Source organism: Mesoplodon densirostris, chromosome 20, assembly GCF_025265405.1.
Source record: "Mesoplodon densirostris isolate mMesDen1 chromosome 20, mMesDen1 primary haplotype, whole genome shotgun sequence".
Lineage (NCBI taxonomy): Eukaryota > Metazoa > Chordata > Mammalia > Artiodactyla > Ziphiidae > Mesoplodon > Mesoplodon densirostris.
In genome coordinates this window covers 21,157,614-21,228,795 of record NC_082680.1, presented here as the reverse complement: position 1 = coordinate 21,228,795, position 71,182 = coordinate 21,157,614, and the positions used below count along the sequence as shown (strand labels likewise).

Here is a 71,182-nt window from a genome sequence, read left to right as displayed (position 1 = left end):
TCGACTGGCACTAATTCAAATGAGATAATCCCAACAAAATCCCCTACCTTGTCACTCCCAAACCCAGAAAATGTTCCAAGTTTTAAAGTAATTATTTCTGTCCTTTTCTCAAAGGTGGTTAGGTCAAATTCCTAATTCCCAAACTAATCAAAAACAAGATCTTTGAGAAGGCTGTTACACATGATATTGGCAATTTTAATAGATTCAGAAGGAGCCTACTCAAGAAAACATAAGGATGACTAATTTCTGCTCAAACATGATAAACTGTGTCACAGAGACTTAGCAAGATTGTTTGATGCCTCTAAAATTTTTTAAAGTTTAATACAAAGAGACCAACTTCAAGACAGATTTGCAAGAACGTGGTTTCTGATTAAAAAGAACATTATCTAGTCAAATTACTTGTGAAGTATTACTGTCAGATTTTCCCATATCATAGTTCAGAGGTCAGCAAACATTTTCCAAGCATGGGCCAGAGAGTGAATATTTTCAGCTTTGCAGGTCTTACTCAATTCTGCCATTGTAGTGTGGAAGCAGACCTAGAAAATAGGTGCCACTAAGACTCAGATATTAATTATAACGGTGACTGCAGCTGGGTTTCCAGGGCCCTTACTCCTTCACATTTTCATAAGGTAGGTAGAATTGCTCCCCAGATATGGAGACTGAGCAAACAGCTGATGACCGGCAGAACCTTAATTTGAAGGCAGTTCATTGGCTCCAGGGCCTTTACCATTAACCACTGGACTCTCCTGTCTCCACCCAGATGGCTGTTCTCCTTCTGCCACTGACTTGCTGTGTGAATTAGTCAAGGTTCTCTGGAGAAACAGAACCAAGAGGATATGTGTGTGTATCTATTTATATCTATATCTATCTATAACTATTTAAAAATTTTAAGAAATTGATTCATGTAATTGCGGACACTTGATAAGTCCAAAATCTGCAGGATAGGCTGGCAGGCCAGAGACCCAACGAAGAATTGCAATTCAAGTCCCAAGGCAGTGGGCTGGCAGAATTCCCTCTTGTTCCAGAGCTCAAGTTTTTGTTCTATGCAGGCCTTCAACTGACTAGATGAGGCCCACTCCCATTATGGAAATAATCTGCTTTACTCAAATTCACTAATTTAAATGCTCATCTCCACCAAAAAACACTTTCACAGAAACATCCAGAATAAGGTTGGACCAAATATCTGGGTGCCCCATGGCCCAGCCAATCGACACATAAAATTCACCAGTGCACTGTGTTTCTCTACAAAAACCCATTCCAGTTCCTGCCTGGTTTCCCCCATCCTGACAGTCAAGTAGTGTTAAGTGAGTTGATTTTGAAAACAACTTTTGAGATTCTAACATCAAAGGTGCTATATAATTACCCAGGGTTTCTATTTCCTTCTTCTCCACTCCTTACCCCCCACTTTTCCTTCCTTCATCTTCTCCTCCCCCCCCCCCCACTTTTTCTGGGAAAAGAAAGGTGTTAGAGAGGGAGAGAGAGAAGTTTCAACAGCCATAGCTTTGCAATGTGATACTGCAGCACGCTGCCGCACTGTGATGCCAGAGGCAAGTGAATCTAAAAGACCAATTCCAGTTTCAGTGAATACACTAAGTAATAAATCAGCACTCACCTATCTTAGAACTTTGATGTCTTTACATGCCCTTTTCTTCTTACTGCTCAGATAGGTAACTTTCAAAATGGAACAGTCTGAAGAACTAAAGTTCGGCTCCCAATTTCCCATGAGTAAAGCTAAAAACCCATTCACATATGATTATTTATATCACAGCCTTATTGCAAAGGGCGACTATTGGATCTCAGGCAGCTACAACCACTACCTTCTGAGTCCCCTCCTCGAGCAGAATATTTGCCTGTTCAGATACAGAGAAGAAGTGGCGTTCTTTTCTCCACGAGGAAAGTCGCAGGCCTGGACTGACACGTACAGGAAGAAGGCTACCTATTGGAGCATCTGTGCTAAGTTCCCATGACCAGCCTGCCCTAGTTATCATCATATTTCAGAACGAATACTTCAGTTGAAAAGGCAAAAGATAATTCCTTAATATCAAGTCAAACTAAAAGTACTAATTGCTAATTGCTACATAAGTAAGTTATGGTAAGTTGCTAAAAAACAAGGTTGACAACTTTCAAAAAAAAAAAAAAAACCCTTTCAAAATGAATGTTTGTTCAAAATCACCAAAACCCAGAAAGAAACTAAATGTCCGTCAATTGATGAGTGGGTAAACAAATGGGGTATATCCATATAATGGAATACTATTCAGCATTAAAAAAAACATACTACTACATGGAACAACATGGATGAGTATCAAAAGCATTATGCTACGTGAAAGAAGCCAGACTCAAAATGCGACATACTATATGACTCCACCAGTATGGTTTTCTGGAAAAGGCAACACTATAAGGACAGAAATTAGGTCAGTGATTGCCAGGGGCCAGGAATGGCAGGATGGGGCTGACCACAAAGGGGCACGAGGGAACTTTGAGGGGGTGACAGAACTACTATATCTTGAAATGTTAAGAAAATCCCTCATAAGGAAGAGAAAATACATTACAATACTGTACTGTATTTACCGATATTTCTAGGCTACACGGTTCATCTCCAAGTTTTTTCAAGTTGTTGCAAATCTCCAAAAATTTTTCCAATATATTTATTGAAAAAAGTTCACATGTAAGTAGACCAGTGTCGTTCCAACCTGTATCATTCAAGGGTCAACCGTATACTCCTCACAATGGCTAAAACTTACCATGTCCACACTGTGTTAAGTGCTTTCCATATATTATTTCATTTACTATTAAAAACAGCCCTATGAGGAAGATACTGTTAGCATGCCTATTTTTCAGATAAGGATAGAGACCTACACAAGTTATTGAACTTGCTGAAGGGCACTCAGCAATTTAGAGGGAAGAGCTGATATTCAGACCCATGCTAGGGCATTGCCAAAGCTGGAGTTCCCACCTGCTAAGCACATACTCCTCCATCCTTGTAAAGCCAAGTCATGTCTTTCAGAAGTAACAGGCTTCTCTAAACATTGCCTTCCATCTTTCAAAAATATGCAGGATATATGATTAGAGCCATGGGATTCTGTGAAAGGACTGTGGCATCACACAAGCCCAGATTCAAAGACTAGCTCAGCAGCATTATGGTCATGTGAACTTGAATAAGTTGCTTGCCCTCCCCAACTCCATCCACTGTAAAATTGGAATAAAAATGCTTACCTTGTAGAATTATTTTAGAGATTGAATGTGATATATGTATGAAAGCAACTCAGTAAAAGGTACTTTTTCTCCAAAGAATAATTCCCCCAAAGCCTAATTATTTGGTACTCCTAGTCATTGTAAATTGACATGAAAAAGCAACCAAACATTATTTTTCAAACTTTTAGAGGTTTTAGAATTCCTGAAATCCTGGTGTACTTATAGTCGAAATTCAATCCAAGACTGGTTGAATTCACAGATGCGGAACCCGCAGATACAGAGACCTGATGGTACTACCGGGTTTTATATAAGAGACTTGAGCATCTGTGGATTTTGGTATCCGTGGTGGTCCTGGAACCAATCCCCCATAAATAGTAAGGGGTGACTGTATTGAGCTGTGTACTGGTTGTGAAGGAGGGAACAAAATTAGTATTGCCTTGTGAGTGACCTCTGCTGTTTTCAAGATAGACCTACTAGAACAAAACCATCAAGATTAATATTGGACAAACCTTCCCCCTGCCCATTCCCCCCTTCCAATCCTGCCCTTGCATAAAATTTTTTCATCCATACGAAATCTGGAGTCTTACTTGTTTCAGGTACTACATCTCTTGAAAGACATAAATGAATTGGAAACCATCACAGGTTCAAAGAAGGCTGGAGTTAGAGCTGATTTGCGTCTCTTTAGTTTCATGTCATGCAGGCATCTCTTCCATATCTTGATTAACCATTGAACACAAGTCCTTACATCTGACTAGTGTTAGGAGCATGCTCACCAGTTACAATGCAATCCCTTCCATTTTTAAACTTATGGAGCTTCCCTATAATTTAACCTCACTAGTCCTAGCTTTCATATGAACAAAGTCCCACTTCCACATTACCTCCCAACCCGTATAGATAAAAAGAGAATCCCGTTGCTCACTCTCATCCTCTTTTCTGGGTGATACAGCTTCCAGTCTTTTAAACTGTTTCTTATCAACAGTGTCCAGACTCTTGGCTCTGCTAGAACGTCAGCTCTGCCCAGGATGCCATCACCCAAAGCTGGAATGAGTCTAAGATTGTACTGACTTTTTTTGATAACACAACACCTTGTTGTTGGCTTAACCCTGAGCTTGTGACGATAGAAACTGCATAAGGAAAAGATGAGGTCCCTGGCTCGGAAAAGTGGTGATGAGAACCAAGTATACGTGGTGGGTTTGACCAGGGCAGCAAATGCTGACCTTATTAGTACCCTGAAGGTCAATCATGCTGCCTGTGGCAGGACAAGCCTGTGAGGTTGTACAGTACATAAAACCCAGAAGGCCAGTGAGTTAATTCAGAATGAGCAATGACTGCTTCAGGAGCCAGATATGCTCAGATTCAGCACAATTTACTTCCCTTCTTTTACCCAAAGATACCATAACATGTTCAGTCAAACACCTCCATGACGTCTGTAGATGCTCTAAAGACTGCAGAGTCTTCATCTATCAGCATGATAACCCACTGAATCCCCTTCCTGCTGCTTCATATTGAGATAACCAGCTTCCACGGTCATAACAGGTGTGTCCTTGTGCGTACAGATGCAATAAAAGTGATCCAGGTGGGGAATAAACTTAGCAAGAAGACAGACTAAATATTTTCTTGACAAAGATTGACAGGGAAAAACCATTAAAGACTCTAAAATGCAGTGTATGGCTATTGCTAGATGCAAAGCTCCCTCCTACAGAACAAGTCTAAATTGGGATATCTGGCCTTTGGCCTCCCACTGTCAAGGCAAGAGCAAGAGAGAAAACTCTAAAATGGTTAAGAACAATGAACGGAGGCTTGGAGGTGGCATCGAGGGGACCAGTAGAAATGGTCGAGTAGTTTGGAGTTTGGAGTGGATTGGATTAAGAGGGTAAAGGACACGGTGGGGGTAGTGGGGGAAATGACCTAAAGATGAACTCTGGAGAATGAACAGAATTTAGACTGGGGAGGGTGGTATGAAAGAACTGTCTGGGTAGAACAATTAGAACTGATTAGAATAGAAAATATGGAAGGAAAAACTCATTGGTACGGTAAATGCATTCCATCGATGATGACAGATTTAAGGGGACATGTCTAGGACGAACTTGTGTACTGAAACTTAGGGCAAGACCAAGAGAGATTTAAAAAAAAAAAAAAAAAAAAAAGCTTAGGGCCTCCCTGGTGGCGCAAGTGGTTGAGAGTCCGCCTGCCGATGCAGGGGATACGGGTTCGTGCCCCGGTCTGGGAGGATCCCATGTGCCGCGGAGCGGCTGGGCCCGTGGGCCATGGCCGCTGAGCCTGCGCGTCCGGAGCCTGCGCGTCCGGAGCCTGTGCTCCGCAACGGGGGAGGCCACAACAGTGAGAGGCCCGCATACCGCAAAAAAAAAAAAAAAAAAAAGCTTGGACTTCCCTGCTGGCACAGTGGTTAAGAATCCACCTGCCAGCGGCTTCCCTGGTGGCGCAGTGGTTAAGAATCCGCCTGCCAATGCAGGGGACACGGGTTAGAGCCCTGGCCCAGGAAGATCCCACATGCCGCAGAGTAACTAAGCCCGTGCGCCACAACTACTGAGCCTGTGCTCTAGAGTCCGAGCGCCACAACTACTGGGCCCACGTGCTGCAACTACTGAAGCCTGCGCATCTAGAGCCTGTGCTCTGCAACAAGAGAAGCCACCGCAATGAGAAGCCCGCGCACCGCAACGAAGAGTAGCCCCGCTCGCCACAACTAGAGAAAGCCCGCGCGCAGCAACGAAGACCCAACGCAGCCAAAGCGAAAATAATTTTATTTTAATTTTAAATAAATAAATTAATTTTTTTAAAAAAGCTTGCAGAAGTAGTGAAAGAATATGAAGAGCTTCCCTGGAGCCCAAAGGGGACGTAGGATCACCTTTTGGAGATAGAAAATGAGAGCATTTGGAGAAAGTAAAATAAAGTATTACTTTGCAAAGTAGTTGGAAACCTTATTGAACTTGATAACCTTGAAAGATACAGACTAAATGTATATACATTCAAAAGTGTGACTACAAACTCACAGTTTATACACACATCATAGGTCATTAAGAGGAACTAGGGATGTGTCTGTATCCTGAACAGAGGGTTAGCATCACAAAGGGCAATCATGTCTTTTCTTAAAACACAGTATCTTGGGACATCCCTGGTGGTCCAGTGGTTAAGACTCTGTGCTTCCAATGCAGTGGGTGTGGGTTCAATCCCTGGTTGGGAAACTAAGGTCCCACATGCTGCGTGGCCAAAAACAAACCCATCTTTTCTAAAGTAACATAGGTTACTCTCCAATGACATGACCCAGTGTAGCCAGTCTTGAGTTAAATCTTAGACTGGGGATTCCATGACACACAGATAACATTTCTGAACAGAACCGTCTTCTGATGGCCTAGACCCCAAAAGACAGTCCCTTGCTCCTTAAAAGATGTCCAGTTTCCTTTGAAGTAGTTTGTGTGTCAGGAAGAACTGACCTTATTTTCTCTCTTGACTCTCTTGTACTTTCTGGTCTGTACATTTCTAGATATTCCTCCAGCCCTTGGAAATACTTAAATAATGGAATTTGGGATAAGTGTTGAGAAGATCCTTCTGTTTTACAGTAACTTTGGTTAAAAACGAGAGTGCTATTAATACGCTGTTTTTAGAGACAATTTATTTTTGTATGTATTATATCACGTCAGAATATCTCAATTTTAGTCATTAGCTTGCTCTTTCTACACCACAGAGGGCCCGGGAGCTGTTGCTATATATTACTAACAACAAGTTTCAATGTCACTCCTGAGCTTCTATTCCACAGAAAAAAATAGATCCAACTTTTTTAAACACTTGTTTTATAAAGTGAGGGGTTTTGGTGAGGAGGAGATAGGTGTCTCTTACCAACATTTTGTTTAAAAACATTTAAATTCCATTAGAACCACAAAGCACAATTTTTATCATGATTCCTTTCTTCTAATAGAGAAACAGAAATAAACAACTTGGGGCCTTTGATATTGTGTTTAACTGGCAACACATCTAAATTTTTTACAAAAGCGTAAACTGAAAAATTGTGTGTGTGATGGGGAGGGCAGTGAAGCAGACACTGGCATGAAGAACAGTGTCTGGTCGCCATGGCTTAGGGAAAAAGGAAATGCCCAAAAGGCTTTGAGGAGAAGCAAATTTGCCTTATACCTAGAGTAGCCAAAAGGAGGTCTGGTGTAAAAAATAAAAGGACAAGGCACTGCCTACATTCGAGACCCTAATTTCGGCCAGGTGACTTAACTTGTTGTCTGCCCTGGGTGCAAAGTAACTTGTTTCTTTGCCTGGCGTTATGTCTCATTTCTGAACCTACAGGCTCAACACAATAGCATGGAAGAGGTTAAGGCAATGAAGCTCAGCAGAAACCTCCAGCTTGGCCTCTTTTGGAGCTGCGAGGATAATGGAGCTAATGACTCAGAACCGTGTTGAACTCTCTCAGGGGTTCGTGTCTCCATGGCTTGCCCTGTGTTTGGCACAGATAATCAAGCATTGGCTGGAATAAACATTATGATAATATGGCAGGGAAGTCTCACATCTATCCTAGTGAGTGCCCTGACGGTGGGCTGGAGACAGAATACTCAGTTGGCAGGTGCTCTGATGTGGATTTTAACGGCTCTATAAATGATTAAAGTGGACATATTCCAAAGTAGAAAAATCATAGATAAAATTTAAGATTTTTTTCTTTTCTCTTTTCCTTTCTCTTTTTCTTTTTTCTTTGTCTCTGTGGGTCTTCATCTCTTTTCTCTTTCTTTTCTCTCTTTCTTTCTTTCCTCCCTTCCTTCCCTCCTTCCTTCCTTCCCTCCTTCCTTCCTTCCATCCCTGTTGACCTTACCTTTCCTCCTTTTCTTTCTTTTTCATTTTTTTTTCTCTTTACTATTGAGGAAGCACCATGGGGATCATTCATATTATTGAACTTTAAACCTGGAAGGGACCTCAGCGATTATGTTCTCAAATCCTTCCATTTGTGGTATAGTCAAGAGACCTGGAATAAAAAGGCCTGGATTTTAGTCTAAGTTTTACCACCTATCAGGTGTATATCCTGGGTAAATACACAATCTTCTTGAAGCCCAGTTTTCTCATCTGTAAACTACAACTGCTAGCTGGGGACAAGATCTAACTCTCCTGCCTCTCAGCCCGGTGTTCCTTGTGTTAACTCCACGATCCTACTGGCTCCTTCCTATTTGTCAGCCAGGTGTCTTCCCCGCAGACCCCTAAACCATCTCCTTTGCATTGTCTGTGTTCCCTTCATACACATCCCTGTGATACCAGAGGACAGCAACTCATGCCAGAAAAGGCACTGGAGGAATTTAGTCTTCTAAGTTCACACCAATAAATCTCCTGATCCTCCAACAGTATGAAATTAAACCACAACAGAACAGATATACTTTCTCACATCCTGCTTCTGTCTCATGTCCCACCCTCCATGTCAACCCTTATCCTTGCAAACTCGGCAACAAAGTTCCATTCAAAAGGAAGACTTCTTTGACTCCCTAGATGATGGAGTTCTCCTGCACTGTGACCCTACAAAGCACCGTCCGTTCAGAGCACCTGTCACAATTTGTCATCAAAAGTGCATGGTCCTGTTTGGCTCTGTCACTGCTTACCCCTCTCCCCTCCATTATACTGTCCGATTCAGAAAGTCAGAAAGCATATCTGTTTGGCTCATTGCTGTTATCATCAGGGGCTTGCTTAGCGCCTAGTACAAGGTGTGTCGTCAAAAAAAAAAAAAAAAAAAAAAGCGGGGCTTCCCTGGTGGCGCAGTGGTTGAGAATCTGCCTGCCAGTGCAGGAGACACGGGTTCAAGCCCTGGTCCAGGAAGATCTCACATGCCGCGGAACAACTAGGCCCGTGAGTCACAACTACTGCACCTGCGCATCTGGAGCCTGTGCCCCGCAACAAGAGAGGCCACGACAGTGAGAGGCCCGCGCACCGCGATGAGGAGTGGCCCCCACTTTCTGCAACTAGAGAAAGCCCTCGCACAGAAACGAAGACCCAGCACAGCCATAAATAAATAAATAAATAAATAAATAATCCTTCCCTCTACTTTAAAAAAAAAAGAAGCTCGCCAATTGAGTAAATGAATGGATTTAGCTTTCTGATGCATGCTCTAACAATGCCCATCAATTATTGAGAGTGCATGCCAGGTGCTATAGACTGATTGTTTGGGTCCCCCCCAAATTCATGTATTGAAACCCAACCCCCAAGGTGATAGTACCAGGAGATGGAGGGTTTTGGGGGATGATTAGGTCATGAAGGTGGAGCCCTCATGAATGGGATTCGTGCCTTTATAGAAGAGCCCCCAGAGAGCTCCCTCACCCCTTCCACCATGTGAGGAGACTGCAAAAAGACAGCCTTCTATGACCCAGGAAGTGAGCTATCACCAGACTCTGAATCTGCCAGTGTCTTGATCTCAAACTTCCCAGATTCCAGAACGGTGAGAAATGTTTTCCGCTTATAAGTTACTGATCTATGGTACTTAGTTATAGCAGCCTGAATGGACTAAGCCACCAGGTTCTGAACTAGGCAATTTACATAACTTAGCTTACTCATTTTCAAAACAACCTTCCGGGACTTCCCTGGTGGCGCAGTGGTTGAGAGTCTGCCTGCCGATGCAGGGGACACGGGTTCGTGCCCCGGTCCGGGACTATCCCACATGCCGCGGAGCGGCTGGGCCCGTGAGCCATGGCCGCTGAGCCTGCACGTCCGGAGCCTGTGCTCCACAATGGGAGAGACCACAACAGTGAGGCCCACGTACCGCAAAAAAAAAAAAAATAAAAAATACAACCACAACCTCCCGAGGAAGGTATCACCAATTATGTTTTAGAGACAAGGAAATTGAAGCCAGCGAAAATGCCAAGAAGGGACACATCCAGCTCAGCTCCCACAGTCAGGAAAGCTTTTCCAAAGGTGACAGGGATGACACCTCACTTAATTCCTTCCAAGTCCTGCTAAAACCAACTGAACGTGATGACCTTAGTCGGCGACTTAGCATTTCAATAGGGAGAGAGCGAGCGATAGACAGACCGAAAGATGAACTGATATCTCACAATATGATCACACAACTGATATTCATCAAGGCTCTATTAGCTACGGAAAATGTCAAAAAATTTGAGGAACAACCACCTAGAATACATCTGGGCTAAGCTGGTTGAACATGGAAGGTTCGAGGATTTTTTTCTTTTGCTTCTCCTCCCTCCCCCAAGTATAGCCCCTTGGAAACCAAGGACTGTCCCCTTCTGGCTCTCTTCAGCTACTGATTCCAATCTGTCAAGCACAGGTTTAGCTGAATTTCAGCCCCAAAGATCTCTTTATTCTCTTTATTATCTCCTCTGTCATACAAGAGCATTGTAACGCCTGTTCTTTAACTGAATTACAAACAAAGCACCACTGTGCCCTGGTAGGAAGAGTCACATTTATTTTCATTCTGGACACTTGCTCTGTGGGATCACGCCAGTGAATGCTGTTGTCATCCCCACTCAGCCTTAGTCAGCTGAGTTGGAAGAGATTTTGTGTTTGTTTTATTTATTTATTGTTTTAAGAAAAGAGATTAGTGAATACATGTCTGTTTGAAAGCAAATTCCTTTTTGAGCCAAACACCAGCTTGGAGCCCTGGTAATGAGTCCTCTCTCTCGTCATCTGGTGAGCCCTGACCTACGGGTGAGAGTGTTAGAAAGTAAAAGGTTTATTTAAAGGAGAATCAGATATAAACCTCTACAATTCCCTCATCTCACAAATGCACAGTTTTCTTTTCCTTTTATGCTCTTGTGTTACATCTTTTGGGAAGCTGTTTTCTCATTCAAACCACCCCTACTGGGCAGGCATGTCTGCAAGAGTTGCAGGTGTCCCCTGGCCAATGCTCACAAAGCCTACTTGTTAATCAGCCCTGTCACGTGTCTTTTGACCCCCCTCCTACCCGGCTCTCTCCACATCTTTCCCAGCCAACCACCATTGCTACTTCTAAAAGGGAAAAAACAGAAGGGCCAGTCAAAAGAGCTATTATCATAAAGATTCCTTAACAAGGCCTGGGGCTTTCCAGTAAATTAGCTCAAGCTTTTGCTCTCTCTTCTAGCTACGATGCCCCCCTTTCCCCATTCACTGGTCACTGCAAAGCTTGTTGAATCTGCTACATTCTGTGGTCACTGGATACTCCACCAAGGGTCCCTCCAGGAGCCTCTCGGCCACCATCATTATATGCCAGCACCCGGCGGGAGTGTGCGGATCATCCCGACTCCACAAAGTGCAGCACTGGTGACATTGCATGCGACACTATCTGGGAGTTTTATACAGAGGATTCGGAAGACCAAATTAATCGTGTTTTTTTCCCTCCCATCTTCTATACTTGATTATTAACTGGTCTGCCTAGGCAAGTCCTCCCCCTACTACTTGACAGAGATGCAAAATGAGAATGCTAATTCTGTGACATTATGACTTGGGAAGAGGTAATTTACTAATAAGAGTCAGTGTTTGTAGAAGGTGCAGGGGTTGGCATAGATAGATACTCTGTGTCAGTTATGTACCGTGGACCTGAAATTGAAGGAGGCTACAGGGTACCTGCAGGTCCTCCTACAGGGGAGGTTTATTTGCTCCCCCATGTCACCCCACCCCACCCCATGCAGAAACCAAGCAACGTATGTCTCTGAACTGAGTGCATGCACTCAGAAACCTGAAAGGAGAAAGCAAGTTAAAGTCTTTTTTTGGTTTCACCATGTGGTGTACCGCAGAGAGAAATAAGACCTCTCTCCAGCGTCCCTTGTGCTGTATTAAAATGGGATTTTACTCCTGCAAAGGGCCAAGGCTGTTTATTGGTAAAATGCTCTGTGTCCAAAAATTGTCTTGAGATCCTTTTTCTTTTTTTCTTTTCTTTCTTTTTTTTTTTTTTTTTTTTGCGGTACACAGGCCTCTCACTGCTGTGGTCTCTCCCATTGCGGAGCACAGGCTCTGGACGTGCAGGCTCAGCGGCCATGGCTCATGGGCCCAGCCGCTCCATGGCATGTGGGATCTTCCCGGACCAGGACACGAACCCGTGTCTCCTGCATCGGCAGGCGGACTCGCAATCACTGCGCCACCAGGGAAGCCCTGTGGTATATTTTCTATGAAAAGCTAAGGAAAAAAAAAAAAGAAGGGAAAGAGAAAAGGCCACCTCACTTCAAGGGCGACTAAGCAAAGGAAACAGTTTTTCAACAGGTTTAGACAACTTTACAACAGATGGCAAATGACATGCTCTTTTTAGATAAATAGAAACCTTTTATTCTACCATTGAAAAAATCCTCAGGAAAACTTGATTTAGAACACCGGCTTACCTTTGTAAGTGAAAACCTCTAAGATATGGTCCATGGGATGACATCCTTATGGCTGGGTTTTGGCAACTGATAACTAGGTCTCAGAGGTCAGGTTACACAGAAGGCTTCCTGTCAAAATCAACAACAACACAGAGGTCAGGACACTCGGGAAGCCTACTGACCTAGTAAAACCAAACCCGAAGCTGCCTTGGGAAAGACAAGGGGGAAGCAACTGTTGAACCACAGTAAAGCATGTGATGTTTTCTCAACCCTGACCTGATTTTTATCAGGCAGCAATCAGCCTGGAGTTTCTGTGATGTTAGAGAATTATGGATCCATCTATCTGCTACAGGAGTTTAAACCTGATGGCCTTCTGAATGACTAAGGCTCATTGACCTAAAGAGACGTGAGATTTCTCAGACCTGCTTCATCTTTCACACACAGGCAGTTCTCTCACAGAGACATGGGTGATCTCTCTAATTGTGATAAAATATATGTAACATAAAATTTACCATTTTAACTTTTTTTAAGTGTGCGATTCCATGGCATTAAGGACACTCACATTGTTGTACAACCATCACCACCATCCATCTCCAGAACTTCATCTTCCCAAACTGAAACTGTATCCATTAAACAATAATTCCCCACTCCCCCTTCCCAAAAGCCCTGGCAACCACCCTTCTCCTTTCGGTCCCTATGACTTTGACTGCTCTAGGTACCTAGGTGAAGTCAAACAGCAATTGTCCTCTTGGTTTACTTCATTAGGCATAATGCCCTCGAGGTTTATCCATGTTGTAGCATGTGTCAGAATTTCCTTCCTTTTTAAGGCTGAATACTATTCCATCTTTCTCTTTTTATACACAACTTTACTGAGGTATAATTTATATACGATAAAGTGCAACAATTTTTAGCGTGCTATTCAATAATTTTTAGTAAACTTGTCAAGTTGTTCAATCATCACAATCTGGTTTTAGAACATTTTCATCATCTCAGTAAGATCTCCCCATGGCCATTTACAGTTCATCCTCACTCCCCAACCCCTTTCCCACCTCCAGCCCTAGGCAACAACAGATCTACTTTCTGTCTCTGAAAAGTTGCCTTTTTTGGATATTTCTTTTTTTTTCTTTTTTTCTTTTAGGCTGCATTGGGTCTTTGTTGTTGCACACGGGCTTTCTCTAGTTGCGGCGGGCAGGGGCCACTCCTCGTTACGGTGCGTGGGCTTCTCATTGCAGTGGCTTCTCTTGTTGAGGAGCATGGGCTCTAGGCGTGCAGGCTTCAGTAGCTGTGACACGTGGGCTCAGTAGTTGTGGCTCGCAGGCTCTACGGCGCAGGCTCAGTAGTTGCGGCACACGGGCTTAGTTGCTCCACGGCATGTGGGATCTTCCCAGACTAGGGCTCAAACCCGTGTCCCCTGCATTGGCAGGTGGATTCTTAACCCCTGTGCCACCAAGGAAGCCCCTGGATATTTCACAGAACTGGAATCATACATTAAGTTGTCTTTTGAGTCTGGCTTCTTTCACTTCGTACTTAGCATGATGTTTCTGAGGTCCATCTGTGTTGCCACGTGCATCACTATTTCGTTCTTTTTTTATTATTGAACAGTATTATGTTATATGGATATATCAAATATTGTTTTTCCATTGACCAGTTGATGGACATTTGGGTTGTTTCCCTCTTTAACTATTATGAATAATGTTGTATGAACATTGGTATGCAAGTTGTTGTGTGGACATATTTTCATTTCTCTTGGGTAGATATCTGAGGGTGTAATTACTGGGCCATATGACAAGTTTACAGTTAACTTTTTAAGAAACTGTCAAACTGTCTTCCAAAGTGGCTGTGCCATCAGGTTTGCCTGAGGGTAAGTAAACACATCTTTCAAATGGGTTTGTTTTTCCTTTGTGACCTTCCCAATGTAAAATGTTCTGCTGCTTTTCAACTCTGACCCCAGCTCAGTCAGAAAGCCAAGCAGTGGGCGTGATGAATTAATTCGTCAAATAGTTCTCATTTTCACATCCTTAACTCACAGCTGAGTTCACATTAAAATCAAACAACCTTGAAAACTCAGAAGAAGTATTATGAAATGTTCTATGAGACCTTGGGCAAGTCACATTGGTCATCTAGGGCCTCAGGGCCCCCATCTGTCAGTGAAGGATTAGGCCAAGATGACTTCTAATGTCCATTAAGGGCATCTCTGGATGTGTCTGTGGACCCAGAACAATCCCTTGATGGGCTTTGAGATACTTAATGCACACTGCCTGGGTGTGGAGGTAAAGAGTTTCTCAACCATGCAAATACAAACTCAATTAAGGAACTGGGACTTTCCCCTAACCATGGACCTTAAAACTGGAGAAAGAGAGAGCTACAGATGAAAGAATGACCTTTTTCTTCCTCGGGCAGGTTGAATGAAGGGACACTCTGACTTTCTTATTCCAGTGAACTGTCTGGCATTACATTCATGGTGGGCATTAATTAACATGCCTCTGGAGGTCATGTTCTCTTGAGTTGACTTTTGAAAAATATTGATCATCTGTCTAGAAGCAGTAGTGTATATCACTCATTGGAACATTTTTATTTTAGGACCTATATTAGTTTCCTAGGGCCGCTCTAACAAAGTACAGTCGTCCCTAGGTATCCGCAGGGGATTGGTTCCAGGAGTGCCCCGCATACCCAAATCCACAGATGCTCAAGTCCCTTATATAAAATGACGTAGTTCAATGAGTACAGTCAGCCTCCTGTATCCTTGGGTTTCACATCCTTGGAGTCAACCAACTGTGGATCTAAAGCCTTAGAAACAGAGGGCTGGCTATGCCAAAAACTGGGTGGCTCAGAACAACAGAAACGTATTGTCTCACGGTGCTGGAGGCTAGAGGTCCCAGATCAAGGTGTTGCAGGGGCCAAGCTCTCTTTGACAGCTTCAGGGAAGAGTCCATCCTTGTGTCTTTCAGCTCCTGGTGTGCACTGGCAATCCTCGGCCTTCCTTGGCTAGTAGATGCATCACTTTACCCACATGGCCTTTCTCTCATTGCGTCTTTACGCTGTCCTCCCTCTGTGTGTCTGTCTCTGGGTCAAAATTTCCCCCTTTTATAAGGACACCAGTCATATTGGGTTAGGACCCACCCTAATGACCTTAGACTTGGTTACATCTGTAAAGACCCTACTTCCAAATAAGGTCACATCTGACCTTATTGGGGGTACTGGGGGTTAAGACTTCAGTATATCTTTTGGGGGATGGTGGTAGGGGAACACAAGTCAATCCATAACAGTAACATTTTGGAAAAAAAATGAGGTTTGCAATAAGGTATCTGTCACTGAATACACATCTCACTGTAATTATATTATAAAAGGGGAGAAAAGTGTTTTCCTTCTTCAACACCTGACATCTGAGTTCTATGGCACTTGGGCACAAAGAAACGTCATAACAATCCTGAACCCTCGGCTTTCAGTCCCATGTGGGTTGAGATTCTGACATCTGCAGTTATTTAAATAATAGCTTTCAGTTTGGAGGGGGGAATCTGTTCAGTGCTTGGGATAAAATACTGTAAATTACTTAACATGACTTATCCTGGGTAGCACTGCCTGGGACTAAAGACAGGGAAGAACGGGATGTTGGGAATGGTTTAAAAAAAAAAAAGTTGGGTCACAAGGATGTGATGCCATAACCACAGGACCAGGATTAACTGATCAGATTAAGTTTCCACACCTTTGAGAAGGAAGAGAGAATTGAGGGTTGGCAACTTAAAGAGCTGATTATCACTTGGAAGGAAAAAGAAAGAGGAGTGGGGCCGTGTATGCCCAGGAACCTTCACTGGCTGGCTGAGAATACCATCTTCTCACAGGACAGAGGGAACCCAGAAGGGTTCCTCACAGCAAATTTTCAGAAGACCTTTTTCCTTCTCTCCTTACCCTGGCAATCCCCTCCATGATGGCTCTGGGACTCCAGATGCCACCAAGGCAGGCCGGCACACACCCACGGCTTCCAGGAGTTTCATCCTCTCTCACCTGCCATCACCCTCCTCCCCTTGCTAAATCCGCCTTTTCCCGACTTGCATCCCTATCAAGCCCGCCTTTCCCATCCCATCTGTGCTCCCATTTGATCTACTTCTTCCATGGGGTCTGCTGGAAACACCTGCTGATATAAGCAAAGGAACTAAGAGTTTAAGCTGGTCTTGAACACACCCCACCTCATGCAATTAGCAGAAACCTGGAATTCCCTTGACAATGCTTCCTCCATCCTCTCCAAGAGACCTCTCTTCACACTGCTCCGGATTACACAAGGTCTGGAAGAGAGCGCCTCTGTTTCATGGCCTTCTAGATCACCATGTCTCTCTTCGCCTCATCTCTGCTCCTTCCTCACCTACCCCTCCAAGCTCTTTCATTTTTCCTCTGGCTCCAGACACCACTCTGGCAGGAGAACTTCATTCACCAGATGGCTCCATACACTTCAGACTCCAGAGACCACAAACGAAATCCTCTGACTTCCTTATTTGTACTAATGACATCATCTTTCTACCAGTCTCTTGAAGCAGAAGTTCTGTTGGTTATCTTTGATGCCCTCCTCTCCCTCAGCAACAGCACTGACCTCAGAGTTCCTGTGCAGTTTAAGTGAGAGAAAGTACGTAAACCATGTAGCGCACAGGGCCTGACACAGAGGAAGCACCCCACCCTGTAAGCCAGGAGTATAGTTAAGATCTTACTGCGCACAGTGACCAGGAAGCATCCAGTTCCCATATCTCCCTCTTGATGTCTTTCAAAGCCATCCCTCCAACATCCATCCTTTCCATTCCCCCTGCTGTGTCCCTTATCAAGCCCTGACCTCCCATCTGGACCAGGATTAGAAACTCTAAGCCAGTCTCCTTGTCTCCAATTTCTTCTCCCACTTCCTAATCCACCTGAGATATAAGATCCAGATAGAGCAAATGAAAAACTAACTTGGAGGGCCTCCCTGGTGGCGCAGTGGTTGAGAGTCCGCCTGCCGATGCAGGGGATACGGGTTCGTGCCCCGGTCTGGGAGGATCCCATATGCCGCGGAGCGGCTGGGCCCGTGAGCCATGGCCGCTGGGCCTGCGCGTCCGGAGCCTGTGCTCCGCAGCGGGAGAGGCCACAGCAGTGAGAGGCCCGCGTACGGCAAAAAAAAAAAAAAAAAATTAAAAAAAAAACTAACTTGGAGAGCATCGTTCAGCTGATCAGAAATGTCAGTCCTCTCCCGTCGGCTCACTTAGAAAGCAAGCCTTTCCTGTCCAGTGTCCCACGCCATTTCCAGGCTTGTCTCCAATAATCATGCTCCAGCCAGACTGGATAAGAAATCTCTCAAAAAGTCTTCTGCCTCGCCCACGTCCGTTCCTTTGAGGATACCACTCTCTCCTTCTGGAAAGTCCCCACTGTCCACCAATTATAATCCTTCTCATCCTACAAAGCCCCTTCCTCCCTGAAACCACTTGTGTTTTTGTCTCTTCCTCCTTTGAATCCTCACTGCTCCTAGCTTTTCTTCCTCTCATAGAGCTTTTATTCAGTCTTTTTTTCATCTTTCTTTTCCCCCCTATATTCCCTCATCCTGTGCTTCATAAGGAGAAGGCATTCGATAAATGTTTGTTGACTAAAATTGAACACCTCTCTATCATTTGAGGTCTCTTCTCCAACTAGGGAGATACAGGCTTGGATTACTTTGGTCCAATCTTCATGCTAACTCCTCAAGTACCCCAGCTAGCATTAGTTTCTCTGTATAATTTAATCCTACCTTTTTGCCTTTCTAATTCCAAATTACTTTACCCTATTTACCTCAAAGCACCACCTGCCCCAGGCTTTGTCTTAATTTCCCCCAATTTAACTGCTCTCTTGTACAGAATGGTGCTCTAGGACTAAAACCCTGAAGGGAATCACTCTTCTTCGAGGTCTGATCTGTATCTGGGAAGCCAAGCCCTGCAGTTAAAAATGTCGTGAAAATGAACTGATAAGTGGATAGGCGCAGAATGCTGTGTATACACAAATTGCACTGCATTGCAGGGTGAATTTTGGAAGTTCAAGCAAGAATTGTTTATTAAAATGCATGAGCTTACTGTAGCTTCACCGAGGAGATAACATACTTAACAGTCACTGGTGGAGCACTGCATAAGATAATGGGTATTTTGTGTGGATCTAAGCAACTCTTTTGAAGTATTTTTTTATTCCTTTCATTAGGCAAGATGAAGCCAGTTTTAAGGCCATGTCGCTGGCATTAAAAGATGCACTTTATATGTCAGCAACTACAGTATAATGCATTTACTTTGTGTGAGCGCAGCAAAACGCTTGAAAACACAGTTTATTTTGCAGAAGGACTGAATTAACCATTCAGTTGCTGTACCATGCCACAGAACCGCCAATCTTATACTATAACCTTTGCTTCTTATAATTACGTTCTTTAGCCTGTTAATATATTAAAGACAAATTAAGTAAAGAGAAGGAAAAATGTGGGAACGTGAGTGCCTCCTGTATGCTCCATTCTGCGGGGTGGGTGTCCCCACCAGGCTTTACAGAGGAAGAACGGAAATATCCCACCTGAATCATGGGAACTAGGAACTTGTCAAACACCCGGGTTTGCCCTCTTCCATTGTAACTGAATTGCATGCACCTCCTGATGTCATTTTTGTATTTCTCCAGCGACAACCACTTTGTCCCTACCTGCTTATCAACACCTTCCCCTCCTGGTCTCTCTGTAAATGAGTGGGATTGACCCTTCAGTTTTGTTGGATGATGATGGAGCCTAAACAGAGTTTTCCTTCCATGTTTGTTCAATTGGTTTCCCTTCACTTCGAGAAGAAAGATAAATAGAGCTGGACAACCAGTCCTATCGGAGGGCAGAGTGGCAGAGTGGAACTGCCCATCAGAAGGGTCAGACAGCTCTTGGTTCCAACCCCAGGACCACGACTTTTCAGCTGATGGGCCCTGGAAAATTATGTGGCCCTGTGCGCCCTGGTCTTCTTCTCTGTGAAATGGGGATGATGTCCCTCTCATGGGGTTGTTTGGCACAGGGTAGGTATTTAACCTACCTTCCTCCCTCTAAACCTTCTCCCCAGTTCTATTCATACTCAGGAGAAATCAGTGACACTGGAGCACAGGAAGTTTTTTTTTTCATATCCTTTCTAACTTTCTCTTTTCCTCACACAGAAACCAAACCTCAAATACATGTCTTCTCCCCACCCTCATCCCACCCCCCACTCCTGCTGTGTCACCGCCGGATCACTAAGAGAACGCAGGAACCTCAAGGAGAACCAGCCTTCCTGCTCTGAGCTGGGCGGAGGCTCACAGGCGCAGCGTGGGCTGCCTGGCGGAGGACTCCCGCTGGAGTTACTATACACTGCCTCTCTGGGGAGGAGGAAGGAGCAGAGAGAAGGCCACAGGTGTTTTTCTGGGGTCTTCGCGAATTCCCCCCAACCAGGCCGGCGTCAGGTAGGTGACCTTGGTGCGGGCTCCTTGAGGAAACACCCAGGTCAAGGTGCAAGCCTGTTGCAGGCAGCAGGAGAAAGGGAGGGGACTGACTGGGTCGTAGGCTGTCATACTCTCGGTTAAAAGATTTTTAGCCCGAGGACTATCTCGAACTCATTCTATCTCAGTGAATGAGTCACTTACTGGAAACGGTGTAAATACAGGTGTAATACTGGCCTGCGGAACCCCTCACTGTCCCAGCGTGGAGGAAGACCAGCTCTTCCCACTCCAACTGTTGTATTCCTCTTTCAGAAAACTAAAGTTCAAGGGGGTTAAGCCATTTGCCTGAGGCCTCAGTCGAGGGACTGAGCAGGACCCAGAACCCGCTGTCAGGACTCCCAGTCCAGCTGGGTTGTGCGTCAGCCTCCTCCTACCTGCAAAAGACATGACTATCTCGGTGCCCACGCAGCTTTCGGAACGCGTCTCGGTCCTGACCTCATCATTCCCCTCCGGACCCCTCGCTTTCCTTCCCCCCACCCCGCCCCTCCAGCTCTGGGGCTGTACCCTCCACGCCTCTCTGGTCCTCTCAGGGTCTCGCAGAGCAGGTAGGATGAAGGGACGCAAGACAACTACATACCTAGGAGCACATCATGGGAAAAGGAAGGCTTTAGACACCGAAACTCGCCCCTGCAGAACCCCGCGGCCCCTCCTTGGAGAGAGGTGGAAAAGGGCGCTCGCTCGGGGGTCGGACGCCTCCAAGTCTCGGGCTGGGGGCGGAGCCTCCGTCGGGAGCGTGAGGGAGGGGCGGGGCGTGGATCTCCGGGAGGAATCAGGGGCCAGGGAGCGCGCCCGCCGGCGGGGGGCGCGGGGCGGCGGCAGGGACTCCGGAGGTGAGGCTGAGGCTGGGCGGGCGGCGCCACCGGAGGCGGAGGGGGCGGAGCTGCGCTCGCAGCTGCCACCCGGCCGCCGGGCCCAGGCAGAAGACACCGCCCGCGGCCGGGCACGGACCGCGCGCTCTCACTCTCCAAACAATGCTCCGAGGCGCCCGGCGGGGCGGCTGGCGGCTCAGAGACCAGCGGCGAGGCCGGGGGAGCGCGGCCCCGAGGTGAGCCCGCGGCGCCTTCTCCAAAGCCTGCCTCTTTTTGTTTGGCAAACGTGGCCGCAGAGGGAAGCTCCGGGGGAGCGCGGCGGTTACCGAGCGGGCGACCCCAGTCGGCGTCCCCCGGGGTGACAGGCAGCCGCTGGGGGAGGGTGGGGCGTCCGGACCGCGTGCGCCCCAGGTTGCGCCCGAGGTGGAGGCGCCGGTCCCGGAGGACCGGGGAGCCGGAGGGGTGTTTTCGATTCATTCGAGAACCGCGCTCTTTCGAACGGGGAAACTTTCCTCCGAGTTCCGGCAAGGGAACCGACTGTTCTGCTGGTCTCGCTGGTCTGGCTGCTGGGTTTGGGGCAGGAGACCGGAGCGCTTTGGGGATTGCTATTGTGGAGACTGCCTTTCCGCGGCCGCAGGATTGTCAAAGTAGCAGAGAGGGAGAGACCGCCCGCGCGCCTCGGACCAGGCCCCCGGGGGTGATGCTTTGGGGCCCCAAGTTAGTAGTTGCCTCTTAGGCAGCCCCGAGTTGGATGCCAGCCTGGGGGTCTCCAAGGGGAACGAGACGATGCCTTCTTCTTGAGCCGTGGCAGAGCCCTCTGAAAGGCTACTGTGGGCACGTTGTTAACCTTTGCTTGTGCTACCGCTTCCCCAGCCACACACACGCACACACACACACTCACACACACTCACACACACTTAGAAAATAGAACCTCTTCACTGAGAATGGAGGCAGGGCCGACTCTGTATATTTCTCTCAGGTGAAGCTCAGCCAGCAAGCACATGGCTTTGCAGAGCCGATAGCAAAGCCCAAAGGTCTAGGAGGGAGGAGTTTTGCAAGGCGTCCAGCCCAGAGTCAGGTTGGGAAGGCCCTATAGATCATTGGCCTGAACTGTCCTTAACAACCCCTTCCCCTTTTGAGCCGGAAATTTGACAGGAAGCACTGGGAAATTGTGCGGTTATTTCGCTATCATGGGGTCTTGTGGAACGCGGGTATCTTCCTTACTGGTTTAGACTAATGGGTCTAACCCACAGAAACCACATTCCTACTGCTAAGATTAGATTACATTGCACTGGAGAAGGAAAAAAGAAAATTAAAAGTTGAGTGAATATCATGACTTACCCTCTGTGTGTGCGGGGGGAGGGGGGAGGGGGGAGGTAAGGCTGTCACTTTCTCCTTTCTGCCGAGGCAACCTCTGTCAGTGGAGTGTTGAAATCCAGACAGACACTTTCATAAATAGTTCTCTTTTCTGGTGTTGCATTCATTTAATTGTAATACAGATAATTTTTTTAGATGAATATTTTCTGGAATTCTGTCACTTCAGGGTAAGGTGTGAGCAACTTTCGATGCAAGTATGAGGGGCATTTTGAGCCCAGAGATTTCATTTTATGGTTCTGGTCACCATTCTTCGGATTCTTTTTCCAGTGGGGGTGGGTGTGTGTCTGACAGCTTCGATCTTGCACATTTTAGCCACAAATCTGGTGCAGAAGTTTGCAGAGGCAAAGATATTTTATCATGACTTGGATCAGAAAGAATGCTGAGATCTTTTTCTAATCTTACACCGCTGCCTCCCACTGAAATGGAGGAATTTGCATAATTCTGGGGGCTACCTCCCCTCGGAGGCAAGGAATGTGGGCTGGAAAGGTGCCATTCCCAGGCTGTGGAGAGCTGGCACCGGCAGGCAGGCAGGGCTCCCGCTTTGTGAGTGCCACTTGAGTTTTCCACCATCTTTTACTTAAAACAAATTGGATATAATTCCAAGCACAGAACCTCTCTAGACAGAGAGGATCCTTTCTGGCTTGATGTAGTGATAGATTCTGTTTGCTGTGACTGAGAAACCAGTTTTAACAGGATGTGTAGTGAGTCAGCGATGGAGAGGAGCTCAGGGCTTTATTCTGTTCTCGTCTTCATTCTTTTTTCCTGAAAAACCTCTCCAGTGTCTGAGCAGTTGTGTGGTAGAAGTTGTACTCACCGTCAGAGAATTTCAGAGCTGAGGATGGGAGCAAGGAGAGTGCTCATGAACTGCTGAGGGGTTCTGGAAGCTTCCCGAACGTTGGTATCCAGAGCCTACCAAAAGTCCCAGGGCTGGAGTGGGCCATCTGCGGCACAGGAGGGGAACCTCCGGCACCAAGCAACCATGACAAGTGTGGGTCAGTTGCCTGTTGAGCAGGAGATGAGGCGTGGCTACCCCAAGTGGCTGCTTTGCGAATCTGTAGGATGCCCCCCCCAGTCCTCAGATAGCCCAGCCCTGTGAGGAGCTGCAGGAAGGAGCTGAGCGCACACAGAACCGATTCCCAAGCTCTCTCCTTCCATCCCACCTGGGGTGTGGGAGCCTCTGCCTGCAGTAGAAGAGGGGGGCCAGGAACCCCAGGAAAGGACCTTCTCCTCACCTCGGGGCAGTGGTATGGAGATTTGCCTTACTGAACACCAGAGCACCTCCTCCACTTTTTCCTCTCCCCACAATCTAGCAGCAGAGCCTAGAGCTCTCCGTGGCCTGGGATCGTAGGAGAAAGAAAAATCCTTGTTCCCCTCTGCTTGTTGAAGCTTAGTGACCTCTTCTGGGAACTTGGCAGGGAATGAACCTGCTACTCGGGTGTAGCAGGAGGAGGAGAACCCAACTTGCAATCATCTTGATGCATGAATCCTAACAACGGCCACAAACTAAAAGACAAATACTTGTCTTTTATTTCAGAGAGTTCATTTAGCTTAAAGATGATGCGGTGGGCTTCCTGGTTAACTTTGGAGGGAAAAGAGGCCAATATAGCTTCAGCGCTTGTTGAATAAGCACCCCTCTCTGTGAGTGTGGGAGACCAGAAAGAGAGCTCTTCCCACAGAGATTCTGGAATGATCTTTGGGGCTTCTGGCTCATTCCACCTGGTTAGTCCTGTTGACGGTATGGAGAGCATCAACCTCAGAGCCAGCTCTCATGGGAGGAAAGTGGAAAGCAGATCCCAGGGCCAAACCCTCCCTGTTTAATGAGAGTGTGTTCACTGTGGATTCTTCAGGACGATTTTCTCCTGAACGCTCTCCTTCTGAGGAAGTCAGTTCATTTAAATGAGGAAAGAATAGCCAAAGCAGCAAACAGATAATGGCGAGCAACTCAGTATAAAGAGTGAGGTGATGAGTGAGGTGATAATGAGGAGCTGCCAGCAAAGTTGGCTTCTTTTTCTAGAACCCCCAAACTCTCTGTGTCTGTGGCCAAGTCTTAGTTGATGTCGCTGCCTTTCTTTTCCCATCTGTAAAATGGGGATGACAGCTACCTGACGGATGTTATTCAGGTTAACTGGTTAAAATCTGCAACCCTTCGAGTTCCCCCTCGATGGTGAATTTACTGAGTGAATTCTGTGGTGCAAACTCTCAGCCTTCAGTTTTTACTGTCAGAGGCAACAAACTCTTTCAGCAAGCTCACTGCCTCCCCTTCAGGGACCTCGTAGGGAAAATAACTGTGATCATCTCTTCCTTCTGTTGTAGCCTAACCAGCCCTAGACCACAGGGCTGTTGTGACCATGAATCTCTCTCTCGGTTTCCCCCTGGCCCTGCAGCTCTGGCTGTATTGATCTCACTGAGCCCTGGATCGAATGAGGCATACTAAGAAAGGGGGGCCGGGAAGGGCGAATTCCCAAGATGCCAGACCTCCCGACAAAGGTCCCTGGGGGGCAGGCCGGCACCCCACCTCCCCCCTCGCTCACCACTTCTGTCTCCATATCCTCCCAAGTATGGGTTACAGTGCTGATTTCAGAGCCCAGGCCTGCCCCCCCACCACACATGGTTCTTGGTTAAAAATTGTGGCTTATCTTCCAGAAGCCACGATTTTTATCTGCTGTCCTACTTGGTAGTTCTTGTTTCTCTGGGGCAGAGTCCCAGGCTCGAGACCCCTAGCAGCAGGGGAGGCATGGGTCAGCCACAAGCTTCTCATCGCCAGCCCTGTGTGGTTGCTTCCCGTTAACTGCCCCCAAACCTCCAAGAGCTCAGGAGTTTAGGGGACTGAAGTATCTTTTACACTCTCTACTCATGCAACAGAGCTGTGTTTAGCTTTTACGGCTTTTCTAAGGCCACACCGCTAGAAAGGGATTAAGAGCCTCGTAACAAATGGGTGAGGGCCTCAGAATAAATAGAATATTCCTCTTTACCTCTTTCTCCTCCTTCCCCCCTGCTCCCCACTCTGCTCCCCAGTCACGTCATCAGACTCGAATTGATCATGCCCCCGTCCTCTGGCAGGGGGGATCTCTGATGAGGCAAGTGTTCTGCCTTTCCAGGAAGCCGCCCTGTGAGCCCCATCCGCCTCCCCTGAGCCCACTCCAGGGAGCCAGGCGCAAGATGAACCAGCACCCCGCCCACTGCTCAAGATGCACCAGACCATCCCAGTGAACCCCGAGAGCCCGAAAATGTCTGCGTGCAGCGACTTTGTGGAGCACATCTGGAAGCCTGGGTCCTGCAAAAACTGCTTCTGCCTGCGCACCGACCACCAGCCGGCACCTGGCCGCCCCCAGCCCCGAGCCGGCAGCCTGCCCCCTCCGCCTCGCCTGCCCCCCAGGCCCGAGAGCGGCCGTCCGGAAGATGAAGGCCTGAGCAGCTCGCCCTACTCCAAGCCCACCATTGCCGTGAAGCCCACCATGATGAGCTCCGACGCCTCCGATGGGTGGACAGAGGCTGGCGTGAGTGCCGACGTTGCGCAGGTGAGGCTGACTCAGCCCCGTGGTATTTTTGTGGTATTTTTACGAGGCTCCTGTTGTAACACCGGTGACTGGCGGGAAGCCAAGGAGGGCTGTCCCAGCAGGACTCCTGCAGGGTGGCTTCCTGTTGGCTCGCCCCAAAACTGCTCCTTCCCGACTACCGCCCCTCTTTTCTCTCTGCCCTCCTTTCTCTCTGTCCCTTTAGGCTGAGAACCATCAACGCAGTCCCCCCAAGTTCTTTTGAAGACTGTATCAGGGCACACCAGAACGAAGCTTTTTCTAAAAAGTTAAAAAAATTTTTTTAATTTAATGGATCATTTTAAATATATACAAAAGTAGCAAGAATTGCTTAACGAATCCCATGCATCCACCACCCTGCCACATGAGCTTGAACAATCATCAACTCATGACCAGTCTTGTTCCGTCTCTACCCCTGCCCCGACCTTCCCTTCCCCACCTGGGGTTTTAAAGCAAACCCCACATACTGCATCATGTCAGTACCTCTTTAAAAAATAAAGTCTTTATACAAAATATCATTATCACACTGAAAAATGTCAGCAGTAATTCCGTAATGTCATCCAATTCCCAGACAGTGTTCATATTTGCAATTTGGAAGCTTGGGTTTTTCCAGCTTTGATCTAGGATTACTAAAGACAGTTACATCCTTAGAGATTAGACCATTCTGCTCACCCCCAGGTGACCCTGACCAAGGTGTAATTATTTAAAGGGCACATGGAGCCCGCTGCCCTCTAGACATGTCTTCTGGGAATCTGCATTTCTGGGGCATATTCTAAAAACTTAACTAGTTTTCCTTAAAATATCATAGTGAGTGGGTCAGGAAGGGTGTGTGAGCGTGTGTGAAATCAGAGGTCAGTTTTAAATCAAGGGAGGCTTGACTAAGGTGAGCCATCTCCTGGGGCTGCATTCAGCTTCCTGTCCCCTTCAAAGCCGCTCCATTTTGCAGAAGCTGGTTACACCCATTCCCCAGGCCTTTCTCGATACCTTTGACCTTCACAGATGAAAACCAGGGACTCTTTCTGTTCTGAATCACCTTGGAAAGGAGCCAGAGGCCGACCCTGCCTTGAGGCTGCTTTAAAAGTGGGGACTAAAAAAAAAAAACAAAACAAAACTTCTCTTTGGGCGGCGCACTGGTTGGGAGTCCGCCTGCCGATGCAGGGGACACGGATTCGTGCCCCAGTCCGGGAGGATCCCATGTGCCGTGGAACGGCTGGGCCCGTGAACCATGGCCACTGGGCCTGCGCATCCGGAGCCTGTGCTCTGCAACGGGAGAGGCCACAACAGTGAGAGGCCTGCGTACCGCAAAAAAAAAAAAAAAAAAAGTGGGGATAGGGGAGACTAGAGGGGAAGGAGGAGGGGACAGTGATTTCAGTGATGGGAATGACCACCCCACATCGCTGTCTCTAGCTCGACTGGTCCCAGCCACTTATGCAACCTCGGCTGAGGTCACTGCCTGTAACTGGGAGAAGGAGCACTGCTCAGAGCGAAGCAAGGGAGCTGGGACCCAGCTCGGAAACCGGCCCTCACCCTGCTGCCCTCTGACCCCACCACCCACCCAAAGTGTTTTTTTTTTTTTCTTTTTTGTTTTTTTTTTGCAATACGCAGCCTCTCACTGTTGTGGCCTCTCCCGTTGCGGAGCACAGGCTCCGGACGCGCAGGCTCAGCGGCCATGGCTCACAGGCCCAGCCGCTCCGCGGCATGTGGGATCTTCCTGGACCGGGGCACGAACCGGTGTCCCCTGCATCAGCAGGCGGACTCTCAACCACTGCGCCACCAGGGAAGCCCCCCAAAGTGTTTTTAAAAGCTTTATGACTTTGTTTTCTTTGTGCTGTGACACTGTTATCAAAACACTAATGAACACAAAGCAAAAATTAAACAAAACCCCAAACTATTTCGAAGCCCTTGGGAGAACTTATCTCGTCCAGCAGTTTCGAGGGAGAAGGCAAAACGTTCTTCTTTGACATTTTTTCCCCTCTACCTCACAGACCTAAGCCAAAAGAATTACAGACGGGGGTGAGGAGTGCAGTGTACGGGAAGCCCCGTGGCTCCACGGGGCCCCAGCGATGACGAGAAGGCTGTGGGGAGGTCAGAGGGTAGGCGCGCTAGCCGCCTGCTTCACGGTGGCTTGGAAGACAGTTTACAGGGTCATGGCCCTGCCCTCTCACTTTCTCTCTCTTCCTTTTTTCTCTGACAAGGTCTAATGTAAGTCTTTTAACCTTGGGGCTGTGTAGGTCATCTGGAGACGAGCCCCCGGCAAGCTCCCCCTCCCGAAGCAGGAAGATGTGCCAGTAGTTTACCTGGGCAGCTTCCGAGGCGTCCAGAAGCCTGCTGGGCCCTTGGCCCCGGCAGACGGGGGGCACCCTCGCTGCCCCCCTGCCTATGCCATGGTCGGCCTGCACAGCCTAGAGCCCCGGGGGGAACGGAGTGTCGCCTTCCACCCAGTGAGCTTCCCCGATGAGAAGAAGCTTGGACGAGAAGATAAACCCACGATTCCCTACCAAGAGCTGACCTCCCCTCAGGAGAGCTTCCGCCAGAAACTGGCTGCCTTTGCTGAGATGACCTCTGGCTGCTACAAGGGCCCCAGGCCCTACCCCTCTGCACAGCCCCTGCGGGCATCCCTGCCCTCGGAGGATGACAGCGACCAAAGGTGCTCGCCCTCAGGGGACAGCGAAGGGGGAGAATACTGCTCCATCCTGGACTGCTGCCCTGGGAGCCCAGGTGGTCAGGACGCCTCACAGGCCGAGGACTCCGGGCGCAGACAGGGCTGCAGGGACTGCTCGCCGGCCTGCTGGGAGCAGGGGATGTGCGCGAAGCCAACCGAGGAGGAGAGGCGGGCTTTGAGCTTCCCCAGGGAGTGCCGCAGCCAGGGCCCGACAGAGAACCCACCCCGCCTGGGCCCCAAGAAGCAGTCCCTCACCTCAGAGGCCGCCAGCTCCTCGGATGGCCTCTCCTGCGGGAGTGCCAGTAGCCGCGCCAGCAGCCCCTTGGTCCCCCAGCACGAGAGCGATTCCTGCTCCCTTATGAAGGCACCTGGGCCGGGGAAGCAGCAGGACTCTGGCTGCCACGGGGTGGCCTCCAGCAGGTGCCTGGGGCTGACTGGGGAGCCCCAGGCCCCAGCCCACCCCGGGGAGACTGCACAGCCTGAACCCATCTATGCTGAGAGCACCAAGAGGAAGAAGGCTATTCCAGTGCCTTCCAGGCCACAGGCCAAGGCAGAACAGGCGGCAGCTGCCCAGGGCCAGGGCCAGGTGAGGATGGCTAACACCTGGGCTCAGAAAACAGCGTCTGGCTGGAGCCAGGACAGGGAAGGCCCAGAGGTGGCCCCCCAGGCGGCGGCCACCATCACAGTCATGGCGGCCCACCCAGAAGAAGACCACCGGACAATCTACCTGAGCAGCCCCGACTCCTCGGTGGCGGTGCAGTGGCCTCGCGGGCCCCTGAGCCAGGCCCCTGAGGCAGGCGAAGGAGAGCCTTCGGCTGGGCAGGGGCTCAGCTCTAGGGAGAGCCGCCATCATGGTGCCAGTGAGAGCACGCCCAAGGGGAGGCCTGCCATCCCTCCCAAGCTGTCCAAGAGTAGCCCCGGAGGGTCCCCGGCGTCCCCATCGGCCTCCCCCCAGTCCAACCTCAGCGAAGGCGACTCAGGTGTCACTGGGCCCCAGCCTCCGTCCAGGGGCCCCGCTGACCCTGCTTCCTCCTGCCGGGCCAACGGTGTCCCTGCCAGCGACTCTGCCAGGGGCCCTCCGCCCGCCACTGCCACGTCAGCCTTGGACCAGAGGCGGCCCCGGTACCAGACCGGTGCCTGGAGCCGCCAGTGCCGGATAGAGGAAGAGGAGGAGGTGGAGCAGGACTTTCTGAGCCAAAGCTGGGGGAGTGAGGGGGACAGTGGCCCCACGGACCCATGCAATTCCTCCACCTGGCACCGCCCCCGCCCCACAGACGGCTCCTCTGGGCAGAAGAGCAAAGCCGGGACCGGGATGAGCAAATCAGCCTCGTTTGCCTTTGAGTTCCCCAAGGACAAAAGTGGAAGCGAGGCATTCTCGCCTCCCCCTCCGCCTCCGAAGTCACGGTGAGTACAGTTGTGTGTGTGCGCGCGACTCCAGGGCTCATCTGGCAGGACCGAGGCCTCTTCCAGAAACCTTGGTCTTTGCCACCTGTACCGAAGCCATCAGGCCCAGGCTCAGAGTCCTAACTCCAGGCACCAGTGTCGGCCCAAAGGCCCTTGTGCCTTTGTGTAAATTTCTGTGACTTGGTGCTCAGCACACAAACCTACAAGCAGTGCCCTGCTTGGGACTGGCTATTCGGAAGGCATCTTTCCAAGAAGCACTGCCAAGCTGTCGCTCTCTCCTGGTGCCCGTCCTCTTATAATCTGGTACTCTTTTTTTTCTCTCCATCCCTCTGAAGTGTCTTCAGCAGGCTTTTCCCCCCAAATCCTGAAATTCCCCGTTTATTTAAACATGGAAAAGAAGGCTCCAGGAGGCTGTGCCACAGAATCTCAAGAGGCAAAGAGATGGGGAGGCCAAGGAGCAAGGGCTCCTAAATTGTGACCCTGATGGCCATTAGGCTTTGGAGCCAAAAGCAGAACAGTAGGAGGTACTGCACATGGTTTGGAACCCTCAGATGTGGGTTTTTAAAGAAAAAAATATATATATAGTTTCATGGTAGCATGCTGAAACTCAAAGCTTTCTCCACTGCTTCACTGCTCTCAAAGGCCCGAGTTTAAAGTCCAGTTTAAAGTCCCTCTCAAAGGCCTGAGAAAAATAAATGCCTTTTTTAAGGTATTGAGTTGTGCATGGAATTCAAATTCTGGGGGGTGAAAATGGCTCTCTATTAGAGCAGAACTGATTCCTATCAGAGAAAGGAACAACCTGTTGCTTTTCAAAAGCTGACAGCCTTTCCGAACAGACTTTTCTTCAGTCGGGTCATCTCTGCTGGTTTTGTTTTAGCTCAGGTGCCTCCAGGTTGATGTCAGAAGCGGGGAACTGACCGCAGGGGGAAGCGGCTGTGCCACTTGACTTTGAACATCAAAGCGTCACGGGCTGTGATGGGCTTTTTCTGGGACCACTACTTTGTTCTGGTATTGAGTTGGGCACCTGCTGTGCGGAGTAGACAGCCATCCTCCAGATCCTCGGGTGACCGCAGACTCTTGGGCTACAGTTTTCACTCCCTAAATGAATGAGGCAGCTCAGAAGAGCTCCCATTTATATGGCACTTACTATGGGCCAGGCAGGGAGCTAAGAGCCTTAGACATATTAACTCATCTGATGCTCAGAACAGCTCTAGGAAGTAGGAATTACCATCTACAGATGACGAAACAGAGATAGGAAGGAAGAGCTGAGGAACCTGCCAAGGTCACACAGCCATACTTGGCAGTCTGCTTCTAAAGTCTGTGCTTCTAAACACCTAGGGCACATCAGCCGGCTTAGGGAGCAGGCAGGGCATGCGAGTAAAACGTGGGCATTGTATCTGTCTGCCTCAGGCCTGGGAAGGTTGGTGGAAAGCACTGGCTCTGGAGTCAGAAAACCGAGTTCATGCTGTGCCTCTCTCACCTACAGGTTAAGTGATCTTACGCAAGCCACTCGCTGTGAACGAGCCTCCAAGTTATTGTCTGAAATGGGCTAATAACAACAATACATTTGTAGCACCTGTTGTTGAAAGGCTCAGGTGAGATGAGCAGAATCCAATGCAGAGATTAGTTATGTAGGCAAAAGCCGCCCCAAGCTGTCGACAGTGGCAGGGACACACACACCCTGTAGGAATGGGCCTGGCCCGATCCCAGGAACACCACCTGAGCCTTGGGGAAGGAACTAAAACTTTCTCGGGTGAGAATCATAATGTTTGGAGAAACCCCGGTCACCCATTGTAACAATGTGACTCAGGTAGAATGTTCGTTAGCATCTGGGTTGATTGAGATCAAGTTTGGGGGCCAGTTTGTTATGACAAAACCACTGGATTATATACAACTTAAACCAGGTGGTAATCTCAGTGGTTCTAGGTGCCACCTCTTAAAAAAAAGTTTTTATTTTCAGAACTTTGGGGAGAAAAATCTAGGAAATAAAATTAGCGTAAGGGAACACAGAAAAAAGAAAAGAGCATCTGGTACCATTTAAAATAAATCAAACTAGTATATATATATATTCATTTGAGGAAGATTTTTCAAGCATTACCAACATTCTCTTTTGAATCATCACATCTCTCCCATGAGGAGATAAGAGGGCAGGCTCAGGACCATAAATTGACGTTTATTTCTGGAACTCGGTACTGCACGTACTGAATTCCTTTGAGGAGGGTGTCAGGAACCCACAGCCTTCAAACCTAGCCGCATGATGGCACATCAGAGTATTGATGAGAATGAAGCCCACAGTTGATCCAGTACCGATACCAGCACCACATTGGTGACTATTGCAGGCTGATGTCAGTTTTCCAAGATGGAAAAATGCTGGAAGGTCTTTGAGTGACATCCCAGGTTAACTTAATTTCTTCACATGGGTCATCTGTTCAGTGGGTCCTGTTTCTAAGGATCAAGCTCACCTGTGAACAAAGATAACAGCTGTCACGATGTGTACTGTGTGCACTCACAGCTCTAGGGAAGGGGGCTGCTGCATGCAAGGCGGTGTTATCTTTACTAATGCTTACTTAAGCAGACCCACCTGCTTTCTTGGGCCATTATGGAAGAACAAAGAATCATTTGCTGACTTTCCTACGGTCCTGTTTTACAAAACTGACTCACTTGGAGGGAAAAAAAAATAGATGTTGAGAGTGGCTTGGCTTTCCTGTGGTCTTGTTTTGAATGGTTGGCAGTAGCTTATCTGTCTGCTTTGAGATATCATCCTCTGTAAACTCCCATTAGGGTTCCTGAGGAAACCCTTGCTGCAATGCCATGTAGGACGAAGGCTCTCAATACTCATTTAGTGCCTGAAAGCCATTTAGAGGTGTTTAAGTATATGCCCAGCCCTCTTCCCGGGCAGGTAAGGGTCCTGGGTCCTTCTTTACCTGCTGCTGCCAAGGCAACCTCCTACCTGTACAAGCTCACACCTACTCAGACTGACTGACCCCACTGAGTCTGGGTCACCCCTGCTCCAATGTACAGCAGAGTTGGAAGGTGAGGGTCAACAAATACTGCTGGTTAGAAAATGAAAACCTGCAGGAAGGAAGTGTGGACTTCTTAGTTTAAATGTCACGTTCAAGACTTAAGGCAGTTTAATGAGAGCAGCCAGTGCCTGGGGGAGTAATTAAGATGCGAAAAAATCAAATTTACTTCTGCCTTTTATTTCCTTGTGGATGCAAACTGCGTTTTAAATGACTTATGGCTTTTGAGTGACAAGGTCAGTTGAGGGAAAATCATCTGATTAGTGCAGAACAGGCATTTCACAAAGAAACCCCAAATTAGGCTGGTAGACCTGAACTCAGAGGTGGAATTAGAGGACAACAGGTGACTGAGAAATAAGACAGGTTTATAGGGTTTTAGTTTCCAAATGGTCTGGCCCCAGGTGAGACTAATCAAAAGAAAGAAACGGGGCTTCCCTGGTGGCGCAGTGGTTGAGAGTCCGCCTGCCGATGCAGGGGACGCGGGTTCGTGCCCCGGTCCGGGAAGATCCCACATGCCGCGGAGCGGCTGGGCCCGTGAGCCATGGCCGCTGAGCCTGCGCGTCCGGAGCCTGTGCTCCACAATGGGAGAGGCCACAACAGTGAGAGGCCCGCGTACCGCAAAAAAAAAAAAAAAAGAAACTTTTCCCCAAGAAAGCCAGGGATGACTTTGTTTTAAAGTTATCACTCATGCTTATTGTAATTTTAACCCAATAGTACTAAGTTCTCCTCCTCCTCTGCAGGGATTCTGGGGGCAGAGACTGAGTCTGTCCTGGACTTCCGTTCATTCCTAATTCCCCTCCCTCCCTCCCTCCCACATGGCTTCTCAGCAGACAGGTGGTGATGGTGTCAAAGATGGAGGTCTTTTCTGCACACAGAAGTGGCCACGTTGCTATCCAGAGGAACCAAAACAACTTCATTGTGTGATCTCTCAATCACATGATCTCTTAGCATGACCTTGAGGATGGGAGTCAGATGAGTGAGATGGGTCATTGTCTCCAGACCCCATATCCAATCTGATGAAACCTCCAAATGCTTTATTCTTGAAGCACTTTCTACTGTAGTGGATTACAATGGGATGGCAACAATTTACTAAGAAATCCCACAGTCTTCATGTACAACAGGTTTTTCTGGGTGGCATTCTGAAGATGACAGTTTGTATTAGAAAGCACTGTATGTGCTTCAAGAATCTTCTCTATGTTTAGCCTTTTTGACAAAACTGAAATAAGTCAGCTGGAGGTCGAGTCGGTCCAGGGGAGACTGAATACTGGGCATACTTCAGGGAGAGAAATTGCCCTCCACACGCCCCCCCCAACACACACACAGAGTTTGGCAAACAGAACAAAGCACATGTATCAACAATACAAGTTTATATCCTGCTCCATGCCAGAGGGAAATTACTAGCTGGCCTCTTCCCATGAGTTTGTGGGTAGAACCTGACATGGGACATCTAGTGATGCTGAAGCAGGGAGAAATCAAATTGATTCCCATCTTCCTATTCTGTAATTTTTTTTAAAAATCACTGATTTTCATATATATGAAATATTTACAATATTCTCTCCATTTTTGAGCAGGCATCCATGGTGAAGGTTAGGGATTAGAGATTCTTTATTTTATTCATCAGATATCTACTAATTGCCTACTTTCTGTTACACTTTGTGCAAGGTGCTAAAAAGCCAGTGACTGGGGTTCTGCCCCTTAAGGCCCCTGAGGGTTGAGTTGGTATGAATTAAATCAGCAGATGTGCAAAATGACCATGAAAGGTTCACTCCTGCTTTGATTGCTTTTGATGAGACTGTTTACCAGAGCATCTGGATTCTCACCAGATTCCTTGTTCTATTCAGTAAGGCCAAGGTAAGCTCAGCTTGGTGTCCAGGAGTAATGAAAAAATAGTCCTTCCTTTAAGGTCTTTTGACCTGATACAAGATCACACATAGTATAGCATATACATAACCATTTATTTTAAAAAAAAATCCAGATGCTCCTTGAAGGTGAAAAGCATGCTTAACCATCTGTAATTCCAAAATATCCTGTTTGATGCCTGGCACGTGTAGATGCTCAAGAAATTTTTATTCAATAAACAGTAGTAGGCAGAGGCCATACCCTGTTTATTTCATTATGGCCAAAAGCACCTAACTTTATGTTTTGCACATGAAGAAATATTGAAAAAGGAACAAGTAGCATCATTAAATACTTGTATCAAAGTATCTTTCTGATACCCAGGTTTCGGATTGCCCCAGCGCTCTTTTCTTGCCTCTGTTTTGGCAGTTAACGCAGTGTCTTGAACGAAACTGGATTCATATTCATATCTCTCTGAAAGCTTGTAAACTCTTGGGAGTACAGGAACTATGTTTTATACATTTTTCTTTGACTTTCCCATAGGATACCTTGGGACATAGTAGGTATTCAATAAAGGATTATTGAATTAGGGGGGGAAAAGGCCAGAGGGAACTACAGATCTTGGCCTTATTTTTCACTGGACACCCCATTATAATTCTGTGGCCAGCCTTGCTCAATAGAACATTGTCACTCTGAGTTAAAGAAACTGAAGTTAATAATTATTAATGCTTCAAGGTGGGCAAACACCATGAGGGCACAAAGCATCCTTTCATGGATTAATTACTCTCCAATGATTGTACATTTGCTCTTTTTTTTGTTTGTTTTTTTTAAAGCTGAGCAGGTGTGTGGAGCCCCGCCCTCTCTTGCCACAAGAATGTTCCTTTCAAGCAGTAATCACCTAAGGACTTTTTTTCCCCACCCATGAATTGCAAGGAATTCTAGGGTGTGGTTTAATTTCTCTGAGAATAGATTTTCCATGCTTTCCGAGCTGGGTTGGGAAACAAAAGCATGGGCCATATGATCAAGCCCCCTCTGCCCATCAAGTGATCAAAGGCACTTTGTTCCTAGAATAGCCAGCCTGCCTTTGAGGTGTGGAACTCACCAACTGGTGAGAAATTTTCTCTATTCGTAGTGCAAGAAATTTGTTGTTTGGCGATCATGAAAAGACTTGGGTTTCCCTCTATCAGGGTAGATAGACCAACTACAAAGAATCCTCAGTAGCCATTTCTGCAGATAACACTTTTCAGACTTTAAGACCAGAGTCTTCATCCTCTGTGCTAAAATCGCTCATAATTTCTTTCTATTGGCTTTTGGGCAGATCCCTAAAAATGCTAGGTATTAAGGGTGTTCGTGCAGTCCCCATACAGCTCTGTAAAATCCCCTGCTTCCACTAGCTTTTGTCTGATGCCCTGGACAGTTTATTCTCTGTACTTTTTTAACAGGCAGACTTATAAACAAGTGTTCTCCGCTTCGGGCAAAGGGGAAGTTTCAGATTAAAGACTACTTTAAAAAAATCCTTCCCTTTTTACTCAGATATTTCACTCTCCAGTTAATTTTAGTATCTGTCACTATCAAATGATCCCCCTGACTTCCTGTCAGTTTGGTTTTTAGCCATTTCGTGCCCATTTATGCACGTGCTATAAAAACTTTTCCTAGAGTTAAAACTTGTGTTTTAGGCCTATAATTGGCGGTGTGTGCACCGTATGTCCCTGAGTTGTAGAAACCCTCCAGAATGGCTCCTGACTTCAGGAGCTCTGTAGACAGTCAAAATGAGTGAAAATCCAGCCACCTTGGATAAAAACAAGAGTAGTTGAGGTAGGGCTTCCCTGGTGGCGCAGTGGTTGAGAGTCCGCCTGCCGATGCAGGGGACACGGGTTCGTGCCCCGGTCTGGGAAGATCCCACATGCCGCGGAGCGGCTGGGCCCGTGAGCCATGGCCGCTGGGCCTGCGCGTCCGGAGCCTGTGCTCCGCAACGGGAGAGGCCACAACAGTGAGAGGCCCGCGTACCGCAAAAAAAAAAAAAAAAAAGAGTAGTTGAGGTAAATTGATACATTAATTAGTAACAAGACCTTGAAGATCAGGAAGAAAGGGAAGAAGAGTCCTTGGAATTTTAAAATCAGTCGTAGTGAGGAGGTCACTTAAAATAATCCTTATGGGGCCTCCCTGGTGGCGCAAGTGGTTAAGAGTCCGCCTGCCAATGCAGGGGATACGGGTTCGTGCCCCGGTCCGGGAAGATCCCATATGCCGCGGAGCGGCTGGGCCCGTGAGCCATGGCCGCTGGGCCTGCGCATCCGGAGCCTGTGCTCCGCAATGGGAGAGACCTCAACAGTGAGAGGCCTGCATACCGCAAAAAAAAGAAAAAAAAAAAAAAAAAAAAAATAATCCTTATGGGCTTCCCTGGTGGCGCAGTGGTTGAGAGTCCGCCTGCTGATGTAGGGGACACGGGTTTGTGCCCCGGTCTGGGAAGATCCCACATGCCGCGGAGCGGCTGGACCCGTGAGCCATGGCCACTGAGACTGCACGTCCGGAGCCTGTGCTGCACAACGGGAGAGGCCACAACAGTGAGAGGCCCGCGTACCGCAAAAAAAAAAAAATAATAATAATAATAATAATCCTTATGAATGTGTGCAGATCAAAAGGAGGGTTTTGTGACTGCATATTCTTGCACCACAAGTTAGGTTGCATCCTCCACACCAGCTGCAATCAGTTGGAGTACCAGTCTGGAGCTCCTCATGGAAAACAGTGAGGCCACGTGCCCACCCTGCAGGAGAGCTTGCCATCGTCCATCAGTACTGTCTGCAGGTTATACGAGGGGGGAGTGCAGACATGTGTGCCAGCTGCTTGCCAATCCAGCTTCAGAATCTAAAGTTTACCATTGGTTATGCAAAGTCATTGGTGGTCAATAACTGTTTCGTATACTAAATTTAAAAGTTCATACCTGGGAGGGGTGTGTGGTCTGTCCAGCCCACATGGCCCAAAGCAAAGAGTTTGCAGAAGATGGTTTTCCTCTCTGATTACAGCCTCAATTTCAGCCTATTGTGCCAAAATGTTTGGTTTTCTCTTAATCAGTGACTGTGAATATTCTGTGAAGTTTAATGAGTGATTATGAATATTCCATGCATTTTGGGAAGTCTGTATTTTAGTAAACAACGGTTACCGTTAAGTCTAGTATCCAATACTTAAAGTATTATTTCTCCTTATAGACCTTAAATTTACATTTTCGGTCCTTAAATCTCGTTAAACAATGATTTTTCACTTAGCCTCACCCTCTTTGACTCATAGCACTGACTTTCTGTGTCCCAGATTGAGGGGTAAGGGGGTCGGGTTAGGAGGTATGTCAGAATCTTTTGGAGGAATAGTTTGAAATTGGAAATTAAATATTATAATATAAATTTAAATTTTTGAAATTGAAAACAAATTATTGTTTTCATAATTAATGTTACATATAATTTTTCCAAGTCTTTTTGACTGGTGGTAAGTTAGGCCATCTTTTTTTTAAATATAAATTTCTTTCTTTTATTTATTTCTTTTTGGCTGCGTTGGGTCTTCGTTGCTGTGCATGGGCTTCTCCCTAGCTGCAGTGAGCGGGGGCTACTCTTCATTGCGGTGGCTTCTCTTGTTGCAGAGCACGGGCTCTAGGCGCGTGGGCTTCAGTAGTTGTGGCATGCGGGCTCAGTAGCTGTGGCTCGCGGGCTCTAGAATGCAGGCTCAGTAGTTGTGGTGCACGGGCTTAGCTGCTCCGTGGCATGTGGGGTCTTCCCGGACCAGGGCTCGAACCCATGTCCCTGCATTAGCAGGTGGATTCTTAACCACTGCACCACCAAGGAAGCCCAAGGCCATCTTTTTAATAAAAATATTCAACGTGAAGACAAAACACATCTCCCTAGGTAAGAAAATAGAAGAAAACCGGGACAGGAATATTCGCTGATCTGTTATGTTTACTTGGTGACCTCCCTTCAAATCTCTCAAAATGCCTTCTCTATATTTGTGTTCTCTTGAAACAGGGAATTGTCTGTGCGGTAAATCCTAAATCCAGCCCCTTGATCCAGCTTCTTGGCCTACCTTAAATACTGGTCTGCGCTTCCTGTGAAAGCAGGGAAAGCTAATGAAAGACTCTTCCAACAGTGCAGAGTCTGAGACTTTCTTGATGTTGATAGTCATTTAATCACCAAGTATTGAGGACTTGGTGTAAGTGGAGCTAAAACGAATTACCCCGGACGATTAAGTATGAGAACACACTGTGTCCCCACGATCTTCATTCCTGAGCCATGCCTTAGGGTAACACACACAGACCAATTAGGGGCATATACAGTGAAGATCTTTACAACATTGCTTATAGTAGCAGGGAGTTGGAGCAAACCCAGGTATTCATCTCTAGAGAAACAGAAAAGTAAAACGTGTGTGCGATGAAATACTTAATAGCAGCCTTGCTTTGGAGAATGGGAGATCCAGTGAAAGGATGGCCAGGGAGCCGCAAGAGCTAGCTGGTCAGGAAGCATGCGTTAATTGTGGTCCCAGTCTGCACGGTTTTGTGCTTTCCTAGAGAAGCACTGGGCTGCCTAGTGAAGAGTGAGGATGTTTGGAGTCACCTAGTGTGATATTTTGATTTATAAAAAGAAATCTACATTTGGTCTTCCTCCCCATTGCTGGCACAGAGCTCCTAAAACCCTTGGAATTTCCTAAGTGCTGAAAGCCATAAAGGTGTCTTTTATTATGTTAATGAGCTGACTTTTGGACCCCCACCTAAGGATGAAGCCGGTTGCCAGGGGAACCAACCATGTGATTAGGGCCGTTATTTCAGTCTCACCCCCCACCACCACCTCCAGGGAGGGGAGAGGGACTGGTGGTTGAATCTGTCTCCAGTGGCTGATGATTTAAATTATTTAATCAGTCATGCATACGTAATGTAATGAAGCCTCCATAAAAACCCAAAAGGACAGGCTTCAGAGAGCTTCCAGGTTGGTGAAGCAAGCGGCACATGTTGGCCTGTGGGGCACTGGGAGAGGGCATGGCAGCTCCCCGCCCTTTCCCTATACCTTGGCCGAGGCATCTCTTCCATCTGGCTCTTCCTGAGTGATGTCCTTTTAAGTAAAATGTTTCTCTGTGTTCTGTGAGCTTCTGCAGCCAATTTGGAACCTCCAACCTGTCTAACCCTAGCCGGTCGTCTGCAACAGAGGGCGGTCTTGTGGGACTGAGCCCTTAACCCGTGGAACCTGGTGCTGCTTCTGGGTAGATAGTGTCAGAATTGAGTTGAATGGTAGAACACCCAGCTGGTGTCCGAGAATTGATGGTGTGGGGAGCACACCATCCCGTGTTGGAATTGGGTGACCAGAACCCTTACCTGGGGTGGGGAGGGTTCATCTAAGTCTGTGGACAGGAGATGAAGCTGTTGGGGAGTAGGTAAGAGGGTGCTGATGAACTGACTCGGGAGTAGGAGAGGAACCTTGTCCTTATTAGGCAACAGGCTGGACCAGAGTGGAGAGTAGAGAAGTATATCATCCTAGGAGCTTAGTTACAAATAGCCTGAATCTCCCAAGTCAGGAGGGTAGGAATGAAATCTAACATAAATACACACAGATTTCTTAAGCCCAATAGCTGGGCTCAGAAGCTGGGTCAACAAAGTGGACTTGAAGCATTTGCTGAGTCAAGAGAACGAGGGAAAGATCATTCTGAAAGCAGGGTTGCCAAAATCAGTAGTCTAGAAACAAAAAGATTCTGGCCAGGCAGAGATCATTGTGGATGGATTCCAGCAAGAATAGGTCAGGACTAGAACAGCAGTGGTTCCCAGGTTGGTGAGCCACAGCTCAGTACTGTTTTAGTTCAGTCCATCACTGGAGTCTTCTGTGTGCTAGAGGGTGGGGAGGTGGTATGAAGGGGGAAGGAATCATGGGAGGTTCTTTTTTTTACAGTGGGGGGCAGGCTAATATAATAAAAGAGGTTCTTCTGTTTCTAAATTTTTGTGTAATGGAGCTAAGCTACCTGGTCATCTGAAGACTATGTCAGCCCCTGAACCTGGGGCTACACTACAGTTTATCAAGCTCTTGAATATATAGATTCAAACTGAGGTCTGGTTGACAGACAAGTCAACTCTTCCCGGTTATTTCAGAATAATGCATGTCCTCCAAGAATCACCCTGATGAACTTTCTTTTTTGGGTCTCTTCAAAGTACCCAGAGAGTGAAATCTCTAGCCCATCCATTTTCTGCTTCTATCCAGGTAGCAGAAAGAATTACTGGGTTTGCTGGAGGCTGCTGAAGTCTTCTCTCTGTCTCTCTCCCCATCCATCCATCCATCCACCCACCCATCCACCCATCTTTCTGTATAACCAGTACCTTCTATGTACCTGGTGCTGTTTTTAGCGCTTTTTAAATATTAACTCATTGAGTCCTCCTAACCACTCTCCTCCCCCACAATGAGGTAAGTAGTATTGTTATCTCCATTTTATGGACGGGAAGCTATAGCACAGAGAGATTAAGCGTCTTTTCCAAGGCACCCAGCCAGTAAGCAGTGGAGCAGGGACCCCAAACCCAGGCAGCGGAGCCCCAGTGTTCATGCTCTTAACTACATCAGTGGCCTTCCTGGGTGACTCTGAAATCCGTCTGGGAAGCTATTCAAATGCTTGCATTGCTGTTGTTCCCAAAGGCTCCAGAGGGTCCTTCCACGCTATGCTGGCCTGTGGGCAGGGCAGCTGGTGGGAGGGGCCCCTCTGTGGATTGCAGTTGTTCAGTCTTTACTTCCAGTGGTTATTCATCGTCTTCTTTCCCATCTGCCCCTGTGTGAACAGATGTAAGAGCTTCCACCTTGGCTTAACAGGCCAGGAGTTGAAGACTTATTGTTCTCAGGTGATGGGATTGGAGGTGCAAGTGTAGTGGACCAGGTGATGGGGTCCAGCCGCTGTGTTCTTCCATACTCTCTTACTTGCTCTCAACAGCTGGTCTCCCCATCCTCAGCCTTAGCTGAAACCTCCCCATGCTTGGTAGTTGCAAACATTTGCCCTTCTCACTCCTGCATCAGAACCTCCTTGGGGAAGGACACAGCCACGCAGACTTGTGGCCACAAATAAGAGACTGATTTTCCAAGACGGGAAAGGTCATCTTTTAAAAGCATTTGTGTCTCTCAATGCCAAAGTATATCTGTGTATAGTCAGGGCAAATGGCTCCAAATTTCCATTTGACCAATTTAAGCATTTTTATCCATTTTTATACTAGCTAACTAGTAACCTAAAGATGTGTGTGTAGGTGCAGGCGTGCGTGCGTGCACAGGCGCGCTTACCACTATCTTTAAAAATAAGCATGGCTTTATTTCTATTTTTAAATGGTTTCCACTGAATGCAAAGCACATTCATTTTGGGGTTGAACCAAAGGCTTTTTCAGCTTGAAGAGCCCCAGCAGTCACCAGTGCATTAACTTCAAATGCAAATTAACAGGTCTGCACCGTGGAGACCGTAAAGGTCATCTGACCCAAAATGAAACTGATTTCCTATCTTCATACATGCTAATAAATCAGCAGGGAAACCTGCCCAGAGCAGACTGGATCCTTTAGTTCCTTCATTTGGCACTTAGACACTTGCAAAATAGCTCCCATAGCATCTTCATCAAAGAGCACTAAAGATAAAAACAATAAGAACCTTTCTGGCGTAGCTGTCTGCCTTTCTAGATTCCTCCCAGTTATTGAAACAGAGGCAGATAAACTTAATCAAGAAGTATTTAATAATTACTCTGTGTTCCAGCATGTCCTGACTATGACACAGATCCTCAAACAGTTTATAATTGTGGTGGCAACAAGCCTATTTCACATGAAACAGAATAATCTAACCAGGATTATAACCAAATCCTCAGTGATGTGAATCAGACTGTTTGGTGTGAGTTCCAGAGGGGAGAGACCAGTCAGAGAAGATTGAGATGGTTTAGGAAGGGTTTTTAGGTAAGTGATCCTGCTGCTAGGTCTTGGGGATGGAAAAGGTTTGAAGGGGAGAGAGAATGTTTTCCTCTGTGCCAAGGTGGGGAAAGGACAGGAATGCAGGGTGCTTTGTGGACAATAGGAGACTAGCCCCATTAGAGCAAAGTATATATGAGCATAAGTAATAGGTATTGATTAACCAAAATGGTGATAATTTTTTTCCAGATGAAAAACTAGGCATATGTTCTAATGTACAGACCGTGTGGGGAAATATTTGAAATAGGGACTGTCAAAGAAAATCCGGGGTGTGTGTTTCTGTCACCATAGAGGACCAGAGCTGATCTAGTATGGCTGCTGAGGTCAAGAATACTTACAAGAGCTCTGTGTACGGCTCTTCAGGGTTGGTCATCATTATGAGAGTAGAATTTTGGAAAGATTTTGAGTCAGGATGATCTGCCCCAAGGCTGCAGATCTTTTCGGAAGATGTGGCTTGAACCCTGTATATACTTTTTTAAAGGAGATTGATCAATATTTATCTACCAGGTTGTAGATAAATGTGTTTTTTAATTTATTTATTTATTTATTTTGGGCTGCATTGGGTGTTCGTTGCTGTGGGCGGGCTTTTCTCTGGTTGTAGTGAGCAGGGGCTACTCTTCGTTGTGGTTCGTGGGCTTCTCGTTGCGGTGGCTTCTCTTGTTGCGGAGCACGGTCTCTAGGTGCACGGGCTCAGTAGTTGTGGCACACGGGCTCAGTAGCTGTGGCTCGCGGGCTCTAGAGCACAGGCTCAGTAGTTGTGGTGGACGAGCTTAGTTGCTCTGTGGCATGTGGGATCTTCCCGGACCAGGGCTCGAACCCGTGTCCCCTGCATTGGCAGGCGGATTCTTAACCACTGTGCCACCAGGGAAGGGTTGTTGAAGCAGGGACGGTGTCACCTCTACTCACTCTTGTATGCACAAGACCTGACACAGTGCCCGGCACGGAGCAGGCAGTCAGTATTCGTTGGAAAATCTGAGAGTCAGAAGAGACAGGATGGGGGATGCACTGCAGGTCCTACAGGCATAAGATAAATAAAAATGGGGTGCTCTTATTCACCAAGGAAACCCCGTGTTTTAGCTCAAATCATTGAATCATTTTGACTTTAGGATGTGGCCAAATAGTAGAGAATGAATAGGGTGAAACCGAGTGTATTTGAGAGGGTATTTGAATTGCTTCTAATGATGCAGCCCAACAGGACAATTGGAGATTGAAAGCTGCAGGTCACAGAGGCAAAGCCGTCCCTATTTTCCTGTGCTTTTGCAGGAAGTGCATTTTATAGAAAAGTCAGAGAGGAACTGAGGGGAAACGGAGAGCTCTGAGCTGGTGAATTCACAGCAATCTGACAGGGCACTCTCAGCTGCCTCTGAAGCTGGCCCTTCATCCTCAGGGCTGCTCCACGGGACCCCGCGGTCACTGGCACAGCCCATCCCCAGGCTCTGGGGGCCATGTGGATGATCACAGCACCGCAGGCTGGAGTCCGGGATGGTAAGAGGCTCTCATTCTTTGATTTAGGCATGACTTGATTTATTCGCATCTAAATCAGTCTGTTTTCACTTCTTGGTAATGTAAACAAGGTATATAGAGTTTTCTAACGTGTTTGTGCTTTCAGAGCTACCTACAAGGGCTTCTCCCAAAGGCTAAACTTAGCAGTGAACTTGACCAATCCAAAGACTGGGTGGTGTGATCGTGTACCAGGGTCTGGAGAGCTAGTCTAAAACTGCATGCTGGCATTATGTGACTTTTCATATCTTCTGCCCCAGAGGCAAAAAGTTTTCAACCAGATGGATGTGAACTAAACCAGAGTCGGCCGTGAGAATGAAAATTTGCCTCTGTCACACTTTAAGTTGTGCTGCCGTATGAGGATTCTAGCAGCCATGTGAAGTTCGAGATACAATCTCTGCCCCACACTGGGGTCCAGTATCCATTAAAAATTTCGGACATTCTGAAAACTCAGGGGGTATTTTTAGACTCGGCTTTTTTCCTACAAATGAGGAAGTCTGGCAGATGGCTCTTCCGGCTGAATTATTATTATTTTTTGCAGCTTTCTACTAATACAGTATGGAGAAAACTCTGGCAAGGTTTCTTTCTCTAAGGACAATGGGGGGAAAAGCCATTCTGCAAACACCGGGCAGCAGCTGCAGGGCTCAGATCTCTAAGGACGCTGTGCCACTGGCTGTGTATTTCACGCTGCTCTCCTGTGACTGTGTCTAATCAACGTGGGGAGGCAGGGAAGGAAGTCTGAGCAAGAGCAAGTCATTTATCACAGTGCAGAGCAAAGACATCTGTGCAGGCTGGGCTCTAACTGCAGCTGATAAGAGTGTTATTTGCCACCCAGAGAGGAAAGACTAGAGTATGTGGTTTTGGCCCCATGAAGCCACTTCCTTAAATCACGTGACATCAGAGTTCATCTTATAGATGGTTTGCACTGGTTTTATGAAAGGCAAATCAAACTATCATTAATGAGGGAAAAGTGCCTTTAAAAAAGAATAAATATAGTCTTGTTCCGCGTTGCTGAGTACATTCGGATTGGCCTTGGCCTTGCATCTGACAGAACAATCCATTAGGGCTCAGAAAAGTCACCTTCGGAATATTAAGCCTTTTGCAGGGATTCTTAAGAAATCTATTGCACACACAGACTGGAGATACAAAAACAATGTGATTGTCAGTCTGCTTTGATGGCCAGCTTCCCCTTTCATTTTCAAATCTGGTGTGTTTTTGTTCATTCAATAATTAAAGTGGCAATTCTCTAAGACAGCAGATCATACAGGTTTCCAAGGTGGAAGATATTTGATGCAGTTCATATGACAGATTTAAGAGAAGGGGTCACCCCTTTCCTCCTTATTTACATCTAAGCATCCCAACTGCCTATTGGGTTTTAGTTACTGGGCGGGAACCTGGGCTTCTTGAGCTTTTTTGGTAGAGAAACAGTAGTAATATCCCCAGAAGCCATGGAAACATGAAAATTCCACTTGTGGCTTGGACTAAGATTGACCGTGCATTTGGAGGCTTCCCACTTACACACACACACACACACACACACACACACACACACACACACACACACACACACACACACACAACACACACACACACACACACACACACACACACACACACACACACACACACACACACACACACATTTATCCTGCAGCCACAGGAATAATCTGATTTTGTCTGCATTCACTTGGTGGACTTCAAAGCTATGACTTCTCATAGTGACTAGATGCAGAAAAATTAACGCCCACAGTCTCAGGCGAGTTGTTAGGACTGAGAAATAACTTTTTCCATCCATGAGGCTATTCTGTGGTGGAAACAATCCTCATAGAGCCTGTCTGTCCCATGGGGACTGATGGAAATCTCACTGGGTCATCTCTGTGTTCCTGCCTTTCAGAGGCTCAGCAACAGGTCAACAGGAATGGCCATCCTGGACTCATTCAGGCCCTAGTGATTTTCTTTCCTTCTTTCTAGAAATGAACATTTCTATGTTCATTTTCAACTTATCAAGTATTTCAAGCATACAATGAAGTTCAAAGAATAATTTAACTCACTTTCATGTGTCCCCCTAAGATTTTTCAAATATTAACATTTTGTTACCTGTTTTGGATTTTTTTAAATAAAATATTGCAGGTACAGTAGAAGATCCCTCTCCATCCAATTTCCATTTCAATTTCCCCTTGCTACCCAGAGTCATCACTATCTTGAAGTTGATGAAGTTATTTCCATTTTACCACATATATGTAATATATAAAAAATACATAGCATCATTATGTGTTTTAAAATTGTATATAAATGGTATTACACTTTACATGAGCCTTTTGCAGTCTACTTTTAATATTCAGCATTTTAAGAATAATTTTCATACTGGTACCTTAAAATCAAGTTTATTTACTTCTGAATGCTGTGTGGTATTCCATTACAAGACCATACCACAGTGTATCCATTCCTTTATTGATGGACATTGGACTGTTTATGATTTGGTTTTGCTGTGAGTAACACTGTGAACAGTCTTGTCCATGCATGAGTTTCTCTAGATCTGCACTGTACAGTGCAGTAGCCACTAGTTAAAATGTGGTGAGCCTAAATTGCAATGTGCTGTAAATATAAAATACATACCAGATTTTGAAGACTTAGAATGAAAAAAATATATAAAATATCTCATTAATAATGTTATATTCATTGCATGTTGAAATGACAATATTTTTATGCATTTTGTGAAATAAAATACATTATTAAAATTAATTTCATCTATAATTTGGCTACTAAAATTTTTTAAATTTTATATATATATACATGGATAGATATGTGACTTGCATTATACTTCTGTTGAATAAGGCTGCTCTATCAATAGATCAGGAGTCAGTAATCCACCACCCACAGGCCAGCCATCTATGTCTGTGAATAAAGTATTACTAGAAAACATACCCATTTGTTTACATATAATGGCTGCTTTCCTGCTACAACAGCAGGGTTGATACTTGCAACAGAGACTATATGATCTGTGAGCCTAAAATATTTACCATCTGGCCTTTAAGGAAAAGTCTGTCTATCCCTATTTAACCTTTTTTGAACCAGGTTTTTAAAATATATTTTAAAGAAATATATTTAATATTGTGATCCAACACACATACACACATGAAACAAAAATTCCACAAAACAAAGTTTCACGAATCCTCACTCTATATTTTCATATTTTTTTCTGGTCTGTTCTTATTAAAATAAACTGCTAGTTGGTAAACTGCCTTGACTCATGAAATTGACCTGGCCATTCATTCACTACTAGTCATTTGAAAATCCTTGTTCCCTTTGCATCTGGCACCTGCGCATTTTTCTTTCTTTTAATGCTTCACTGTTATACTAAATAATTGTATGTGTGCGTGCATATGTGTATCTGTGTATACTCATACATACACACATTTATGCATTTCTTAGTTTCACCTATTTCTATACATTTCGTCTAGTGTTTTTCTGCACCAGCTCAGCAGCTATGGTGCTGGAATTTCTCCCTTGGCAGCTTTCTGAGCCTGAAAACCAAGAGACCCCAGGGGCCACTTTGAAGAGGGCAGCGTAGTTGGATTGCCATAGATCTGGCTTTTTTCCTAGACTGAGGACTTGTCGTTATTCACAACTTCATATCTTGGCTTCATCTGCAAAAGCCATTATTGATGGATTTGATGAGGTAAAAATATTTTATGGGGCTTCCCTGGTGGCACAGTGGTTGAGAGTCCGCCTGCCGATGCAGGGGACGCGGGTTCGTGCCCTGGTCCGGGAAGATCCCACATGCCACGGAGGCTGCGCGTCCGGAGCCTGTGCTCCGCAACGGGAGAGGCCACAACAGTGAGAGGCCCGCGTACCGCAAAAAAAAAAAAAAAAAAAAAAAAAAAAATTTATGAAACTTGCTATGATTATATTTTGCCAGAGAGTAAAATAAAGATAATATACTGCCATAGCACTTCCAAAAGATTTGATATCCCTAGGGTCCCTACAGTGACATTGACATATAAAGAATACTATCAGTTGTAAGATTGCCATCACTATCACACTTAGGTATAACAGCTTTAAAGCGTTTTTTAATCTGGTTCTAAGGGTGGGAGGTGGGGAGACAGACATGTTTCTAGCGAGCATGTTTCATGGGAGTGAACTTTCTCTAAACTTTTCCGTTAATGAACAAGGGATTCCAGTGCCTGTGAGGACCAGTACAGGGCTGCGCAATACTGAACACAAAGAATAATCGATACGTTCTTGGCTGTAAGGTCATAGGCATTAAATGAGGCCGTTCTGATGCCGAATCAATACTGTATTGTGTGTTTCCTACAGCAGATATTGAGATATAGATCTGCCGTAGTGGGAGCAGGCATGTAATCAGGAAATATCAGTTCAGACAAATCTGGGTTACCACCAACAGGGAAAGGGCTGGATTGATTGTGGCCTGTCCCACTGCGTGGGGAAAATGTCAGGTCAGAGTGAATATTCATGTAGTCCTTGGAAAGAGGGACAGAGAAATCAATAAGCTAAACCTTCTACTTAGTAATGGAACTGTTTTCTCCAAGGCGAGTTCTTTTTTCTTGAACTTGGTATTCCTGTGCCTGATGTATCGGTCATGCTGTCTTAGAGATGCAACCAAAGATTTCACAGAAAGCCTAAGGGCAGATTCATTCCATAGTTCTGGAATAAGGGTTATGTTAACATGGTTCCATCTAAACATTGCACTAGATGTCTGGTTAAAATTGACCGTAAGTCCAGGGAATAAGCTAGACCCTTTGAAGCTATGTCAAGAGAGTACCAGGCACAAAAGAAATCTCTTGTTTTTGGTCTGAATTTGCAATTCCCCTGTCCTGTGATCTTGCAAAACCTACCTAATCTCTGTATATCTCTGTACATTGGCTTGTATGATAATTTTTCTTTGTAGAGATGTTACATAGGATATAGTAGATGACATAAATGTTTTGGCAGATGGGGCCAGAATATGAAGGCAGTTCCTCCCAAATCATGATTTTGGTGCCTTTCTAAATTTAATAGATTCACTTCTCCTTAACCATGCTTGAGAAATCTCCTGCCATTCATGTGCGTAAGGTTTCAGAAGAGTCCCTGTTCTCTCTTCACCAAATCATTTTTTTAAAACTTACTGGCACTGATCAGGCTTCAGGAGCATAGTAGGTTCATAATCCACCAGCTGGTTTTTTAATAGAAACCAAATTAATTACTTTTATCATTTGTTTCTACATTTTCCAGGCACCTTTTAAAAATGAACAAGAGCAGCTCTGATTTGGAGAAGGTGAGCCAGGGCTCTGCTGAGAGCCTCAGCCCATCCTTCAGGGGCGTCCACGTCAGCTTCACCACGGGCTCCACGGACAGCCTGGCCTCCGACTCCAGGACCTGCAGCGACGGAGGTAACAGACTTGACCTTGATGGAGAGGCTTAGATTCCCTGAGTCTGGAAGGCCAGCCTGGGTTAACTGCCTAGATTCGGAAGGGCCGAGCTAGACCTACTGTCTTGGTCCCACTTTCCCTGTGAAGTAGACTCTACCAAGGAGCAGTTGACATTTATTCCCTATTGAATTTGTGACAAGGTGCCTCATCCCATAGCTCCCTCTCCAGTTACACACAGCGCATCCGCATGGCAGCAAGGTGGGAGGAGGCTGAAGTCGGAAGCATATCGAAAGACTCCCGATTCCTTGGGTAATGAGACATCTGTGTATAGGTCTGCGTTCCATTTCTGTCCTCAGGATTAGTTTACAGAGGATTGGGTGCATGCCAGCCACAAATTCCCCCGCCTCCACCCTCTGTCTTTCTCATTCTTTCATGGGCACACACACATACACACACATATATATGCACACACTTACTTGGACACATAGCAGGTGTTTACATAAGTGTGTGTTGAATTAAAGCATGCAGGCTTCATTAGACCACCATCCATCCCACTTTCTGGATTAAGCTCTAAGGCATAATATGTGGCTAAGTCCTGACTGGGTATACAGTTGGCCCTTGGTATTCTCGGGCTCTGAATTCACGGATTCAAAGAACTTCCAACCACTGTTGGTTAAATCCGCGGATGCAGACCGTGCGGTTACAGAGGGCCGACAGTACTCCGCCATTTTATATAAGGGACGTGAGCATCCACGGATTTTGGTAGCTGAAGTGATTCCTGGAACCAATTCCCCGCAGATAATGAAGGACGTCTGTATTCCTAAGAAAAAGAACTCTTGCTTTCCTGTGGTTGTGATGGGTAGTATTAAAACCTTCACCCTTTAACGTGCGTGTGTGTGTGTGTGTGTATGTGTGTGTGTGTGTGTGTGTGTCCCCTCCTGCATTTCTCATTGACTTGCCCTAGCATGTTAGGTTTGGACATGTGCTAGCATGACTCTCTTTCTCAGTCCTAAGGAAGTATTTCTTCGCAGTAGGCATTTTTGGAGTAGAGGGTTCCATTGTGAATTTACTGTCACCAACATTTTTCTATCTAAAAGATTAGCGCTGCTAAGACAAAAGCATATGTTGTACGTCAGCCTGTAGTGTGTTCTGATGGGAAACTTCTGACAGCTCTGACTTCAAAACAGGAAATATCTTAGCCTTGATTTGGGTGGGACGTGGCAAAAGAGGATTTTCTTTCTCTGCAGATTTTCCTGGGTTTCTCTCTTTTTCCTTTTCCCATTCCATTGTGCAGAAATTCTACAAGGCACCTTATTCCATCGAAGGCTGGGCTGGGCATGTGAACCATTAGTCCCTGTGCTGCAGCCCTGACCTGCTCTCTTGGGATTGTGAGCAATTCTGAGGGAGGGGTCTTTCATCCTCCACTTGCCAGCTGGTGTTGGTGAGAACTGGACTTAATTGCCCCAGCACTTGGCTTCTCAGAACCAGCAGATCATGATGTTTGCTCTCAGGGCTCTTACGGTCTAGCCAGGAAGGTAAGATTAAAATACATGACGTGGGTGGATGGGTTAAGCTAGGAAATTGGGCTGCTCAGAACAGGAGTGCTTATGAAAGCTTCCAGAGAGAGAGAAATCAATGAGTGCTGATGTAGGGTTCAGGGAATGCTTTTTTTTTTTTTTTTCCTTTGGGCCTCGCCTGAGGCATGCGGGATCTTAGTTCCCTGACCAGGGATTGAACCTGCACCCCCTGCAGTGGAAGCATGGAGTCTTAACCACTCCACTGCCAAGCAAATCCCAGAGAAGGCTTTTTAAGGACATGGGACTTCAGCTCTTGTCTCCAGAGTGGTTAAAATTGAGAAGATAGAGGGAGGAGGAGGGGTCTTTGCAGGTTAAGGAAGCAATTCAAGAGGAGAGAAGGCACAGGTTAGCGGTGCACATGGGGAAAGGGTCAGACCAGCCCGACGCACTTCAGTGGAAGCAAATGAGGGGCAGTGGGACGTGAGGTGGTGGGAGGCTGGGGGCTGGATTGTACAAAGCTCTCAAAACCAGTTTGTGGAGTTTGGAAATAGGGAGCCACATGAGGGTTTATGAGTACAATGGTGACACCTAACTCTCATTTTCAAATTAAAATGAATATATTTTCTTGTACACCTGACACTGAGATAACATTGTAAATCAACTGTACTTCAGTTTTTAAAAAAGAATATATTTTCATGGTTAGTCCTTTATCACGAACGAGTTATTCAGTGGAAATGCACCTCGAAATTTAGATTCCTAGATCAACAAAAAGGTATATGCCTTCTTTTTTTTTTTTGCGGTACACGGGCCTCTCACTGCTGTGGCCTCTCCCGTTGCGGAGCACAGGCTCCGAAAGCACAGGCTCAGCGGCCATGGCTCACGGGCCCAGCCGCTCCGCGGCATGTGGCATCTTCCCGGACCGGGGCACGAACCTGTGTCCCCTGCATCGGCAGGCGGACTCTCAACCACTGCGCCACCAGGGAAGCCCGGTTTATACCTTCTTACCAGACTCTGGCTCCTGAGAGCAAACCAATTTCTATCTGCTGCTCCTACTTATGGCTCTGTACCCAGAACCATGCTTTGAAACTGGCAAGAGACCACAGGCATTCTCTCGCTCTCTTTTTTTCCTTTTCTGTGTCTCTTAAACATTAAGCTGGAGAATATCCAGAACCGCAGGTCATGAAATGTAAGAAACCCTTCATTCTGCCGCTCATCATTAGCCAAGACAGCTGGCTTTAATCTATTACTGAACAATTAGCTTTCCATCCTGTGAATCCTTACTCACTTTTACCTCATAGCTGAAATACTGACCCATCGTGCCTTTTGTTACTACTTGGCATCTAACGCCAAAGCTGAGAGAGGGAATCCAAATAGGAGAGGTAGAGTTAGTTCAAGAATGTAGCGTCCACCTCTTTAATATTATATATTAAGTCAAAAGAGACCATTCAACTATACATTGATTTTTGTCAGTAAGACTTCAGTAATGAAAACAATGCATTTCGTGGACTGTGTGCGTCTGTGGTATGGGTGGGCCTGGGTGAGTTGAGGACAAGTCATTCCAGGGCATAGCATAGTAGTAGTTTGTGTAAACTTCTTGGAAGCTCATCAGGGTTAATGGTGAAAATTAGTTTTCTACCATTCAGGTTTTGTGGTCCCCCAAAATATAGTTTTAAATTTTATAAGTAAAATAAATGTAATCGAAAGCTATAACTTGGTTGCATTTTAAAAACGAGTGTGTCTAAACTTTACGTTGACAAAATATTTTATATCAATGTTAATGTCAGCTCTTTGTGCTTGTATCGCATTCCATACTCCTCCAGGCACATCTGTTATCCCATTTGTCCATGTGGGCAGTTCCATTGAACAGTGGGTCAACTCAGTGAAAGGAAAAATCCATCTAAGCAGTTGTCGGGTTTATGCTTGGTTGGGGAGGGACAAACTGCATGTATTACGACAGATCCATGAACGCTGCCAAGGGGAAGGTCCTCTGTAGTGGATGGATGGGTGGGCGTGGGGGGAATGATCAGCAGAAATGGTCACCAGAAGACTCTTGTGCTTTTAAATGGTTACTTTTAAATATGCAGACCTCATAATTGCATTAAGATCATTTTCCCTTTTGATTTAGGATAACATTACAACTCAGTTCCACAGTTAAACAAACATCATAGATGCCAGGTTCCCCTCTTCCCAAAGGAGATGAGTGCTGTGTTGAACTGAAAATATGGGCAGAAGTGATAGATGAGAGGTCTAAATAACTATACAGTAGTGAATATACTTATAAACTCCCATGAAGCTATGCACCAAGGCAGTGTTTGTGTTCTGGTTTTTTTGTAACTGGCAAACCAGAAACACAGAAAGTTAATTAAATATCTTGAGAGTAGTCAGCTTGTGTTTCTCAACAATAATGCCAAGAAGATTTTTGAAATATAGACATTAATTCAATCATTGGTTTGATAGATATTTGTTGAATACGAACTATGGGCTGGATACAGTTTTAGGTGCTGAAGATAGAGCAGTGACAAAAAAAATGCCTTGTCCCTTCCTTTCGTGGAGCTCACATTCTAGTGGGGAGAGATGGGCGATGAGGAAGATAAGGGACTAAAGTAGCCAGTGTGTCAGATAGCAGTAAGTGCTATGGGGAAAAGTCAGCCAGGAAGGGGCCAGGGAAGGGTGGGAGCACCTGTCAAGGGGAGATAGTAAGTCCACAAAGACGTCCATCAGAATGAGTGACAGCCTGACCCTCACTGAGCCCTTGCTCACCCACTCAGGCTGTTACCTGAGACTCTAAGAAGAAATAGTATTTCTAAAAGAGTCATGTACCACAATGTTCACTGCAGCTCTATTTACAATAGCCAGGACATGGAAGCAACCTAAGTGTCCATCGACAGATGACTGGATAAAGAAGATGTGGCACATATATACAATGGAATATTACTCAGCCATGAAAAGAAACAAAATTGAGTTATTTGTAGTGAGGTGGATGGACCTAGAGTCTGTCATACAGAGGAAAGTAAGAAAGAGAAAAACAAATACCATATGCTAACATATGCTAACACATATATATATGGAATCTAAAAAAGAATCTGAAGAACCTAAGGGCAGGACAGGAATGCAGACATAGTGAATGGACTTGAGGACATGGGGAGGGGGGAGGATAAGCTGGGACGAAGTGAGAGAGTGGCATGGACATATATACACTACCAAATGTAAAATAGATAGCTAATGGGAAGCAGCCGCATAACACAGGGAGATCAGCTCCTTGCTTTGTGACCGCCTAGAGGGGTGGGATAGGGAGGGTGGGAGGGAGAACACAAGAGTGAGGAGATATGGGGATATAGGTATATGTATAGCTGATTCACTTTGTTATAAAGCAGAAACTAACACACCATTGTAAAGCAATTATACTCCAGTAAAGATGTTAAAAAAAAAAAAAAAAGAAGAAGAAATAGTATTTTTAAAAAGGTGGTCCTGGGAGTTCCCTGGTGGCCTAGTGGTTAGGATTCCAGGCTTTCATTGCCGTGGCCCAGGTTCAATCCCTGGTCAGGGGACTGAGATCCCACAAGCCGCACGTCGCAGCCCCCCCAAAAAAAAGAAAAGAAAAGAAAAGAAAAAAGAAAGGTGGTCCTGAAAAAGGCATCTAAAACTCTCTAGCCAAAAATAGTGTGCTTTCTGACAATTAAGCCGGCTTGTAGAGCGCTTGATCCTAAATTGATGAGTTCAGTCTAATATATTACACTGATGTTTTGCTCTAACACAGTATACCCTCCCATCCCCCATGGAGGGAGACTGAGTCACCGGTTCTATTCTGGGAGATGTGCTACTGAAGGATGGAGAAGTTATCCTAAAGGAAAAACTACGCATTTTTAAGATTGTCTGTGGCCTGAGCCCTCACGATATCACTCAAGTGAAGCTTCATTTTAGTTTGAGCTATTCCCTTTAAACTAAATTTTTTTTAAATATATTATTACTTCAATAAAGTCAATACATGTCTATGATAAAAATCCAAACAATGGAGAAAGATATAAAGTTAAAAGTCCGAGTCTTCAGACTCCCAGCTCCCCCCCAATTTGGAACATTTTTTTCTATATCATCCCAGAAATTCTTATCCATATTTTAAATATCATAAACTTCAGTTCTACACATTTTTGTACTTAATGTATCTTGAAGTCCTTCAAATCAGAACCTCTAGGTCTACCTCATTTTTTTCATACTATATATTTGTTTCATTGTATAAATTGGTTAAACCCTTCTCTTGTCAATGCATGTTTAGGTTACTTTCATTACAAGTCTGCAGGAAGATCCTGTGACATACACCAAGATAATTTGGTGAGCATATCTGTAAGATAAAGTACTAGAAGTAGAATCGATATGTCAAAATGTATATGCATTTTTAAACAGATGTTACCAAATTAACCTCTAAAAATGTCAGTTTATGTTTCTGTCAACAGCGTGTGAAAGTGCCTTGAACTAACTTTTAATTTTACTGTTAATTTGGAAGAAAACCCATAATGATTTTGTTATAACAGGGGAAAGATCATGATTCTGGAGCCACACATGGGCTGTAGACATGCAATATTTTCCATGAGCCTGTTTTCCAAACTGAAACGGTGCTTCTCCTTTTTTGCATGTCAATTGCCTACCCATCTGGATCACTGTTTCTTGGGATGATGAAGTGGTCTGGAGAGACTTCTCACAAATGCCACATTTTCCATCCAATTGTAAAATGCTAATACTATGCTTCCATTTTCAGACCACGTTTACCTTCTTGAAAAAGCAAAGGTTCCTCTTGAAGGAATGCTATGTGCCTCCCTTTAAAAAAAAAAATTAGAGTTTATTCTGACCAAATTTTCCTTTGGAGGAAAAAAATACTCTCTGTGAGGCTAGAACATCCCCTCTGCCGCCACTCTTCACGTCTTCTGGGCGTGGGAAGAGGGGTTTTGGCCAAAACCTGTAAGACTGCCTCTTCCTGTGTGACCCTGGCCTATAAAGATAGCTTTAGTTTTCTCACCTTGAACGTGAAGAGGTTGAAACAGGCCACAGGGTGTGGGTGAGATTTTCTCCATCTGCTTTGTTCCCTCTGCCTTGCATTTTGTAGGTGCTGAAGAAATACTGAGTGAATGAATGGATTAATCTATACAGCCGTTTCCAGCCAAATCTCTTATCCTCATTTTTAAAAACGATCCACAGAACACTCGGTGTTTCGAACAAAAGAAAATTCAATTTGCTTTCCTTTACTTTAAGTTGGAGAATTGTCAGACACCGAAGCTGAAGTTTGGAGCTGGGGGACTCTTAGCTGGGACCCTGCCCTCTGTCCCCACATTTGTTCTGGCCCAGCTGCCGTCAGGAGGCGGAGCCAGGCGCCAAGCAAGCCACACAGGCTCATTTATACGGTTCAAAACTGGACTGACCGCTTCCTCCTGAAGCCCAGCTCTCATTTTGGCTGTAGAGAACAGTGAATGTACCTATTACAACCCAGCCAGAAGAGAGGACTCTATAATCAGAAAACCTCACAGTGCTGGGTTTGAACTTTTGGCCTGCATTTCTGCATAGGAGTTAAGCCTTTTTTTCCCCACCATTGAAATCCTGATTTCTCTTCTCTGCTTTATAAATATAATGGCACCAAACTAGTACACTTTCCTCTCCATCATTATAAGGTCCCACCCAGTGCACCATACGTGATGTGTAGTTTTTTCCTAGAAACACTTTCTCTTCTCTGAAACACAGGCGCTAAGGAGATGCAGAGGTGTTCTTCTCTATAGCCGGCTGCAGGCTTGATATGCAGAATTGGAAATTGGAAGGAAAACTTAGGAAATGGGATTTGTAGCTCTCTGGCCCAATTAGGACTCAAAGTCATTAAAAAAAAAAAAACCCCACCAATGATGTAACTATGATGTAGGCAAACTTCCCAGCAAAGTATTTTCCATTCATATCCTTTTTACACCCTTAATTGTAAGCCAGAATTTGGAAACAGGGAGATCTAACACCGGCATAGAACCGGGATATATTTGACTTCGTCTCATGCACCCTTGGATCTGAGTCCTGAGAACGTGGGCTGTTGGCCAAAGTTTTTAACGATTTTTTTAGGCACGTTTTTCTGAACCCGTGGTTTGCCTGTGAATTTTGAGACTGTTTCAGGTGTCAAGGCATATTTGTTCCCTTTTCTGGCCCTTCTGAATGCAGAGGGTGGCAGCTGCTGCAAACAGTAAGAATCTAGCCTCTGGGGGGCCCACAGCTGTGTTTGTGAGGAGGTGCCCCATGCAAGAGCCAGGAAAACGACAGGCCCAGAGCGGGTCTTCTGGGGTGCTCTCTGGTCCCACAGAAGACAGCTAACTGCTTGTCTCATGCTGGAGAAATCGGTTTCATCGAGAAGGGCTACACGTAGACATCCCCCTCCAAATATGAACAGCCAAGAATATTAACAGCTGAGATGTTATATGGTCCTGGGGTGCCTGGGGGCGATCCGAGTGAATTATGGTCTTTTTGCCTGGTGCGGGTCCACATCTGGAGAATGGTCAGAAGATGGTGTACCTGTTACCCAAGTAGGAGATTTTTTTTTAATGCAAAAATCACAATATGTATATGTAATGCCCAGATATACAGAGGAAGTGCACATTTCAGATGAGCCTCACTTCACCAGATGAGGTCTGTGTAATGCAGTCCTTTACAGCCTCTGGTGAAGTGCGTGGCTAGGAGCCTTCCTACCCAGTGCCATCCTCTGATTACTGTGTGCTTTAGCTGGTGATTGTTGGGTGAGAAACACCTAACATCTAAGAAATAAAGAAAAATGAACCAGTCCACATGCTAATCCCTGAAGCCGCGCCTCCTAATACCCAGTACTCCTGCCCCGACTTAGCTAAGTGGTTTTGGGATATAGATCTGATCAAAGCCACACACTCACAGTTCCCACAAGAAAGCAAGAGAACACACACAGGGCAAAGGAGAAAATCACTTCCTTCCAACTGCCTGAACACACGCGTTATTTTCTGTGCTAAACCACAACCTCTTGGTTTTCTTTGGTAATCTAGGGAATGAGAAGTGTTACCGATTTTTTTTTTTTTTTTTTTAAGATTCCTGCTATCCTTAAAGATTGAAAAGTTTTCCAGCGGCAGCTTGTGGGAACTAGAGATAGAGGAACAGTGGAAGCAAGATAACCATCTGCCTAGAGGTATTTTATTTCAGGGGCAGCTTTGAGACAAAATGCACATGAGGAGTTGTTGAAAATGGAGAGAATGGCTGAAATTATAGACTATTAGTGCTGGAAGGAGCCTTCGCAGGGATGCAATCTGGTCAGTTTTTTTGTTTGTTTGTTTTTGTGGTATGCGGGCCTCACCGCTGTGGCCTCTCCCGTTGCGGAGCACAGGCTCCAGACGCGCAGGCTCAGTGGCCATGGCTCACGGGCCCAGCCGCTCTGTGGCATGTGGGATCCTCCCAGATCGGGGCACGAACCCGTGTCCCCTGCATCGGCAGGCAGACCCTCAAGCACTGCGCCACCAGGGAAGCCTCCCAATCAGTTTTTAAATGAGGAAATTCAGCCGAGTAAGATTGACAGCTTACATCAGGGTTCATCCCGCTGTGCACCCTCAGATGAGACGAGAGGCAGAAAGGGATGTGTTGAAAGCGTCAAGGAGGGCTGTAGGGGGAAGCCCAGGAAGACAAACCAAATAAGGGGGTGGGAATAAGCATAAGGCTTAAGGAGGGGACTAGCTATTGAAACTGATTTGTCAAAAACCTCCCCGGCCGGTTGGACGGGGGACCCAGGAGTCCTGACCATAGGCAGGCTGTCCCTGTCTGGACAGGGAGACTGGAGGCGCTGAGTAAAGCGTTGACCGGGATTCTGATCACCTCTGCCTGCCCCCTCCCCAACCCTTATCTTCTGCGTGTTGATAATGCATCTCTTTGCACAAACCTGGTTCCCAGCTCCTGTGTTCAACTAGCTGCCTTTACCAACTCTGTCCTCCTGGGGGCTTTGCGCTGGAGCTTGTACCGTGCAGGAGGCCCCTGCTGTCACTTTTGATGCTGGTCAATGGGGCTGAGGCACGGACATCGGCACCTGAGGACATGGTCATCCACCTGGCTCCCTCCGTCCTGTGGAGCACCCCCAAGTGAGGAGGCCCCCGTGCTGATGGGAGAAGCTTGGTGCCAGCCCATTCTGTCCCCCTTTGGCTGGAGAAAACAGAGGGACTCAAGCAGAGACAGTTGTTACCTGTTCAGAAGCAGCCCTGCAAAGGCCATGTGCCTCTGAGTGAAGTGACACAAAGCTAACAGACAGTTTGCTTCCTTTGGGGCCTTTCTCCACTTGCCTCCGGCCTCTGTATTTGTTGTGTGTCTTGCATCTTGGTCGTCCTGCTAAGGTGGGAGGGGGTCCAGAGAGGCACTATGTGCCCCGCCCTTAGGCTACACGCACAGTCAACTAAATGAGGGACACACATCATAACTGCGTATTTCCTTGAATCTGAGACCCATGTTTCTTTCACAGTTTAACCTTCAGGATAATAGGATGTATTTTATAATGTATGGATACAGTTAATGTTTTTTTTAATCCCCTTAAAAGCTGTTATTAAAATATTGGGTACATCTTTGAGTCCGTTCTTAGAATGAAAGAAATGAGTATTATTTTCAATTGGCCCTTTCTTGTCTCTGATGTCAGTACCTTTTCTTATATATTTTTTACCTGAACTCTTGTTTCATTGTGAACTCTCCATTTCATACATTGATATAAAGAGTAAGTCTAATCTTCGCTCTCGTCTCACCGTCTGTGACATTTCTGAAGGTCCCCATGCTCTGCGGAGGCCTGAGGCAGTGATGCAACTTTCCCCAAATCACATCAATATCCACGTGCACCTCTGGGAACTGTGGGGCCTGGGAACCACTCACTTTCCCTTGAGATCTGTTTCTTCTTATGAAATCACATTCTCTGCCTTCTGAAATGTCTGTGGGCCTGCACTGTCCCCCAGGCCATCAGGGCATTTGTCAAAACTCAGAGAATTACACACTAAAAAGGAATTATACTGTAGCTAAATTGTACCCTCTATAAACTGACTTTTTGAAAAAATCGAGCCAAGCCACACATGTTCAAGTTTGTTGGTGCTGTTGTAACATTGTTTGCAAACTATTAGAAGGAACCTGAGTGTCCATGCACGGGGGACCAGTTAAATAAATTATGGTACTTGCATGTGATGATACAGTATGGGATAGCTTTTAAAAAGAATTAGGTAGACCTGAACATCATCTGATGTGGAATGTCTCCAAGCCATAGTGGCAAGTGAAGAAAAGGAATACTGCAATCAGTGGGCACCGTTTGCTCTCCTTTGTGTAAGTGTGTGTGTGTGTGTATGTGTGTGTGTTTGGGTTGTTTGGCAGATCTCCAGAAGGATGCATGGGAAATTGCCAGCCATATTTCCTCTGAAGAGAGGGACTGGGCGCTAAGGAACAGGATAGGAGGAAGACTTCACTGGCATTATACACCTTTTTTTGCATTTTGAGTTGTGTTCATTGGGCATATGTTGTCTCTTCAAGAAATAGATAAAAACAAAATAAAATAGATTGCTTTGATGGAAAGAAAAAAAAAAGGCCCACAGGACCCTGGAACTGAGTGGCCTGGGCCCCCGGTCTGATGGTTTCTGTTTCTCTTTTTCAGGTCCATCATCTGAGCTGACTCACTCGCCCACCAGCAGTGGGAAGGAGCTCTTCAGCCCTGTCCCCTTCCCTTCGGGCTCCACTGAGGATGTGTCTCCCAGTGGCCCCGTGCAGCCCCCGCCTCTCCCCCAGAAGAAGCTAGTGAGCCGGGCGGCCTCTTCCCCGGATGGCTTCTTCTGGACCCAAGGCTCCCCCAAGCCAAGAACAGCAGGTCCCAAGCTGAACCTCAGCCACTCGGAAACCAACGTCTGTGTCCATGACGAGCCCCACTTCAGCTACTCCTCAGGCCCCGGCAGCCGCCACCAGCACATCTTCTCTGCTTCCGAGCCTCTGGAGAAAACGTTCAAAGACAATGGCCCCTGGAGCCCAGCGCCAGGGCTGGCAGGCAGCCAGAGCCTGCAGGGCAAAGGGGTCTCCTCGGCTGCGGCCTCCCAGCTGAGCGTGTCCAGCCAGGCCTCGGCGGGCAGCGCCCAGCTGCAGCTCCACAGCCTCCTGAGCAGCATCAGCAGCAAGGAGGGCACCTACACCAAGCTGGGAGGGCTCTACGCCCAGTCCTTGGTCCGCCTCGTGGCCAGGTGTGAGGACCTCTTCATGGGCGGCCAGAAAAAGGGGCTGCGCTTCAGCGAGAATAACTGGTCCCTGTTCAAGCTGGCCTGTAACAAGCCCTGCTGCGACTCGGGGGATGCCATTTATTACTGTGCCACCTGCTCCGAGGACCCCGGCAGCACCTACGCTGTGAAAGTAGGTACCAACCCCTCCTCCCATTCCACAGTGCCGCCAGCCGGTCCTGGCTGAGGGGGGCAGCGCTATGGCTGGGGAAGTCATTTCCCCTCAGCCGGCTCCCGGAGGAGGGTAGTTTCCAAAAAATGCTTGGTGGGCTTCCCTGGTGGCGCAGTGGTTGAGAGTCCGCCTGCCAATGCAGGAGACGCGGGTTCGTGCCCCGGTCTGGGAGGATCCCGCATGCCGTGTAGCGGCTGGGCCCGTGGGCCGTGGCCGCTGGGCCTGCGCGTCCGGAGCCTGTGCTCCGCAACGGGAGAGGCCACGGCAGTGAGAGGCCCGCATACCGCAAAAAAAAAAACAAAACGCTCGGTGATCTCACTCTCTGCCTGGCCCAGGACGTGGTGCGATGTGATTTGTACAATGAATAGAAGGTTCATTCTGTGCATTCAGGAACGAACCTACATGATCGAGTTGGATTAAGACAGTTGCCTTTTAATGTAATGGAGAGTTCATTCATTTATTCAGCAGGTTTCTATTGGATGTCTACTATGAGCCAGGTATTTTGTAAAGATCTGAGTATACAGAGGTGAACATATGGTTCCCGTGGAGCTTATAATCTAATACGGGAGATAGGCAATTAAGACATAGTTCTTAAAATAGAGCCAGAAGGAGAGTTAGACCCAAGCATCATCTTGAACAGTAACAGTAATATTATTGATAGAGCAGTATACAACTAGACTCTTGGATGGGTGTGTTAACTACACGACCTCAAATCCTCACAGGGTAGGTAGGTGTTACAGGTGGGAAATAATCTGAGGCTCAAAATGATTAAGTAATCTGCCCACAGCTGGCAGGTGGCTAAGATGGATTTGAAGTCTTCTTTGTCTTGTCTCAAAGCCTATGCTACCACCCTGTCAGTTAAGAAGTTCTGGGAAGTTAAGGGACTAGTCCAAAGTAACACAGCTCTTTAATCATTGGCCCTGGATCAGGGCTGTTGCTAGCATGCCCCATTGCTCTTTTGGGGCACAGCTCTGAGTAAGCTGGTGGAGCTGTCTGTATCCATCTGGCCCCTCTGGTGGCCCCTTTTCTCATCTTCTTTTGGCGTCCCTTGAGCACCTGGTGGTCTGTGGTCCTTCTATAAATGCAGGCTTTTGTGAGGAGTGAGAAGGGAACCCTGAACTCTTTTCTGCCACCACCTGCCCCAAGACGTTCTTTTATTTCTAATTAGAAAAAATGCAAACAGTGAACTAACATGAAATGGTCTTGGCGGGGTAGCTTCCTTCTTACCAGTAAGATTTTTTTTAATACTGTGATTATTAGCCAAGGAAAATTGCAGTGAATTTTACTGTGAGATTTTTCTTTTAAAAAATTGGTGACACCACCATAAAATATAGATTGGGAACCCCTGATTTATTTGTTCAAGGGGCTCTGTATAATTACTCGCTGCCTTCTTGCAAAAAAAACTAGGCAGAAAGGTAGCTATTAGGAGGATCCAGTTCATTGTCAGAAATCAAGGCCCCAAAAGACTAGATAGATTTTTGAACTTCATTGCCTCTTTATATCTGAACTCAGCAGCTACTCTCTTGTTGAGCTACCCTTCCTGGTCACCCCCCCCCCAACCACAATTAAAAGAAAAAGAAACAACCCCAGCGTTTCCCTTCCTATTAGGAGGGTATCCAGTAAAGGAAGAGTGAGTAGACCCTCCAGAGAGCTGGACGTGGTCAGCCTGGTCATCGCTGGTGGCCCAGAGCCAGGGGTCTGTATCCATGCAATGAAAGGGATGGAAATTTGAGCTCCTTGAAAGTCAAGGGGATGGAGGTGCCTTTAGGAAGTTCTTTGCTTCTGACAACCTAGTGGACCTGAGAAAGGGATCTGTGAATAAGGTCTCTGCTTCCACCCTGAACATTTCCTGTGTTCAAGTGCATGTGTTACTCTCCCCCATCTCCTTGGGCTGGACCTGGGCGGCTCCTTCACTGTCAAGAGACAGCTGACTTCTCCATTTTGAGGAGGAAAGAGCCTGGTGGGACAGGCTTAATCCCTCTTGCCCGTGGGGTAGAAAGTGATACGGCCCAGGGGGCCACCTGGTGCAAGATCTGCCGCTGGATCAGAACCTCCGGGCAAAGGGGTTTGGTTTTTATATCCATGATGGTGATGTGCAACTTGGATTCTAGGACCTCCTGTAACAATGTAGAATTAGCCAGTTCTCCGAAGAACAGTGCAGAAAATTCAGCATTTCCAGAGGATGTTAAAAGGCAGCATCGTTCATTGCATTCGAAATGTAAAACATAAGGAAGCCAGTGATAGACCTTGGTCCTCTTAAGGAAGAGAGTCCCCGGGGTCTCCACTTTGATTTTGCTGGAGCCTTGGCAGCTCAGGGACTGTCTCTGTAATGTGTGAAAAGGAAATCTGGAGAAGAGCTTCCAGTATTCAGAGTCTGGGGAACAACAATATCTATTTGCAAATGTGCCTGGCCTGGGGGGGAGGGGAGGGGGCGGGGCATGGAGCATCCTTCCACACTGCTGTTCCACTTCATTAGTGCTGATCCTAGATGGAATACAGTCATCTGAATCAGCTGAATCCCCAGGAGTGGGGAGCGGGGCTCCTTCCCGCTCCGCCTGGCTGTGGCTGAGCTCATTTCATCCGTGCCTGGGAAGCAGGAGCTTCAGTTGCAGGCTCGCACCTGCTCGGGCTGATGCTGGTCCCTGTGTTTTGTCGGCTTGGCACCCTGTAGCCACGAGGAGGTGAAGCCAGCTCGTGTAGCCCAGCTCCACGAGTGTGAGGAGGGAAAAAAAGCCTTAGTTGTGTGTGCTTTCGAAGCTGTTTCATGCCTCAGTCAGCCAGAACTCCGGTAATTAGGGACCTGTGCTAAGCGGGCTGGGCCTTTTTTATTTAACAGACGTGACTTAGCCCCGATTTTCAACCACGAATCAGGCCGTGGCACCAAAGTTTAAAGTGAGACTTGGCTCAGTGAAACGTTTGAAATTTGAGCTGAACCAAAGGCCTTTGTGAAGGTCTTGAGCCAGAACTCAAGCACAGACTCCCTGAAAATGAACTTGGGGGGGCGGTGAGGGGAGATGGGGTGGAAAAGAAGCCGTCCCCTCCCTTCGCCCCCTCCTCTCCCCTCACCTCTAATCTGACACTGTAGAATGATCTTGGCGGCCCCGCCCAGGGCTGCCCCTCTGGATAACACACGCTCTGTCCTTTGTCCGAGGCAGTGAGGAAGCTGCAGGTCTTGCCAGAGGGACCAGCTCACTGATTCTGAAATGCATCCAGGCCACTTGTCATTCACTCTCCTCTTTCGTTTGCACCTCTGTGCGAAGTGCCTGGAGCTCCCGAGGAGAGTGTTTGCGGGGCCCAGGCCTTTGATACCCTGGAGAAAGGGGATCCTTGGAAACACAGCCCAGGCCCCGGCAGCTGCACCCTCTGGGTTTGTACAGCCAGCCAGCTCTGGAATTGCCCAGCACCACCACACGGCTACAGCCGGACCCGCCAGGGCAGTCACCATAGCAACCTCTCCCGGTGGGTGCTCGCCTGGGCAGTGTGTTGAAAGCCACACCTGTGTTGTGTCCTTTAATGCTCCCAGTGGCCCTGTGAAGAGGGACACTGCCCCTGAGATACAGAGGAGAAACACACTTGGAGGTAAATACCATTGATCTTCTGTATTCGTGGATTCTGCGTTTGTGAATTCGATGCTGAAACTTACTTGTAACCCCACATCAATGCTTGGAGGAATTTGGAGTTCATTACTGAACTGGCACACAGTGGGCGGGGGCGGAAATCCGGGTCATCCGACTTGCGAATCTTCAGCTGAGGTGGTACAAGGGGACCCTCCGCCTTCTTGTTTCAGCTCTCATACTGTACACAGGTGTACTTTTTGTGTCTATTTAGTGCCTCATCGTCACACTTTTGTGCTTTTCGTTGGTGATTTCGCTCTTTAAAATGGCCACGCTGAGCGCTGAAGTCCTGTCTCGTGTTCCTAAGGCCAGGAAGGCTGTGATGCACCTTTGAGAGGGTGTTAGATCAGCTTAGTTCAGGCATGAGTTACACTGCTGTTGGCCGTCAGTGTTAGTGCATCCGCAGTATCTATGAATAAGGCGTCTTTAAACAGAAACACACAGTATACAACAAGGTTACATACTGATAAGTTGGTGAACATCTTGTGACCAGAGGCTTGCAAGAACTTCACATTGTATTTCCCCAGGAGCAGTGGTTCAGCATTCATGCATTCAGTGTTTGTGGCTACTTAATAGAACATAACGACCACAAATAACAAGAATCAAGGGAAAGTTGCCAATGTTTGCAGAGTTTATATTTAAACTAAGGTCCTTTTCTCTCCAAAGCCCATACTTTTCACCTTTAGAACACTTCTTAGCTGTATAATCTAGGGCAAATAATTTAACCTCTTGAAGTCTCAGTTTCCTCCTCTGTAGTAGCATCTACCTCATTGAGTTGTTCAATGAGATTTAACGAGACACTATGTGAAAAAATGCTTTGTAGGCATGGTGCAAGAGTTCGGTATGTATATGTTGTAGTTGAGAAGCCCTCGCTGGAGGGGATGACATCAGTATCCATGGATGGCACAGCAGATGGGTCCATACACAGGGGTTGATATTTATATGTAAAACTGTTTTTTGAGGACCCCTCCCAAATTTCCTTTAGTGTAATAGTGTTCCAGAAGACTGCCATTTAAAAACTGAATACAGGGCTTCCCCAGTGGCGCAGTGGTTAAGAATCCGCCTGCCAGTGCAGGGGACACGGGTTCGATCCCTGGCCCGGGAAGATCCCACATGCTGCGGAGCAACTAAGCCCGTGCACCACAACTACTGAGCCTGCACTCTGGAGCCTGTGCTCTGCAACGAGAGGCCACAACGATGAGAGGCCCGCACACCGCAACGAGGAGTAGCCCCTGCTTGCCTCAACTAGAGAGAGCCCATGTGCAGCAATGGGGACCCAACACAGCCAAAAATAAAAACTGAATATAGCTGGGTGTGCTCGGATAAGAAAGAGCGTGCAGCAGTGCCTTTTAGGCATGCATTCTGAAATCACTTTTGTTAGTAATAGGAAGCACTGTCTGGGATAAAATGTACTTCCCTTTTATTTCTATTCTACTTCTCTAATAGAGGGATCAATAAATTAATGTGTTCTCTCCCCCCAACCCTCCAATTATCTTTTAAAAAGTTTTCTCAGAAGCAGAGCTCTTTTATGCCAGGTTTTATGCTGAGCTTTGTAGAGCTGCAATATAAATAAATCTCTTTGAAAAGGTACTTGCAACAGAACTTCTAAAAATGTCACCTGTAAGCATTGTGGTGCTCCATAAACACTGCTGTACTCATCTGAGTGCAGCCATGCAGCACCCCAAAGGGTTATTTTGGGATTGTTTGCAGGATGATATTTTATAGATGGAGGCGAAATGCCTTTCTTCTTAGGATTATGCACTCACTGATCCTTACCTTTCTACAAAGTACGGCTGGGGTTGCATCATCTCCTTTTGAGAGGGGCACCCACAGACCATATACCGTCCCTTTCAGTGTAATTAGAGGGATATTGAGACCTGACGGGGCCATTGTGTCTGGCTCAAGACTCTTCAGTTGTGTGGCCACCAGATGAGGGTTCCTGTTGCTCAGGATCCTTAGGTGGCAGTCGCTGTCGTTAGTACAAGAAGATATAGAAGAGGTGGGAAAGACACTGGGAATTCCCCAAAGGAGCTTGAGATCATCCGTCTGTTTATTCCCACCTCTGGTTCAGAGGGTGCCTTTGGGCCCTCTGGGTTCCCTATTCTCTGGAGAGCTTTCTGTTTTCTTTCAGCTGCTCTGACTCACCCTTGTAGGAAAAGCTCGTGGCTTCCACTTAGCGGCTCCACTGAAATCAGCCCAACAGGTTGTGCCAGCTGGTAGGCATGGCATATGTACCTGGATCTAGAAACTAGGGCAGCCTAAGAGAATTTGACCAAGTCCTAGAGGTTTAGGGCCTGCATCTGCCCCCAAGATTCCCCAAGAAGGGAACATCCCAGGGGTCGAACACATCTATTATAAGGTAGCTGCCAATTCAGGTGTGAGGGCTGGGGAGTGAGGCTGACTGCCTGTGTAAGCTCTTATCTGGCTTCCTGAGAATTTGTCCAGCCTACACTGTGGGCATGGGGACGTCTTCCTACCAAGGGAACTCACTCTTGCTGGGTTGTATGATAATTTTAGGTTTAAGTTATTAAGAAATTGCCAAACTGTATTCCAAAGTGGTGGTACCATTTTACATTCCACCAGCTATAAATGAGAGTTCCCATTTCTCCACATCCTCATAGACACTTGCTATTATCATTTTATTATAGCCGTTCTGGTGGGCCTCACCTGGTCTCTCATTGTGGTTTTGACTTGCATTTCCCTTATGATTCATGATGTTGAACATCTTTTCATGTGTTTATGGCCAATTATATATTTCTTTGGTGAAATGCCTGTTAATATCTTTTGCCCACCTTTTGATTGGGTAATTTATCTTATTACTGCATTGCAGGAATTTTTGGTAAATTCTGGATAGAAATCATTTTACTGGATATGTGTTTTGCAAATATTTCCTCCCACTCTATTACTTGTCTTTGCATTTTCTTAGTATCTTTTGAAGCATACAAGTTTTGAGTTTCGGTAAGGTCAAGTTTGTCCCTTTTTTTCTTTTATGGACCATGCTTTTGGTGTGGTATCTGAGAAATCCTTGCTCAACCTAAGGTCTCAAAGATTCTGTCCTGTGTTTTCTTCAAAAGTGTGTATGGTTTGGCTCTCACATCTAAGTCTCTCCATTTTGACCTAGGTCTCTGGGATCCATTTTGAGTTAAACTGTGTGTACGGTGTGAGCTATGGGTTTCAGTTCACCGTTTTGCATGTGGATATCTAAAGTCCCAACACCAGTTGCTGAACCGAATGATGGCTCTGGCTCTTTGACCTCACTGCCCCTTTCCCCCGCAGATCTGCAAAACCCCTGAGCCCAAAGCAGCCTCATACTGCAGCCCTTCCGTGCCCGTGCACTTCAACATCCAGCAGGACTGCGGCCACTTTGTCGCCTCGGTGCCCTCCAGCATGCTCACCTCTCCCGATGCGCCCAAGGACCCCCTGTCTGCCCTGCCTTCACATCCCCCCGCCCAGGAGCAGGACTGCGTGGTGGTCATCACCCGAGAGGTACCCCACCAGACCGCCTCGGACTTTGTGCAAGACTCAGCCACCAGCCACCAGTCTGAGCCCGAGGTTTACGAGCGGCGCGTGTGCTTCCTGCTTCTGCAGCTCTGCAATGGGCTGGAGCACCTGAAGGAGCACGGGATCATCCACCGGGACCTGTGCCTGGAGAACCTGCTGCTGGTGCACTGTGCCCCACAGGCCTCCCCGGACCCCTCCTCCGCCACCTCCTGGGGCCCTCCCACCGCCGTACCCCCTGCCCCTGCCGCTACCCCCTCCTCTTGCCCCTCTGCTGCCCTCCCAGTCGGCGTCACCCCCACCCCTCCGGCGGGCCCCGCCTGTCAGGGAGGGCCCGGCGAGAAGCACCTGCCCCGACTCATCATCAGCAACTTCCTGAAGGCCAAGCAGAAGCCGGGCGGTACCGCCAACCTGCAGCAGAAAAAGAGCCAGGCCCGCCTGGCCCCAGAGATTGTGTCTGCCTCCCAGTACCGCAAGTTCGACGAGTTCCAAACGGGCATCCTCATTTACGAGCTGCTCCACCAGCCCAACCCGTTCGAAGTGCGGGCCCAGCTGCGGGAGCAGGACTACCGGCAAGAGGACCTGCCCCCACTGCCCGCGCTGTCCCTCTACTCGCCGGGCCTGCAGCGGCTCGCGCACCTGCTGCTGCAGGCGGACCCCATCAAGCGCATCCGCATCGGCGAGGCCAAGCGCGTGCTGCAGTGCCTTCTGTGGGGACCCCGGCGGGAGCTGGTGGAGCAGCCGGGCACCTCGGAGGAGGTGCTGTGCGCCACGCTCAGCAACTGGATCGACATGAAGCGGGCCCTGATGATGATGAAGTTCGCCGAGAAGGCGGTGGACCGCCGGCGCGGGGTGGAGCTGGAGGACTGGCTCTGCTGCCAGTATCTGGCGTCGGCGGAGCCCGGAGCTCTCTTACAGTCGCTGAAGCTCCTGCAGCTTCTGTGAGGCAGCCCCCGGCCCCCGTGCTGCCCCCAGCCCTGCCCTGCCTTGCCTTGGAAACATCTGTGTCTCCTGGGAAATGGTACAAATGACTGTTGTACTTGGATGTAATATATATATATATACACGTAAGATATAAATACAAAAGACTGAGGATGTCACTGCCCACCCTGGTCTGGCCTCCTCTCCTCCCCTAGTCTTGAAGTTTTCCCCTACAATTGTGTACATTTCTAGCTTATTGCAAGGTCCTGAGGACAGTGTGGCCAGCAGAGTGAAGCCTGGACTCTGGTCTCACTACCCCATTATGGGCTCTCTTTACCCTCTTGTCAAGTGGCTATTTAAAAAAAAAAAAACAACACCTCCATTTTTAATTAAAATTTTCGGTTGACTCATGAGTAAAGAAAGCTCTTTTATCCTCAAGTGCACAAGTGTGTTAATACCTTTGGTGGGTAAAATTGTTTTTAAGCCCCTGAAGCAGTGGCTTCAAGGCCACCTGAACTGTCCTCTATCTTACACTTCTCGTAAGATAGAGCAATAGGCTGCAAGGGTCCCAGGCATGCAGAGACCAGTTAATCTTCCCTACTTGTCTCCCCACCTAACAAAGTCTCTTAGGAAGAATTCAGACACAGCTGGTGTGATCCCAGAATTTCAGAATTTAATCCCACTGCTTGAAATCCATTTCCAGTTTGCTAAAGCCGGTTGTCATTTGTATCAGAAGCCTGGCTCAAAGCAGAAGCCACCCCAGATGGTTCAAATGACAAGACCTTAACAGGGGACCACTTACAGAGTCGTGGGCAGGGTTAAGAGAAAAGCTAAGGATGATGAGGCAAAAGCAAGGGCAGGAATGGGGAGGATTCACTCAACCTGTTTCCCACCTGTCATCCCTAGGCCAAGACCAGTGAGATGCCAGACAGCAAGGGGACCTGGGTAATACAGTCTGCAGGATTGGCCTCCCTGGGCAGGGTCGAGAAGAATGGATGGAGGGCTAGGTGGAAAACAGCCCACTGTTACTGCTGTCCTAGGTAAGGACAGGGCAAGAATAGAACTCCAGTGTTCCCACTTTCAGACTGCTAGTCCCCCTGCTGTTCTAAGCTCCTTTGGGTTTCCATTTTCAAAAACTCATTCAAAATACTTTAAAAATACTCAAAGAAAATTAGGAAGCAGCGGATCTTTCCTCCTCAAAACTGGACTCACAAGAAGTCACTAAATAACTCATTTGAAGGGAAACAGCCCAAGACCCTTGTATTTCTACCTAAAGAGTAATCTTCCAACTTGTGAACTAATTTCTCACACCTTGTTAACAACTATGGACAATTTTAAAACAAATGCAAAGATCTTAATGAATGTCCTAGAAATCTAGGAATGTGGCTAGCAACCAGGATGGGGAAATCTCCCAGGTCACCTTCTGCATATTAATTTCACTCCTTTTACAAGCCTTCCAGCCTGGGACTCCAGGTAAACACACCTACACTTCCAAGCATCTGAGGTGAAACCTGGGGCTTCGGGGCACATTTGTCATTTCAACTTTTGCTTGAGCATTGAGGGAAGAAGTGGCTAAAACCAGCTTCCAACTATGTTTGTACAAGAGAAAGAGTTTTGAACATGGAAATCATAATTCTCCATAGGACCTGTCTGTTTCAGGGGGTATTATTTTGTCAGTTGTTTCTTTCTGGGAATTTTCCAGGCAAACCCTCTGCCTTCGATTTGCTGTCTTTTGCTTTCTTATTCTTTCTCACTTCAAATAAATAAACAATGGAGAGGGAGGAAACAAATATTCTGCCGGGGAATGCAGCGCTATTTGGAAATAAAAGTCTCAAGAGGCACATTTT

General features: G+C 46.9%; 2 protein-coding genes across 2 annotated transcripts; one reads left to right on the top strand and one right to left on the bottom strand.

The window, feature by feature from the left end:
- Window positions 1-19,642: 19,642 nt before the first annotated feature.
- On the bottom strand, window positions 19,643-21,211 carry LOC132481180 (proline-rich protein 2-like). The gene is made up of 2 exons (XM_060085855.1): window positions 20,541-21,211; window positions 19,643-19,805 (listed from the first exon to the last, which is right to left on the bottom strand). Exons 1-2 carry the CDS (start codon window positions 21,209-21,211, stop codon window positions 19,643-19,645), a joined length of 834 nt encoding a protein of 277 aa, XP_059941838.1.
- Window positions 20,866-69,707, top strand: PRAG1 (PEAK1 related, kinase-activating pseudokinase 1). The gene is made up of 6 exons (XM_060085963.1): window positions 20,866-20,970; window positions 25,210-25,629; window positions 27,876-29,710; window positions 49,233-49,390; window positions 60,524-61,263; window positions 68,193-69,707. Exons 2-6 carry the CDS (start codon window positions 25,300-25,302, stop codon window positions 69,357-69,359), a joined length of 4,230 nt encoding a protein of 1,409 aa, XP_059941946.1. The 5' UTR covers window positions 20,866-20,970; window positions 25,210-25,299; the 3' UTR covers window positions 69,360-69,707.
- The last annotated feature ends 1,475 nt before the right edge of the window (window positions 69,708-71,182 follow it).

Coding starts and splice junctions, on each gene's coding strand:
- PRAG1 (XM_060085963.1), top strand. CDS start 25,300: ATGCACCAGACCATCCCAGTGAACCCCGAGAGCCCGAAAATGTCTGCG. Junction 29,711..49,232: donor CCTCCGCCTCCGAAGTCACG/GTGAGTACAGTT, acceptor TACATTTTCCAG/GCACCTTTTAAAAATGAACA. Junction 61,264..68,192: donor GCAGCACCTACGCTGTGAAA/GTAGGTACCAAC, acceptor TTTCCCCCGCAG/ATCTGCAAAACCCCTGAGCC.
- LOC132481180 (XM_060085855.1), bottom strand. CDS start 21,211: ATGAATCGAAAACACCCCTCCGGCTCCCCGGTCCTCCGGGACCGGCGC. Junction 19,806..20,540: donor TTCTGCAGGGGCGAGTTTCG/GTGTCTAAAGCC, acceptor CCTCCTCCCCAG/AGAGGCAGTGTATAGTAACT.